At 42.7% G+C, this 53,104-nt stretch overlaps 2 protein-coding genes across 17 annotated transcripts in view; both read left to right on the top strand.

Annotated features, from left to right (window-relative positions):
- Positions 1-6,095: 6,095 nt before the first annotated feature.
- Positions 6,096-24,675, top strand: LOC115201718 (annexin A4). 3 transcript variants are annotated; one of them, XM_029765563.1, is made up of 16 exons: positions 6,097-6,201; positions 11,336-11,493; positions 11,536-11,770; positions 13,053-13,084; positions 14,767-14,955; positions 15,148-15,235; positions 15,526-15,620; positions 17,625-17,738; positions 18,185-18,275; positions 18,912-18,991; positions 19,640-19,696; positions 19,957-20,050; positions 21,426-21,521; positions 22,674-22,732; positions 23,018-23,140; positions 23,359-24,675. In XM_029765563.1, exons 2-16 carry the CDS (start codon positions 11,344-11,346, stop codon positions 23,416-23,418), a joined length of 1,563 nt encoding a protein of 520 aa, XP_029621423.1. In that variant the 5' UTR covers positions 6,097-6,201; positions 11,336-11,343; the 3' UTR covers positions 23,419-24,675. The 3 variants fall into 3 exon arrangements, with proteins under 3 accessions (XP_029621424.1, XP_029621423.1, XP_029621422.1); XM_029765562.1 differs by having other exon boundaries at positions 11,336-11,770; XM_029765564.1 differs by lacking the exons at positions 22,674-22,732; positions 23,018-23,140; positions 23,359-24,675 and adding an exon at positions 21,585-22,314 and having other exon boundaries at positions 6,096-6,201; positions 11,336-11,770; positions 21,426-21,544.
- A 22,752-nt stretch (positions 24,676-47,427) lies between these two features.
- Positions 47,428-53,104, top strand: part of LOC115201715 (calcium-activated potassium channel subunit alpha-1) — a 192,796-nt gene continuing 187,119 nt past the window's right edge. For 8 of the 14 annotated variants that reach the window (XR_003879796.1, XM_029765556.1, XM_029765549.1 and 5 more), the window contains exon 1: positions 47,428-48,387. Coding sequence is in view for 13 of the 14 variants with exons in the window: in XM_029765556.1 (XP_029621416.1) it covers positions 48,097-48,387 (291 nt within the window). In the remaining variant the exon portion in view is untranslated. The remainder of the gene's footprint in view (positions 48,388-53,104) is intronic. The other 6 variants (XM_029765560.1, XM_029765559.1, XM_029765557.1 and 3 more) reach the window with 1 other exon arrangement.

Here is a 53,104-nt window from a genome sequence, read left to right as displayed (position 1 = left end):
ACTCGGTCTATAAAAAAGGGGTCAGATGAAGCAGATGTTAAGCTACAGGACTGTTTAGCTAGCACAGACTGGAATATGTTCTGGGATTTTTCCGATGGCATTGAGGATTTTTTTTTTTCACCTTTATTTATCCAGGTAGGCTAGTTGAGAACAAGTTCTCATTTGCAACTGCGACCTGGCCAAGATAAAGTGTAGCAATTCGACACATACAACAACACTGAGTTACACATGGAATAAACAAAACATACAGTCAATAATACAGTAGAACAAAAGAAAACAAAAAGTCTATACACAGTGAGTGCAAATGAGGTAAGTTAAGGCAATAAATAGGCCATGGTGAAGTAATAACAATATAGCAATTAAACACTGGAATGGTAGGATGTGCAGAAGATGAATGTGCAAGTAGAAATACTGGGGTGCAAAGGAGCAAGATAAATAAAATACAGTATGGGGATGAGTTAGGTAGATAGATGGGCTGTTTACAGATGGGCTATGTACAGGTGCAGTGATCTGTGAGCTGCTCTGACAGCTGGTGCTTAAAGCTAGTGTGGGAGATATGAGTCTCCAGCTTCAGAGATTTTTGCAGTTCGTTCCAGTTATTGGCAGCAGAGAACTGGAAGGAAAGGCAGCCAAAGAAGGAATTGGCTTTGGGGGTGACCAGTGAGATATACCTGCTGGAGCGCATGCTACGAGTGGGTGCTGCTATGGTGACCAGTGAGCTGAGATAAGGTGGGGCTTTACCTAGCAGAGACTTGTAGATAACCTGGAGCCAGTGGGTTTGGCGACGAGTATGAAGCTAGGGCCAGCCAACGAGAGCGTACAGGTCGCAGTGGTGGGTAGTATATAGGGCTTTGGTGACAAAATGGATGGCACTGTGATAGACTGCATCCAGTTTGTTGAGTAGAGTGTTGGAGGCTATTTTATAGATGACATCACGGAAGTCGAGGATCGGTAGGATGGTCAGTTTAACGAGGGTATGTTTGGCAGCATGAGTGAAAGATGCTTTGTTGCGATATAGGAAGCCGATTCTAGATTTAATTTTGGATTGGAGATGCTTAATGTGAGTCTGGAAGGAGAGTTTACAGTCTAACCAGACACCCAGGTATTTGTAGTTGTCCACGTATTCTAAGTCAGAGCCGTCCAGAGTAGTGATGCTGGACGGGCGAGCAGGTGCACGCAGTGATCAATTGAAGAGCATGCATGTAATTTTACCTGCGTTTAAGAGCAGTTGGAGGCCACGGAAGGAGAGTTGTATGGCATTGAAGCTCGTCTGGAAGTTAGTTAAAGTGTCCAAAGAGGGGCCAGAAGTATACAGAATGGTGTTGTCTGCGTAGAGGTGGATCAGAGAATCACCAGCAGCAAGAGCAGTGATAAGTACACCACATCAGTCACTGGCTTCATCAATAAGTGCATCGATGACATCGTACCCACAGGGACCGTACGTACATACCCCAGCCAGAAACCATGGATTACAGGCAACATCCACACTGAGCTAAAGGGTAGAGCTGCCACTTTCAAGGAGCGGGACTCTAATCCTGAAACTTATAAGAAATCCCGCTATGCCCTCCGAAAAACCATCAAACAGGCAAAGCATCAATACAGGACTAAGATTGAATCGTACTACACCGGCTCCAACGCTCGTCGAATGTGGCAGGGCTTGCAAACTATTACAGACTACAAAGAGAAGCACAGCTGCGAGCTGCACAGTGACACGAGCCAACCAGACGAGCTAAATTACTTCTATGCTCGCTTCGAGGCAAGTAACACTGAAACATTCTTGAGAGCATCAGCTGTTCCGGACGACTGTATGATCACGCTCTCCGTAGCCGATGTGAGTAAGACCTTTAAACAGGTCAACATTCACAAGGCCGCGGGACAATATGGATCCCCAGTACGTGTACTCCGAGCATGCGCTGACCAACTGGCAGGTGTCTTCACTGACATTTTCAACATGTCCCTAACTGAGTCTGTAATACCAACATGTTTCAAGCAGACCACCGTAGTCCCTGTGCCCAAGATCTCTAACGATTCGAACACGTCGACAGCATCGTGGCGCAAAATATAACGCAGCATCATCTGGATATGTATGCAACAAAAGTTCAACATTCACCTTCTGCTGCCATTTCTGTGCCGTTTGGCGCATACGTTTTGGCGCATACGTTCGATAAAATCCAACGTACGCACCACACAGAACGCACTGCAACTGCCTCTGCAACGCAATGCTGCAAGGCAAACACAGCGTTTCATTGAAAATGAATGTAATTCGGGTGTACCAAAATGCAATGACTGTCGGTGTGATCGAAGCGTAAGGTAACCTGCCTAAATGACGACCGACCCGTAGCACTCAACGTCTGTAACCATGAAGTGCTTTGAAAGGCTGGTCATGGTGTAACCGATGTGAAATGGCTAGTTAGTTAGCGGTGGTGCGCGCTAATAGCATTTCAATCAGTGACGTCACTCGCTCTGAGACTTGAAGTAGGGTTTCCCCTTGTGTTGCAAGGGCCGCGGCTTTTGTGGCGCGATGGGTAACGATTCTTCGTGGGGTGTCAGTTGTTGATGTGTGCAAGGGTCCCTGGTTCGAGCCCGGGTTGGGGTGAAGAGAGGGACGGAACCTACACTGTTACAATGGCTCACATCAACACCATTATCCCAGAAACCATAGACCCATTACAATTTGCATACTGCCCCAGCAGATCCACAGATGATGCAATCTCTATTGCACTCCACACTGCCCTTTCCCACCTGGACAAAAGGAACACCTATGTAAGAATGCTATTCATTGACTACAGCTCAGCGTTCAACACCATAGTGCCCTCAAAGCTCATCACTAAGCTAAGGTCCCTGGGACTAAACACCTCCCTCTGCAACTGGATCCAGGACTTCCTGACGGGCCGCCCCCATGTGGTAAGGATAGGTAACAACACATCTGCCACGCTGATCCTCAACACGGGGACCCCTCAGGGGTGCCGTGCTCAGTCCCCTCTTGTACTCCCTGTCCACTCAGGACTGCATGGCCAGGCACAACTCCAACACCATCATCAAGTTTGCCAATGACACAACAGTGGTAGGCATGATCACAGACAACGATGAGACAGCCTATAGGGAGGAGATCAGAGACCTGGCCGGGTGGTGCCAGAATAACAACCTATCCCTCAACGTGATCAAAACAAAGGAGATGATTGTGGACTACAGGAAAAGGAGGACCGAGCACTCCCCCATTCTCATTGACGGGGCTGTAGTGGAGCAGGATGAGAGCTTCAAGTTTCTTGGTGTCCACATCACCAACAAACTAAATGATCCAAACACACCAAGACAGTTGTGAAGAGGGCACGACAAAGCCTATTCCCCCTCAGGAGACTGAAAAGGTTTGGCATGGGTCCTCAGATCCTCATAAGGTTCTACAGCTGCACCATAGATAGCATCCTGACTGGTTGCATCACTGCCTGGTATGGCAATTGTTCGGCCTTCGACCGCAAGGCACTACAGAGGGTAGTGCATGTATGGACCATTACGTCAGAGGAAGGCCCTAAAAATTGTCAAAGACTCCAGTCACCCCAGTCGAAGACTGTTCTCTCTGCTACCACACGGCAAGCTGTACTGGAGCGCCAAGTTTAGGGCCAAAAGGCTTCTTAACAGCTTCTACCCCCAAGCCATAAGACTCCTGAACAGCTAATATCGTGGAAATTCAGTACTGAGAGAGACTTGGTCATTTCTTCAAACAATCATTATTTAATATCAATTAATTATTGTAATAATGAAACCGTCAGCCCAACAGTCTTGACTGACTGTTAGGCTGAGAGCTTTCGCCTTTACAGAAAATGCACAGTTTATTTAGCTAATAGCCAGAATGCTTGATTCCACCCCTCCCATATAGATTGGGGGGGTACCATAAGCCACTTTGGGCTCAACCTGTCTTCATCTGCACCTGGCGTTATTTTAACCCCCCACCCTGGCCTAATTTCCCAGATGCCAGGATGTCTAAGGACCACTGAGGCCTTTGTTCTACTCCTCTTTATCCTGGCTAAAACATACACCATATATTGTCTATGGAATGCAGGCTCAATCAGACCGGAGACATACAGTATGTCTCACATGCACCACTAATCATAGAATGGAATGTGGCTGTTTCAATTTTTAATCACGAGACATCAATCAATTGTCAGCTTCAAGCTATCGCTAGTAAAATCCATGTCCTCGACACCCAGACTAGCTGCAGGAAGCTAGAGTGGATACCATAAAACTCAGCACCAACAGGTCAGAAATATCTTACTGGTTGTTAAGTAAATAGTTGTTACATATCCCAAAAATAAGGTGAATACATCATTTTCCCCTCACACTAATCAAAGGGCCTCCCAGACCCCTCTTTTTACACTGCTGCTACTCTGTTTATCTATGCATAGTCACTTTAACTCTACCTACATGAACATATTACCTCAATTACCTTGACTAACCGGTGCCCTCGCACAGTGACTCTGTACCGGTACCACCTGTACATAGCCTCGTTATTGTTATTTTATTCCTGCTGTTTAATTATTTGTTACTTACATTTTTTTTTTTATTGTTTTACTTTTACTTAACACTTATTTTTCTTAACTGCATTGTTGGTTAAAGGCTTGTAAGTAAGCATTTCACTGAGAGGTCTACACCTGTTGTATTCAGCATTTCACTGAGAGGTCTACACCTGTTGTATTCAGCATTTCACCGAGAGGTCTACACCTGTTGTATTCAGCATTTCACTGTGAGGTCTACTACACCTGTTGTATTCAGCATTTCACTGTGAGGTCTACTACACCTGTTGTATTCAGCATTTCACTGTAAGGTCTACACCCGTTGTATTCAGCATTTCACAGTAAGGTCTACACCTGTCGTATTCAGCATTTCACTGTGAGGTCTACTACACCTGTTGTATTCAGCATTTCACTGTGAGGTCTACTACACCTGTTGTATTCAGCATTTCACTGTAAGGTCTACACCCGTTGTATTCAGCATTTCACAGTAAGGTGAAATGCTGAATAGTCTACCTGTTGTATTCGGCGTATGTGACTAATAAAGTTTGATTTGATGTGTAGAGGTAACCAAGACAACACCAGACATTCAACATTCTCCTTGCAGGAGGATATTATGCTGGCAGCACAATCACAGATTTTTTTCCCCCCTCCCTGTGGCTCAGTTGGTAGAGCATGGTGTGTGCATCGCCAGGTTGTGGGTTCGATTCCCACGGGGGGCCAGTACAAAAAAAATATATATGTTTTATGAAATGTATGCATTCACTACTGTAAGTCGCTCTGGATAAGAGCGTCTGCTAAATGACTAAAATGTAAAAATGAGAAAATAATTCCACCTGTAAAGACATACTAAACTTTGGGAATATACACTGAGTAGACAAAACATTAAGAACGTTGTTTCATTTGTTTGACATGGACTGACCATGGTGGGGATTTGATGTACTTTTATTTGTAATATTTTATTATTTATACCAGTGTTTATGATGACGTTTTAACAAATACTGATATGTTGAAAACCTAGTGTGTATATTTAAAGAAATATACTTTCAATAAAAATGTATAAATACCATTTGTTATTGGAGTTACTCATTACGAGTCTGTGTAATTTAAATAGGTTTTGTGTTGGCCAACTGGTTTAATACTGAGTGCTCCTGACTCCTTTCTCCACCCACTCCGTTCACTGCAATGCAATACTGTAGAACACCAGAATTTAAAACGTGTTGTTTGCTAAGGATGATGTATTCTGTTTCTTAAATAGGTTACTTCTAAATTAACATATTTAAGTCACTATGTGAACCAACATATCCGTATTTGTTTCTATAAATCCCAAAGAAAATACATGCAATTCATAGGTCATTAGACCTAATTGTGTCTGACAATTTCTGTACTGCAAGGCCTACTTTTTAATTTATATTTCAAAACACTGAAACATAAGGCCTCTCTACATTAAAATGAAGACTATAGACAGATTCATGTCTAGACTGTGATTAGGCTATAAACCTTTCAAAGCATTTTTTGTTGTTGTATTTGACTTGACTGTTTGTTCCATGCGAAGGTTGTTGCCAACACAGTGGAAACGTCTGGTGGAAACCAGGCTGAAATCAGGAGAGTCCACCCACAACTACACTGCGCAACCATCTTTAAGCTCTTCCTGATTCAATCGCTTCCCTTCAACATTCCCCAGCGTCAGAAACAAGTAAGACACAAGTTATTTTGCTTTGAAAAGGGTTATATTCTTCAAGGTTAGATTTTATACAGATCTAAGCCAACTCGAAATGTTGTAGAATTGTGTTCAGGTTTAAGCTTCTGAATGTCTTTATTTATATAATGTATGCGAGGCAGTTCGCATATCCGCATCTCGTTCCAACATCTAACAATCGCCATTTAAAATCGCTCTTATCTGTGAACGATCCTGGGGTTTAGTTAGTGGTCACTGTTTAATTGTTATAATTTAGTAGTCTACAATTGTTTTCTTATTATTACTCTCCTGCAATAAGGGCAGATCGACTAGATTTTAAGTACGCTCTAAAGTACTTTAATCTCAAACTGCCATTTTGTCTCAAACTCAGGATGTGTATTTAGCTACAATGTGACATCTTGGAAGGCTAGATTGTAATATTATGTAACAGCTTCAGTGATGCCTAGTAGAAATATATATATATATATATTAATTATTTTCAGCAGTGAAAGGGACACACGAAACGTGAGGCCACAGGTTCTGGTTGGCTGGAAGGCTACTGCAGCCGAAATGTCGTTGTTTTACTGGAGTAGGAAAATACTAGCGTTGTGGTGTTCTGTTGTTGCGTTCAAATCAAAGGATCAGGCCTATTGACGGATCAATGTCTTGTGTCCGAAGCTTGTTCTGGAGCAATGAGTGTCCTTCTTATGGGGCGTTCCTCTGTCCAGGCGTTGCTGAACCAGATCTTACAACGGTCTGGATAGGTATTTTTAGCTATTAGCAGATGCCACGTTCAAAACAACTGGGAATTCGGGAAATCTCCCACTTCTGACTTCAGTGTGTTCAAGACACCTGGGAACTCTGGGGTGGGGTGGGGGGGGATTCTAAACTTGGGCATATTTCTAGAGCTCTGACTTTCCGTCCATAGATCACTGACCTATATTTTTTTTTTCTCCAAAAGTTCCCAGTTGTCTTGAAAGCACCATAACCACATTATAGTTGCATTACCCTGCTCAGATGTTGCTTGCATCAACCAATTGTTGTGTGCCATGTCATCGACTGACTGTTTTAACATATAATGTGGTTAGATGGTATGTAAATACCAATCCAGGCGTTGTAAGATCTGACAGGCATCAGCAACGCAGGGGCGGAGGAACACTCCCCATATGTTGTAGAAATCTGTCAGTCGATGACAGAGCAGGGCGACGGCACCTTTAATCTTTGCTTTAGGTTGTACTGGTCTGTTTATTCAGATAGGGTAGATCCCATGGAGATGCTGGAATGTGTGACGATGGGAGAGGGCGTGCTGTAGGGTAGGGGACACCCAGTCCCCCTTCATATGTTACTGCTTAAATTGCTCAGTCTGGGTTAACCAGTCCAAGGAGTGTCTCAAAGGAGGAGTGCTGATGTAAACCTGTTTTAAGACAACAACAAAAACTCCCAGCACAGAGTAGGTTTTAACATTATGTTAAAGACGTCCTCCAACCATTTTACTTTTACTGTGGAAAAGCGATATCCCAAGTATAAATGCAGTAAAGTACACACACTGAAGGGTAAACAAAATGTGTTTTGGAATATTTTTATTCTTCTTTTCCCTCTGTCATTTAGGTCATTATTGTGGAGTCACTACCATGTTGTTGATCCATCCTCAGTTTTCTCCCATCACAGACATTAAACTCTGTAGCCGTTTTAAAATCACCAATGGCCTCATGGTGACGTCCCTGAGCAGTTTCCTTCCTGTCCTGCAGCTCAGTTCAGAAGGACGCCTGCATCTTTGATGTGTCTGGGTGGTTTAATACATAATCCGCAACATAATTATTAACTTGACCATGCTTAAAGAGATATTCAATGTCTGATTTGTTATTGTTACCCATCTACCAATCACTGCCCTTCTTTATGAGGCGTTCGAAAGCTTCCTGGTCTTTGTGGTTGAATCTGTGCTTTTATTTTTTGATTTAACCTTTATTTAACCTTTTATTTAACTAGGCAAGTCAGTTAAGAACAAATTCTTATTTACAATGACGGCCTACCAAAAGGCCTCCTGCGGTGTTGGGGGCTGGGATTAAAAATATAAATGAATGAAATAAAAAAAATATAGGACAAAACACACATCACAACAAGAGAGACACAACACTACATAAAGAGAGACCTAAGACAACAACATAGCAAGGCAGCAACGCATTACAACACAGCATGGTAGCAACACAACATGACAACATGGTGTTTTGAAATGCACTACTTGGGGGACAGGAAGTGGTAGGCATTCATCATTATTACTATTTCACACACAGTGAGTCCATATAACTTTGTCATCTGTTAAGCCAAATCTTACATCTGAACTAATTTATTCTTGCCTCAACGAAGGGGGTGAATACTTATGTGTAACAGTGTAGGTTCCGTCCCTCTCTTCGCCCCAACCCGGGCTCGAACCAGGGACCCTTGCACACATCAACAACTGACACCCCACGAAGCATCGTTACCCATCGCGCCACAAAAGCCGCGGCCCTTGCAACGCAAGGGGAAACCCTACTTCAAGTCTCAGAGCGAGTGACGTCACTGATTGAAACGCTATTAGCGCGCACCACCGCTAACTAACTAGCCATTTCACATCGGTTACATATGCACCGACTATATTTCAGTTGTTAATTTGTAAAAATTTGTTGATTTTTCTTTCCACTTTGACATGATGGAATATTTTGTGTAGATCAATGGCCAAAACATGAAAATTATGATGCTTGTTATGACTCAAGGCTTCATGCATAGCTTTTATATTTTACCCATAAGAGCAGGAGTAAGATGTCTTTATTTTTACCCATAAGAGCAGGAGTAAGATGTCTTTATTTTTACCCATAAGAGCAGGAGTAAAATGTCTTTATTTTTACCCATAAGAGCAGGAGTAAAATGTCTTTATTTTTACCCATAAGAGCATGAGTAAAATGTCTTTATTTTTACCCATAAGAGCAGGAGTAAAATGTCTTTATTTTTACCCATAAGAGCAGGAGTAAAAATATCTTTATTCTCAGCACTTATGACAGATTTTCTCCTCTGAGATGCTTTGTGGATTTAGCCCCTGGCGATGGAATACTGGTCAATAGGTTGTAATAGTAACTGTTTGTTCAATTCAACCCAGAGTCATTATCATTCATCCATGGTACTTCCATGTAGTTCACTGAGTCCTCATCTTCCAGGATATTTAACGTCTGTAATATTACCTTCTGTATATTTTTACCCGAATGGGAACTATGTCTTTTCTCCAGGTGTAGAAAACCCTGTTCGTGGAGTATCTTCGGTACTTCAGCATTTTGTTTCAACTAGTCACCACACCTGATCAACTGAGTTAATTGATTAGTTCAGTGATTGGCTAAATTCAGCACACCTTGTCTTCTGGTCCGTTATATGGAAAACATGAAGTGTCTGTAGTTCTCCAGTACCAGGTTACCTACCCCTGCTTTACACTATTCTTCTGGTCCGTTATATGGAAAACATGAAGTGTCTGTAGTTCTCCAGTACCAGGGTTACCTACCCCTGCTTTACACTGTTCTTCTGGTCCGTTATATGGAAAACATGAAGTGTCTGTAGTTCTCCAGTACCAGGGTTACCTACCCCTGCTTTACACTATTCTTCTGGTCCGTTATATGGAAAACATGAAGTGTCTGTAGTTCTCCAGTACCAGGTTACCTACCCCTGCTTTACACTGTTCTTTGACTAGAGTTTTGGTCAGCGCTTTTCTCCAGTTATTATAAACCTCAACTGACCCTTTAGGGATGTGGGTATGTGTGATGTCATGTCCTTACAGCCCAACAATTTTGACAAAAACAAATGAATCCATTTTTGTCCTAAGAGTTGTGCAAAGTCAATTCTAATTCACAGCTGTAATGGCTACCAAAGATGATCCTGTATCAAGTATTACCTCTGGGATGTGAAGACATACGTAATCAACACATCTTTGTGATTTCTTTCACTTTGAAAATGTGGAATAGGTTATTTATTATTCTCCTGGATTAAATGTTAAGGCAGCAAAATGTGAAGATTTAGCAAAGGTGTTCGTAGACTTTCACTAGCAACTGTATATTCTATTTTGTTGGACACGAGCAATACTTTTCCGCACGTGCAGGCATTTCTGCATTTAGCTATAGTAATAGTCTCATTTGTTTTGTGGGTTTCCACATTGAAACAAAGGAAAAGACTACGAGGCTGTAGCTAGACGTAGATGGTCTCTAGTGTCCATTGACTGTTATGATGAACCAGTGCATGTTTTTCTTTCAGGGTTTGTTGTTTGTTCAGGTGATTTAAAAAGGCCGTTTGACCAAAACTGTTTTAAAATCGTAGTTCAATAAACTCTATGGGCCGGTTTCCTGAACAGAGATTAAGCCTAGTCCCGGACTAAAAAGCACTTTCAATGGAGATTCTACAGGACTAGGCTCAATCTGTGTCTGGGAAACTGGCCCTATATGTTCTGTGTACACTGTGTGTGTACACACACACACACACACACACACACACACACACACACACACACACACACAGAGTGTACAAAACAATTAGTTGCACCCCCTTTTGCCCTCAGAACAGCCTCAATTCGTCGGGACATGGACTCCACAAGGTGTCGAAAGCGTTCCACAGGGATGCTGGCCCATGTTGACTCCAATGCTTCCCACAGTTGTGTCAAGTTGGCTGGATGTCCTTTGGATGGTGGACCATTCTTGATACACACGGGAAACTGTTGAGGGTGAAAAACCCAGCAGCGTTGCAGTTCTTGACACACTCAAACCGGTGTGCCTGGCACATTCTACCATACCCTGTTCAAAGGCACTTTAGTCTTTTGTCTTGTCCATTCACCCTCTGAATGACACACATACACAATCCATGTCTCAATTGTCTCAAGGCTTTAAAATCCTTCTTTAACCTGTCTCCTCCTCTTCATCTACACTGATTTGAAGTGGATTTAACAAGTGACCATAAGGGATCATAGTTTTCACCTGGTCAGTCTGTGTCATGGAAAGAGCCGGTGTTCATAATGTTTTGTACACTCAGTGTGTGTGTGTGTGTGTGTGTGTGTGTGTGTGTGTGTGTGTGTGTGTGTATATATATCTCATTAAAATATGTTTTTAAATACTTACGCCTCAACTTCTAATGCTTTCTTTCTTTCTAGTCCCAAAGATGAGTTATCCTGGTTACCCTCCCTCCGGTGGCTACGCCCCACAACCAGGTGCATATCCCCCCCAAGCTGGAGGTTACCCGCCTCAGGCTGGAGGTTACCCGCCTCAGGCTGGAGGTTACCCGCCTCAGGCTGGAGGTTACCCGCCTCAGGCTGGAGGTTACCCGCCTCAGGCTGGAGGTTACCCGCCTCAGGCTGGGGGCTACCCTTCCCAGCAGGCTGGGGGCTACCCGCCTCAGGCTGGGGGCTACCCTTCCCAGCAGGCTGGGGGCTACCCTTCCCAGCAGGCTGGGGGCTACCCTTCCCAGCAGGCTGGGGGCTACCCTTCCCAGCAGGCTGGTGTTTACCCTCAACCAGGTGGAGGTTTCCCTCAGGGGGGAGGCTTCCCTCCTCAGGCCGGAGGCTATCCTTCCATGCCTCCAGCACAAGGTAAGGGTATTGCTAATATATTACATTTGTTGGATTACCTGATTACCTAGATAAGCACCACATTCCAGAGAATCCTTTAAGTAACACCGGCACATCTCAACTCTAAGGATATTGCTATTAGCTTTCTTGGTCGTGTGCTTGTTGTGTTTTTGTTTTTAGTATACAGGAAATCTGAGATGAGGACCTGGTCTGTGACCTTGACATATAATGGTTTTGAATACATTTTACAATTCAAATGTCCAGTATATGGGTTGTTCTATGAAGAGAGTGCCTTTTGTGTCCCTGATATTTTAAATAAAACATTTTGCACCCATATTGAATTTGAAAAGCCTGTTAAATGAAGTGTCTTTTAAAGATGTGCCTCTGGAACTTTGGCGGTTACTAAGTGCTGAGGCATGCATAGTCTCTGAGCAGAATTATTGTTTTACCTCAATTAGCCACGAAATCCTGGAAATAGTGCTGCGCTATTTTCACTACATTTTTCCCTCACGTGGGCCCTAGCAATTACAGTTCAACCAATGAGCTTCAGCCTCTCATCATTTTAGTGACAGCTAGCAAGATGCACGAGAGAGAGAGAGAGAGAGAGAGAGAGAGAGAGAGAGAGAGAGAGAGAGATTTCTGAAGATGATTATTTATTTATTAGTGAATCATTTACTTCTGTCCCTCACTTTAAGGTCAAACCTGTTACATGAACTGAACTCGTGTTAATATGGTAAAACTATTCCTTTAAAAAAAAAAATATGTTTTTCAAAATAAACATTGAACATCTAATAGTCAAATCAAAGCGTTAAAGCAGGTGATCTGGTTCTTCTATTTTTGGTCATTTTCTGGTGTTTTGTGGTGGAAAACTGAGTGGCTTGAGCAAAACACGTCAAACCCGTTATCTATAGACAGACAGGCTAGAAATGTTTGAACACTTTCGCTTTTTTTTTTTGAAGCTTGCGTTCAATTGCCACTCCCTGTCGCACACAATAATATTCCATTCCCCCCGTCTCAATGGGATTTCTGCCTTATTTAAGTTGCGTTCAACCCTATTACTTTATCTGGCACTTAATAGGCACATACTATAGTATTTAAAAAATAATAATAATAATTGAATCTCTTCAGATGGGAATTTATTTATATTTTTTTCATTAAGTTGAACATGTGCTTTTTATAAGAGAATGTTAAAATGTTCTCAAAAGGCACCGAACTGGATAAACGATCCATATTTGAAGTTATCCGGTGTTTTCTGTATTAAAATCTACTGAAAGATGCACAACTCGCTGTGTTTGTTCTCTAGGTGGTTGGGGTGGAGCCCCTGCTGGTGGAATGGTAAATATAACTTCTATTATCTTATTACCAAGTCATTACCAACATACTCTAAATCAGCTGGCTATATATCTACCACCTCATCTCCACTCCCTGTAACATGTGGAGTCTGTTAAGTGTCAAATGGCACCCTATTGCTTTACAAAAAAAATTATAATATTTCAGTTTGCAATTTTTTCGCCACACCAGATACAAACCTACACATGTTAAAAACAACTTACAGACAAACAACGACTACATCTCCTCTGTCCAGACCCACATGCTCACTCCTCTATCCCTAGTACCTGCATGGTCACTCCTCTATCCCTAGTACCTGCATGGTCACTCCTCTATCCCTAGTACCTGCATGGTCACTCCTCTATCCCTAGTACCTGCATGGTCACTCCTCTATCCCTAGTACCCGCATGGTCACTCCTCTATCCCTAGTACCCGCATGGTCACTCCTCTATCCCTAGTACCCGCATGGTCACTCCTCTATCCCTAGTACCCGCATGGTCACTCCTCTATCCCTAGTACCCGCATGGTCACTCCTCTATCCCTAGTACCCGCATGGTCACTCCTCTATCCCTAGTACCCGCATGGTCACTCCTCTATCCCTAGTACCCGCATGGTCACTCCTCTATCCCTAGTACCCGCATGGTCACTCCTCTATCCCTAGTACCCGCATGGTCACTCCTCTATCCCTAGTACCCGCATGGTCACTCCTCTATCCCTAGTACCCGCATGGTCACTCCTCTATCCCTAGTACCCGCATGGTCACTCCTCTATCCCTAGTACCCGCATGGTCACTCCTCTATCCCTAGTACCCGCATGGTCACTCCTCTATCCCTAGTACCCGCATGGTCACTCCTCTATCCCTAGTACCCGCATGGTCACTCCTCTATCCCTAGTACCCGCATGGTCACTCCTCTATCCCTAGTACCCGCATGGTCACTCCTCTATCCCTAGTACCCGCATGGTCACTCCTCTATCCCTAGTACCCGCATGGTCACTCCTCTATCCCTAGTACCCGCATGGTCACTCCTCTATCCCTAGTACCCGCATGGTCACTCCTCTATCCCTAGTACCCGCATGGTCACTCCTCTATCCCTAGTACCCGCATGGTCACTCCTCTATCCCTAGTACTCGCATGGTCACTCCTCTATCCCTAGTACCCGCATGGTCACTCCTCTATCCCTAGTACCCGCATGGTCACTCCTCTATCCCTAGTACCCGCATGATTGTTTGCCACATGGCCTTAAATTGTACCAAGCGGTTTCTCTCGGCACAAATGGCACCTTATTCCTATGGGCCTTGGTCAAACTTAGTGCACTATGTAGGGAATAGGGTGGGCCTTGGTCTAAAGTAGTGCGCTATGTAGGGAATAGGGTGGGCCTTGGTCTAAAGTAGTGCACTATGTAGGGAATAGGGTGGGCCCTGGTCTAAAGTAGTGCACTATGTAGGGAATAGGGTGGGCCTTGGTCAAACGTAGTGCACTATGTAGGGAATAGGGTGGGCCTTGGTCTAAAGTAGTGCACTATGTAGGGAATAGGGTGGGCCCTGGTCTAAAGTAGTGCGCTATGTAGGGAATAGGGTGGGCCCTGGTCTAAAGTAGTGCACTATTTAGGGAATAGGGTGTCATCTGGGCACAATTCCAGAGTCAGTAATGTGATCCCAGCTAATCAGCTCCCTTTCTTTTCCTCCAGCCAGGCGGCGGTATGCCCCAGGGGTACCCAGGCGGTCCTGTCCCAGGTCAACCCCAGGGGTACCCAGGCGGTCCTGCCCCAGGACAGCAGCCCATGCCTGGGTACCCTGGTGGAGCCCCGGCCCCCAACCCTTCCATGCCAGGATATGGAGGTGGTGTTCCGGCTACTCCTTATTCACCTGCCATCAACGTGAGAGTCTCTATATGTTGTTGTCTTTAACGTTGAAATCGTCAACCAATTACTCAGTGTTACATTTATTTACATAGGTTTTTTTTATTTCCTAATATGCTTTACAAAGTGTTTCCTTGTTTCATTATTTCTATTCTTCAGTTTCAGTATTTGCTTGTTTCAGTGTCAGTATTTTCTTGTATTTGTCATTAGAGAGGCTATAGGGGTGTTATTAAGGACTATCCAGGCGCTGACCCTCTGAGGGATGTGGAAGTTCTCCGCAAGGCCATGAAGGGCTTTGGTCAGTAGTTCATCATTACAGACATTCACTTATATCATGGATAGATGTATGTAGGAGTTAATGAGATTCAGTACAAATCTAATAACACACTATTTTACTGAAGTTCCTTCTGGGAAAAAAATTAAGTTATTTTATTGGATTCTGTAAATCTTCTATAAATATAAACTTTCTATGGCTAGATTTACATGTGTAGAATATTCTACAATTAAGAACACATTATTTAGTGATACACGTTCAATTTACTATCAGTTAAACTGGTAACAATAATATTAATAGATTATTTTCAACAGGCACGGATGAGGCAGCTATAATTGAGATTCTTGGGAGCCGTTCAAACAAGCAGAGGGTTCCGATGGTTGCAGCCTACAAAACCACTTATGGGAAGGTGAGGTTTCACCACAGTAATGACCTTGTGTGGTTTCCTATATTGTTGGAGTTCAATGAACACCAGATAAAGATGACTTTATTCATCCAATTGGACAAAAGAAACGCCGCTTTATTCCAACCCCCTCTGAAAGACATACATACACTACTGTTCAAAAGTTTGGGGTCACTTAGAAATGTCCTTGGTTTTTGAAAGAAAATCACAAAAACAAATTGTCCATTTAAAATAACATCAAATTGATCAGAAATACAGTGTAGACATTGTTAATGTTGTAAATGGCTATTGTAGCTGGAATCGGCTGATTTGTAATGAGAATATCTACGTAGGCGTACAGAGGCCCATTATCAGCAACCATCACTCTTGTGTTCCAATGGCACGTTGTGTTAGCTAATCCATGTTTATAATTTTAGAAGGCTAATTGATCATTAGAAAACCCTTTTGCAATTATGTTAACAGAGCTGAAAAACTGTCCTGATTAAAGAAGCAATAAACCTGGTGGGCCCTGGTCCCTTCACAGAACAGCACAAACTGTCTCTAACCAGAATAGAAAGAGGAGTGGGAGGCCCCGGTGCACAACTGTGCAACAGGACAAGTACATTAGTGTCTAGTTTGAGAAACAGACACCTCACAAGTCCTCAACTGGCAGCTTCATCAAATAGTACACGCAAAACACCAGTCTCAACGTCAACAGTGAAGAGGCGACTCCGGGATGCTGGCCTTCTAGGCAGAGTTCCTCTGTCCACTGTCTGTTCTTTTGCCCATCTTAATATTTTATTTTTATTGGCCAGTCTGAGATATGGCTTTCTCTTTGCAACTCTGCCTAGAAGGCCAGCATCCCAGAGTCGCCTCTTCACTGTTGACGTTGAGACTGGTGTTTTACGTGTACTATTTAATGAAGCTGCCAGTTGAGGACTTGAGAGGCGTCTGTTTCTCAAACTAGACACTCTAATGTACTTGTCCTCTTGCTCAGATGTGCACCGGGGCCTCCCACTCCTCTTTCTATTCTGGTTAGAGCCAGTTTGTGCTGTTCTGTGAAGAGAGTAGTACACAGCGTTGTACGAGATCTTCAGTTTCTTGGCAATTTATCGCATGGAATAGCCTTCATTTCTCAGAACAAGAATAGACTGACGAGTTTCAGAAGAAAGTTCTTTGTTTCTGGCCATTTTGAGCCTGCAATAGAACCCAAAAATACTGATTCTCCAGATACTCAACTAGTCTAAAGAAGGCCAGTTTTATTGCTTCTTTAATCAGGACAACAGTTTTCAGCTGTGCTAACATAATTGCAAAATGGTTTTCTAAGGATCAATTAGCCTTTTAAAATTATAAACTTGGAGTAGTTAACACAACGTGCCATTGGAACACAGAAGTGATGGTTGCTGATAATGGGCCTCTGTACACCTATGTAGATATTCCATTCAAAATCAGCCATTTCCAGCTACAATAGTCATTTACAACATTAACAATGTCTACACTGTATTTCTGATCAATTTGATGTTATTTTAACTGCTTTTTTTTTTTTGCTTTTCTTTCAAAAACAAGGACATTTCTAACTGACCCCAAACTTTTGAACGGTAGTGTATATATTTATGTATTCAGGATAGAGCAGTGGACTGCCACACTGGGCGCCGTGGAGCAGTTGTTGTGGAAGTGCCTTGCTCAAGGCTCTGGTTAAAAGTAGTGCACTATAAAAGGAATAAGTTGCAATTTAGGGCACATACGGAAACGTCCCAGTACTCAACATAGTTGGTGCTCTTGCTCTTTCCATTGGCTATCTGATGGTTACAAATATTATTATCCTTTAAGTTTCGTTAACAATTCTGAAATGCTTAGATTAAAAAGACTCAGGGAACCAAATACTTGTATTAAACTGCTATCGCCCTCTCAAGATAAACAACATCTACTGTAGCCACTTCCTTTCTGAGACTACGTCCCAAATGGCAACCTATTCCCTACGTAGTGCACTACTTTTAACCAGAGCCTCTTACACCATCTTCTATTTTACAGGATTTATTTCATGATCTGAAGTCTGAGCTGACTGGGAACTTTGAGAAGCTGGTTATTGCGATGTTGCAGACACCAACCAGGTTTGATGCATCTCAACTCAAAGAAGCCATAGTGGTTAGTTGGGCTTTTATTCATTCTTCTCTACACCGAGGGTCATGTTCATTAGAAGTTCTTATATTATTGGACAAGTTCTGATAGTACCGCCCCACTTAAGACTGTTTTTTTGAAACATTTTCTTCCTACTGAACACACTCCAGATTTGTCTTTATAGCAGGCACCTTTTTGGGGTCTCTTTTAGTGAGTCATCTCAGTAAGGAACAGAAAGAAAAGCTCAATTTTTAAAGACAAAAGTCAGGCATGTCGGGGCGTGATTTGTTCATCGCTCATATATTGTACAAAATCAATTTAGCTTGCAGTAGTTACTGTATCAAGAAAGTGTTGCTTTTGATTTGTGCATACTTGGACAATAAATATTCTTATCTTCAAGATGATTCTTAGTCATTCGATTTAGTAAATGTTTATTACCATCCACTCTATAACCCGTTTTGTTCTCTGGACAGGGTGCAGGTACTGATGAAGCCTGTCTGATTGAGATCCTGTCATCTCGCTCCAATGCAGAAATCGGAGAAATTAATCAAATTTACAAAAACGGTAAGTGTCTGGCCTACTCCCGAAACACACAGTATTTCATCCATATTCTGAAACACACAGCATTTTCAATTCATACTCGTGAAACACAAAGCATTGCCAGTTCGTCATACAAGTAAATGTGTCTTATTTATGTTGATACATTTTGACCGGTTGTGTGTTGGGAAGGCAGCAAGGCACATTTACTTTTATGATGATCTGAAATGCTTTGTGTTTCTAGGTGGGGCTGAAAAGCAGTTTGTTTCAGGGTGGGGCTGAAAAGCAGTTTGTTTCAGGGTGGGGCTGAAAAGCAGTTTGTTTCAGGGTGGGGCTGAAAAGCAGTTTGTTTCAGGGTGGGGCTGAAAAGCAGTTTGTTTCAGGGTGGGGCTGAAAAGCAGTTTGTTTCAGGGTGGGGCGGAAAAGCAGTTTGTTTCAGGGTGGGGCTGAAAAGCAGTTTGTTTCAGGGTGGGGCTGAAAAGCAGTTTGTTTCAGGGTGGGGCTGAAAAGCAGTTTGTTTCAGGGTGGGGCGGAAAAGCAGTTTGTTTCAGGGTGGGGCTGAAAAGCAGTTTGTTTCAGGGTGGGGCTGAAAAGCAGTTTGTTTCAGGGTGGGGCTGAAAAGCAGTTTCATTCAGGGTATCATGTAAATGCTGTGTGTTTCAGAGTATGGTAAGAAACTGGAGGATGCCATCATTAATGACACATCAGGACACTTCCGTAGGCTCCTCGTCTCCCTCTGTCAGGTAACTGTTGATGTGTTGTTAATATGTTGATTTGATATGTTATTAATCATTATCATTGCGTAGTGGCTTTGAAAGTGAAGGCTAAAGCTGATTTAATTAGGGAAACGTCCCAGTACTCAACATAGTTGGTGCTCTTGCTCTTTCCATTGGCTATCTGATGGTTACAAATATTATTATCCTGAAGTTTCGTTAACAATTCTGAAATGCTTAGATTAAAAAGACTCAGGAAACCAAATACTTGTATTAAACTGCTATCGCCCTCTCAAGATAAACAACATCTACTGTAGCCACTTCCTTTCTGATACTACGTCCCAAATGGCAACCTATTCCCTACGTAGTGCACTACTTTTAACCAGAGCCCTATGGACCCCAGGAATAGGGTGCCAATTGAGACGTACACTCTTGAGTCAGGAAGTAAGAACTACTATAAAGATACCATTAAAGTTTTATTGAAGAAATTACAGCAATTGGGGAGGATACGTTTATAGTTTTCTTGCATCAACTTCCTTCCAAGATACCAGTACTCTACTGTTATAATATCATCTGCATCTCAAGGCTCTGGTCAAACGTAGTGCACTATATAGGGTGTTATTTGAGACTCGTACAATCCTTTTTGTTGTAAACCAATTCTTCACTTCCTGTTTGTAGGGAAATCGAGACGAGAGGGAACAAGTGGACATCAACATGGCCAAACAGGATGCTCAGGTGAACACTGTTTCTTGTTCTGGTAATATAATAGAAATGTTACTGTTTTAAATATCTATCTGATGCCAAACAATAGTGTTTATATACCCTGTAGGGCGTAGGATAACAGGAAAGTGGGAATTATCTTATACTTATTTATTTAAAAAAATTATAATTGGAAAATATAGGCAGAGATATGCTCCCATAATCATAGACAAGCAGTTCATGACTTGTAATGATTATGTTGTGTTAGAAACTGATCATGTTATGCTGTGTGTTAGAAACTGTATGCTGCCGGGGAGAACAAAGTGGGGACGGATGAGTCCCAGTTCAACGCCATACTGTGTTCCAGGAGCAAACCCCACCTGAGAGCAGGTAGGTAATCATACTGTTACCTGAGAGCAGGTAGGTAATCATACTGTGTTACCTGAGAGCAGGTAGGTAATCATACTGTGTTACCTGAGAGCAGGTAGGTAATCATACTGTTACCTGAGAGCAGGTAGGTAATCATACTGTGTTACCTGAGAGCAGGTAGGTAATCATACTGTGTTACCTGAGAGCAGGTAGGTAATCATACTGTTACCTGAGAGCAGGTAGGTAATCATACTGTGTTACCTGAGAGCAGGTAGGTAATCATACTACGTTACCTGAGAGCAGGTAGGTAATCATACTACGTTACCTGAGAGCAGGTAGGTAATCATACTGTGTTACCTGAGAGCAGGTAGGTAATCATACTGTGTTACCTGAGAGCAGGTAGGTAATCATACTGTGTTACCTGAGAGCAGGTAGGTAATCATACTGTTACCTGAGAGCAGGTAGGTAATCATACTGTGTTACCTGAGAGCAGGTAGGTAATCATACTGTGTTACCTGAGAGCAGGTAGGTAATCATACTGTGTTACCTGAGAGCGGGTAGGTAATCATACTGCGTTACCTGAGAGCGGGTAGGTAATCATACTGCGTTACCTGAGAGCGGGTAGGTAATCATACTGCGTTACCTGAGAGCGGGTAGGTAATCATACTGCGTTACCTGAGAGCGGGTAGGTAATCATACTGCGTTACCTGAGAGCGGGTAGGTAATCCTACTGCGTTACCTGAGAGCGGGTAGGTAATCCTACTGCGTTACCTGAGAGCGGGTAGGTAATCCTACTGCGTTACCTGAGAGCAGGTAGGTAATCATACTGCGTTACCTGAGAGCAGGTAGGTAATCATACTGTGTTACCTGAGAGCGGGTAGGTAATCCTACTGCGTTACCTGAGAGCGGGTAGGTAATCCTACTGCGTTACCTGAGAGCAGGTAGGTAATCCTACTGCGTTACCTGAGAGCAGGTAGGTAATCATACTGCGTTACCTGAGAGCAGGTAGGTAATCATACTGCACTGTGTTTATATTACCAAGTCAGTTCTATTTCTCTTAAAGGGTTGTTGTTCCTTGTACTAGTATCCTGTTATGACAGTACAGTATATGTCTGTATTATATATGTCTATTATCTCAACACTATTTCTAAAAACATATTTTATTTGCTGTATTTGTGGTTAACCAAAGTCATAACAACCCTGCCTATGGCTCATTAGTATATTATAACCCATATTACGCGTTTATAACAACCCTGCTTATGGTTATAACCTTACCACGTGGTTATAACCTTACCACGAATTTATAACAACATTGCATGTGGTTTCGTTAGCATGTTATAACAACCTTATGATGAGGTTATAACAACCCCTGCCCTATGGTTCTTGTTTCTGCTAGTGTTCAATGAGTACCAGCAGATGAGTGGCAGAGACATTGTGAAGAGCATCTGCAGGGAGATGTCTGGAAACGTGGAGGATGGCATGGTGGCTGTGGGTAAGTTCAGTAATAACCAGCTGGTCACTGCCAGGAGAGAACAGTGTCTGTAATAACCAGCTGGTCACTGCCAGGAGAGAACAGTGTCTGTAATAACCAGCTGGTCACTGCCAGGAGAGAACAGTGTCTGTAATAACCAGCTGGTCACTGCCAGGAGAGAACCGTGTCTGTAATAACCAGCTGGTCACTGCCAGGAGAGAACAGTGTCTGTAATAACCAGCTGGTCACTGCCAGGAGAGAACAGTGTCTGTAATAACCAGCTGGTCACTGCCAGGAGAGAACAGTGTCTGTAATAACCAGCTGGTCACTGCCAGGAGAGAACAGTGTCTGTAATAACCAGCTGGTCACTGCCAGGAGAGAACAGTGTCTGTAATAACCAGCTGGTCACTGCGAGGAGAGAACAGTGTCTGTAATAACCAGCTGGTCACTGCCAGGAGAGAACAGTGTCTGTAATAACCAGCTGGTCACTGCCAGGAGAGAACAGTGTCTGTAATAACCAGCTGGTCACTGCCAGGAGAGAACAGTGTCTGTAATAACCAGCTGGTCACTGCCAGGAGAGAACAGTGTCTGTAATAACCAGCTGGTCACTGCCAGGAGAGAACAGTGTCTGTAATAACCAGCTGGTCACTGCCAGGAGAGAACAGTGTCTGTAATAACTAGCTGGTCACTGCCAGGAGAGAACAGTGTCTGTAATAACCAGCTGGTCACTGCGAGGAGAGAACAGTGTCTGTAATAACCAGCTGGTCACTGCCAGGAGAGAACAGTGTCTGTAATAACCAGCTGGTCACTGCCAGGAGAGAAGTGTCTGTAATAACCAGCTGGCCACTGCGAGGAGAGAACAGTGTGTGACTTATTCTCAAAGTTCAGTAACTATCACTTTTGGGATCTGAGATCCCATAGCTGTTGAATGTTTTGAATCAGGTGATTGAGGATCTGATTTGAATCAGGTGATTTGAGGATCTGATTTGAATTGGTTTGATATGACAGTGTTTGCATCCCAAATGGCACCCCATTTCTTATCTAGTGCACTACTTTTGTCCAGGATCCATAGGGCTCTATACAGGGAATGGGGCTGCATTTGGGATTCAGCCAGTAGTAAGGTTAGTCCTGTTTCTTCTCTATGAACTAAAGCCTTGTCTTGTTGTGTTCCAGTGAAATGCATCAGGAACACTCCTGAATACTTTGCAGAGAGGCTGCACAAGTCCATGGCGGTAAGAAAGAAACACTGTCTCTCACATCTGACTGTGCTCTTACTCTGACTCCGGGCGCTCTGACTCCGGGCGCTCTTACTCCACTGATGGAAATGTCCTTTAACCATGTTTAAGTGTAGCCCTGAGACATGTCCTGTAGTTTCTATCACTATAGTGTTTTAGACATATTGTATTTTGACACACACACACACACATTTAGACACCATAGTGACGGCGACCACAAGCCATGTTTCAGGCCTAGCACTTACTGATGACTAACCAGTCTGTGCTATGTGTTGTCCCCAGGGGGCTGGGACCAAGGACAGGACTTTGATTCGGGTCATGGTAACTCGCTCTGAGGTGGACATGCTGGACATCAGACAGGCATACCAGAAGGCCTATGGGAAATCACTGTACACCGCCATCTCTGTATGTACCTTACACAAATAATCACTATGCTAAAATTATATTGTTGGAATCAATCCACTGCTTTTATGCTATGGAGGTAGATTGCTGCCAAAATTATGTAAATTATTGAATAATAATTCACAAGTAAATTATGCTAATTTCTTGGTTTGTCTGATGGAAAATGAGGCTGTTTTTAACATGCTGTTACTTGTTTGTGCTTTTTTTTCTTCATCTGATAGGGTGATACCTCTGGTGACTACAAGAAGCTGCTGCTGAAGCTGTGTGGAGGAAGTGATTAGAGAGATATGAAGAAATCCCCAATATCAATCAGGACGGTGACGTCATAGAATCAGAATGAGAATCATAGAATCAGAAGTGTTATGGCCGTTCTACTCATTCTAATTCTATGAGTGTAGTAGTCCATGAGAATGTAACAGACAGGATTCTATATCAACCTGTGGTATATGTAGTTATTTTTTTGCCAAATTTGTGTCTCCATGCCATAATGTGCTGCGTGACGTATGTCGTTTTTTTTGTTGCCAAATTTGTGTCTCAAACCATAATGTGCTGTATGTAGGATAATGACTTTATTTGCTGCATATGCAATCCGTTTTTGTTATTATATAGTCTTGATTCATTTTCAATTTTTTCAATTTTTTTAATGATATTTGTAATCATATTTCATATGATCAGGATAATGCCATTTAAAAACAATGCAGTACTGTAATTGACAAATTATTATATTAGCTAACTGCCAAATACTAAATATATAGGAATATTTCTGGATTTGTGTCAACACGTGCAAATATTTTAGGATATTTAGATACTTAAGATATATATATATAAAAAAAGTAGGTTATTATAGCTTTATTGCTGACTGCTATATTCTATGCAAATTAGCAACTTGTTTAATTTCAAATGAAAGCCAATGATAATTAAATATCACCACACAAAGCTGGTATTTATTTTCTCTTATTGACACCTTTTAATAATGTAGGCCATTTTTCCATTGCTTGTTTCCTAGATGTAAACACAATGTTGCCTTCTTATGCTGCAGACCCAAAGCCGCCATGGCATGCAACTCTTTCAATGTTTTACCGTCTATTTCAGAAAGCTGTTTAGTTCCATGCAAGTCAAGATTTCTGTTTTTCATTTCGTCTTTCACTGCTATTTCTAATATAATTTCAGTGGAAGTCGTTGTACAACTATTTGCCAATACTTAAATATTTCATTATTTGTTGTCAATATTGTTTAAGGATTTATTCATTGCATAGGTATATACTGTACAGCCAGTACACATACTGTATAGTATAATTTGATGCCAGTAGAGGGCAGTTTGAACACATGTTAAATTGGCAATGGATCCACTGAGGCATTGGTAACTGGAAAATGCTATAAATATATGCTAATCCCACGTTTGTAACTTATCACAATGGCCCAAAGAGCTGCCTTTGTCATGTAGTAACTAACGTTTACAATCATTTGGTTGTTGTAATGTTCACCCAAAGGCTTATAATGGTGTCCTTCCTGTCAAATTAAAATATTTTGACTGGCAATGACTTTCTGTTTCTATAATGAGATGTGTGTGCTTCATAACATTTATTGTCATAGCCTGAGTGCTAGTCTGTTTGCGCTTTCAAGTGCCCTGAGGGGGGGCTTTTAAAAAGCACAGCTGATATGGCTGACTTGCTTAAACAAATGTGGTTTCTACTGACAATTGAGATGTACAAACTGGCATAAGGGACAGACGAGCTGATAAGAGGAAATCCGTAATTTCGATGAAGACATTTAAATGAGCGAGCTAAGACGGACGTCGTCAATAACTATTTGTGCTGTTCATCAGCCAACCTGTTTTCCCCAGCCTTTATCATGTAATGAAACAGCAGGCAGGGAGCAGGTTTCGAACCCTCGACCTTCAAGCCCGAAGTCCGGCGCGCTATCGACTGTGCCGCAAAAGCATGCTCGTCCGGCAGAGTCGATTTCCGCGTTTATAAACCCAGGGTCGTTACAATAATAAAGCGTTGCATGCATATCAACGCATTTGCGTAGAGTACAGGCACTTACAGAAGTTGTACACATGGAGAGACTTTTTAGTAGCCTAGGGTGCGGGAAAATGTGGCCTTTTTATAAATGCATTTCATACTATTCTACTTCATTTTACATGCCTGAAGACTGGCAGAATATTTTTTAAACCGCACAAATGATCGAAATGACAGGCTACTTTGACACGGACAAACTGAGAATCTGAGATCAATAAAAAACGACCTTGTCTAGAATCCATCAATATATATCTAGGTGTGTGGAGACACATATTGTAGGCTACAATATGAGGAGGACATTATAGGCCTAAACATGCTTTCCAGTTTCACTGACTCACCCAATGATGCGCAACTCACTTGCTGGTGATGGCCGATCCGCTCATGCCAATACCCTACCTCTCTCTTTTTTTGTAAAATAATATTTGGAAGTCGATCTAATATTTTGGTACAGCATAGTGTTCTATTTTCAGCAGCAGCCATTTTGCGTTACAACCTGTTTTCCCTTGATTGTATTTGAAATATCGAGAAAGGCCTGTTTTGTCTGCATGCTGTTTTTCCACTGACAGATTTGCTGCGCGTTCTGGACTATGTTATTCCTTGTTATTGGGCTACAATCCGCAGCTAGGCACTTAAAAAAAATAAACTATTGATCTTCTGAGGCTAAATTATAGGCCTTCTCATGGTGTAGTAGGCTATTCTGATTTCATTTATTTCTGAACAGACAGCAGTAATTCCATAACTTTTGCAAATGTACATTTCAATTTAGGGGTGCTGCAGTTCCTTCCGCTCGGTTATGATTCTATAAGGAAATAAATGATCAAGTGCAACGCAGGAGAGATGAGAGTTGCAGGCTCATGTCTATCAGAGCAGAGAGGGATCATAGAAAGCGAAACACATTCTAGTTATGTGAGCGGTTTTTCCGGATGCCCCAAACAATCGGAAAGGGGATTCATCAGAGAAAATGACTTTACCCCAGTCCTCAGCAGTCCAATCCCTGTACCTTTTGCAGAATATCAGTCTGTCCCTGATGTTTTTCCTGGAGAGAAGTGGCTTCTTTGCTGCCCTTCTTGACACCAGGCCATCCTCCAAAAGTCTTCGCCTCACTGTGCGTGCAGATGGACTCACACCTGCCTGCTTCCATTCCTGAGCAAGCTCTGTACTGGTGGTGCCCCGATCCCGCAGCTGAATCAACTTTAGGAGACAGTCCTTGCACTTGCTGGACTTTCTTGGGAGCCCTGAAGCCTTCTTCACAACAATTGAACTTCTCTCCTTGAAGTTCTTGATGATCCGATAAATGGTTGATTTAGGTGCAATCTTACTGGCAGCCTGTGAAGCCCTTTTTGTGCAAAGCAATGTTGACGGCACGTGCTTCTTTGCAGGTAACCATGATTGACAGAGGAAGAGCAACGATTCCAAGCACAACCCTCCTTTTGAAGCTTCTAGTCTGTTAATCGAACTCAATCAGCATGACAGAGTGATCTCCAGCCTTGTCCTCGTCAACACTCACACCTGTGTTAACGAGAGAATCACTGACATGATGTCAGCTGGTCCTTTTGTGGCAGGGCTGAAATGCAGTGGAAATGTTTTTGGGGAATTAGTTCATTTGCATGGCAAAGAGGGACTTTGCAATTAATTGCAATTCATCTGATCACTCTTCATAACATTCTGGAGTATATGCAAATTGCCATCATACAAACTGAGGCAGCAGACTTTGTGAAAATGTATATTTGTGTCATTCTCAAAACTTTTGGCCACAACTGTATGGTGCTTTCAACACAACTAGGAATTCTGAAAAAAACAAGGCTGAATCATGATGTCAGTGATCTGCAGGTCGGAGCTCTAGAAAGAGGCCCAAGTTCCCGACTTGGAATTCCGAGTCAGATGGCCTTTCAAAACCTATTTTCCCTGTCGGAGATCATTTTTTTCACAGTTCTCAAATGTCTTGAACTCGCTGAAATCTGAGATTTCCCAGTTCCGAGTTTCCAGTTGTTTTGAATGCACCAGAAGTCATGTTGGATTGACAGCATGATCAATGTATTCAACCTTTTTTTCTTGCCCATGGTGTTGCATGTGAATGTTTATCCTTTTAAGCTTGGAAAAGAGACCCTTAAACCCAGACTTGGACCACACACCCTCTCCACCAAATAGCAGGCAGGGTGAGAAAAATAGTGACTGCTGTCACGACTTCCGCCGAAGTCGGTTCCTCTCCTTGTTCGGGCGACGTTCGGTGTTCGACGTCACCGGTCTTCTAGCCATCGCCGATCCACCTTTCATTTTCCATTTGTTTTGTCTTGTTTTTCAACACACCTGGTTTACATTTCCCTCATTACTTGTCGTGTATTTAACCCTCTGTTCCCCCATGTCTGTGTGTGAAATTGTTTGTTGTAAGTGCTTGTGCACATTTTGACTGGTGCGCGACAGGTTTTGTACCCATATTTTGTATTTCTGGATGACGTTGGTTTTGATAATTAAACTGCTCCGGCTATTACTCAGTTCTGCTCTCCTGCGTCTGACTTCCCTGCCACCAGTTACGCACCCCTTACAACTGCTTTGCAATGCTTGCAGTTAGCCACTGATTCCTTCCAAAACACTCAGTGTTTAAATTGGGATTTTCAACTTTTGTGTAATGTTTATGTCCAATGGCCAATAAGCATCATGATCATGTTGACATGATCAGTCCAATCAAAGGTACGGTAGATATAACGTGATTTGACGTTGTTTTATCTGTGGCCAATGACCTCGAGGCTTCTTGGATGGGCACTTCTAAGGGGCTTGAACTTTCTAGCTCTCCCTCTAGATTTTGCAGCCCTCATAGTGTCCCCATGAGTGACAGAACACTGAGCCAATCACAGCGCAACTACAGAAGATTAGCAAGCCCTACGCTCTGTATTTTCCACTGGTTGCCTCTCCACCACAGAAAGAATGAGGCTTTATAAACCAAGTATATATTTTTTTTACATTGATTGCAAACTGATGTGTGACACGTATTAATGCCAGAATAACATGCAAAACAGGAAACAACAATATATATTGTAATTAAAACATGTTATTTTTGTTAAACAGACGGGGCTCAAAACAGGGCTATGCCCCACCTGCCGTGAATGATGGGTCGCTGCTCAATGAACTGTTTTCACTGCCAGACAAGGGTCCGCAGATAGCCAGCTGTAGCCAGGTAAGGATTAACTCCATGGTGCTGAAAAGAAAGCTCTGCTTTTGGGACAGTTTATGGGCACTGTTTGTCACTGTTATAGTGCATTTAATGTATTGTTTAGTGTTGGGTTGTGTAGTGGCTTTGCTGGCATGCATCACATTTTTGGGGGGAGTTTGCCCCACCAAGATTTACATGCTAAAATCGCCACTGTGTATTGGTGCCAACCATCAGTGGAAGTGTTGTAGCAGTTTAAGTTGTTTGATGGTAATGCTATTGCATGAAGACCTCCTCCTTTGACACTGTATGTTTTGCAATCTTTATAAGAGAATTAGTGATGTTAGGTTTGAAGCCGGAGCTCCGAGGCAGGTGTCGAAATTGCTAAGCAGTTTTCTTCGAAGCGGTGTGCCGATGCTTGTATCCCTTTATCAGAAGCACATGATCAATTACATCCGAAGCTTCGTTTTGACAAACAACCACCTGATTGGTTTGGTATTGACTTGATAGAAGACAAAAAGGCTACCCTGCCTACGTGCTACAGCGTGTGCGACATCATCTATAATCATTTGGCTGCTCTAAATTCTTTTGACCAGCAGGTGCCATTAGTGTACAACGTATTGATCAAAGTTTCATTTCCCCATGACTGAAGAGAACATGTCAGTAATGAGCTGCAGTATGAAGAGGTTATTGTGCATTTTCCAGTAACTTAATGGCTACTATTGCCAGAAGTTGCTGTGAATTTGTCATTTCTTAACTGGAAACTACTTGGCAGTAAGTTATTGTAAAAGTCACAATAACTTACTGGCAAAATGTTTCCAGTAAAATACAGGACACTTGCTGATTCTGTAGACAACATGCAAATCAATTGCATACTTTAACAGTGGCAGCCTATCAGAAGATTGCAGGTATGGCTTACGCATCAGGCTTCTAGTGCGTCAGCCCAGTCCAGTACGTCCTGTTCCTGCTCCTCGCGCTAGCTTTGAGGTGCGTGTCCCTAGTCTGGCGCCTCCAAAGCCAGCCCCACGCACCAGGTCTTTAGTGCGCCTGTCCAGTCCAGTACATCCTGTTCCTGCTCTTCGCACTAGCCCTGTGGTGCGTGTCACTAGTCTGGAGACTCCAAAGCCAGTCCCACGCATCAGGCTGTCAGTGCGCAGTCCCCGTCCAGAGCTTCCGGCGACAGTTCCCCGTCCAGAGCTTCCGACGACAGTTCCCCGTCCAGTGCTTCCGGCGACGTCCTACAGTCCGGAACCGACAGAAACGGCCTACAGTCCGGAACCGACAAAGACGGCCTACAGTCCGGAACCGACAGAGACGGCCTCCAGTCCGGAACCGACAGAGACGGCCTCCAGTCCGGAACCGACAGAGACGGCCTCCAGTCCGGAACCGACAGAGACGGCCTACAGTCCGGAACCGACAGAGACGGCCTCCAGTCCGGAACCGACAGAGACGGCCTACAGTCCGGAACTGACAGAGACGGCCTACAGTCCGGAACCGACAGAGATGGCCTCTAGTCCGGAACCGACAGAGTCGGCCTCCAGTCCGGAGCTCCCAGAGTCGGCCTCCAGTCCGGAGCTCCCAGAGTCGGCCTCCAGTCCGGAGCTCCCAGAGTCGGCCTCCAGTCCGGAGCTCCCAGAGTCGGCCTCCAGTCCGGAGCTCCCAGAGTCGGCCTCCAGTCCGGAGCTCCCAGAGTCGGCCTCCAGTCCGGAGCTCCCAGAGTCGGCCTCCAGTCCGGAGCTCCCAGAGTCGGCCTCCAGTCCGGAGCTCCCAGAGTCGCCCTCCAGTCCGGAGCTCCCAGAGTCGCCCTCCAGTCCGGAGCTCCCAGAGTCGCCCTCCAGTCCGGAGCTCCCAGAGTCGGCCTCCAGTCCGGAGCTCCCAGAGTCGGCCTCCAGTCCGGAGCTCCCAGAGTCGGCCTCCAGTCCGGAGCTCCCAGAGTCGGCCTCCAGTCCGGAGCTCCCAGAGTCGGCCTCCAGTCCGAGGTCTCCAGAGTCGCCCCTCAGCCCGAGGTCTCCAGAGACGCGCTACAGCCCTAAACCTTCAGCGGGGGTGGACAGGTTAGAGTGGGGATTAAGCCCGGAACCAGAGCCACCTCCATGGGGGGAGGTTTGGGAAGGGGGGGTGTAGCACAGGAACCATTGGTGACGGTCGCCGCCCCCCCTTCCCTCCCTTTAGTTTGTGTTTATTGTGTTGGTAATTTTTTGTTTCAGGTGCATTTCGGATCTGCACCTTTGGGGGGGGGCTGTCACGTCCTGACCAGTAAAGGGGTCATTTTGTTATTGTAGTTTGGTCAGGACGTGGCAGGGGTGTGTTTGTTTTGTGTGTTTCGGCTTTTTTGGGGTTATGTTCTATGTTAATATATTTCTATGTTTGTTCTAGTTTTTCTATTTCTATGTTTAGTTTATTGGGTTGACCTTCAGTTGGAGGCAGCTGTTCCTCGTTGCCTCTAATTGAAGGTCCTATTTAGTAGGGGTGTTTTTCCATGGGTTTTGTGGGTAGTTGTTCCGTGTATAGCTGTGTAGCCTTACAGGACTGTTTTTGTCATTGTTTGTTATTTTTGTTAAGTGTTCACGTTTATTAAAATAAAACAAGAAGATGAGCACTGCACCCGCTGCGCCTTGGTCCACTTTTTACGACGCACCTGACAGTCGGTTCTACAGCCTTGGTAAAGGTTGACAAAAGTGCATGTGATACTAAAGAACCATATTTAATTTATAACCAGTATCATGTCCTTGTAGTACTCACTTTCCTACCAGACCATCATGTACGGGAGTGTGATGGACCAGCTATAGTAAACTACTATGGATTTTACAATAACCCACTTGTTAGTCGTCAGTAGATCATTGAAAATTACATGTTAACTTTATGTGAACCAGCTACCATTGCGTTTCTGGAAAATGCACATTAACCTCTTAACAGTGCAGGTCTTGATTGTCACAAATTCTTACAAAGATTGCAAAATGAACAATGTCAAAAGACATGCTCAACCTTAATCAACGTAATCATAAAACGACAAACTGGTACAACATTGTCACGTCCTGACCAGTAATAAGGGTTATTTGTTATTATAGTTAGTCAGGACGTGGCAGGGGGTATTTGTTTTATGTGGTTCAGGGTGTGTTTGTGTATGTGTTCATGTAGAGGGGGTATTTGGTTTATATGGTTCGGGGTGGTTGTTTATGTAGAGGGGTATTTGATTTATTAGTCCAGGGTTTTGGTTATTGTTCTATGTTAGTTTAGTTCTAAGTTCAGTCTAGTCGTTTGTATTTCTATGTTTAGTTAATTGGTGTTGGGGCCTTCAGTTGGAGGCAGCTGTCTATCGTTGCCTCTGATTGAAGGTCCTATAAATAGGTATGTGTTTTGTCATGAGATTTTGTGGGAGATTGTTGCTGTGTATAGCTTTGTGCCTTACCGGCCTGTTCTTTGTCGGTGTGTTTTTTTGTATATGTGTTTGTTTTGGTTTTTCCTTCTTTGTCCGTTAATAAAAGAAGATGAGCATACATTTTCCCGCTGCGTCTTGGTCTAAACCCTACGACACCCGTGACAAACATTTACACGGTTGGCACAAATACAACATATTTTAGACCTTTCCCCAAATATGCTAATGAGCCCTCAGACAATTGACCCCACCTACATTTCAAAGTGCAGTAATGATTGTACCCAATGCTGCATTCGTAACCAAGTGGGAATTTACCACATACGACAGTGAAAAAATCCACTCGAACGCAATTATCCAACTGGTAATTACTAGTGGGAAGCGCATTTATCATCCCTGAGAACACGTGTTTTTGAAACATTTCACTTGTGATCACTTGTTTTCAAATGTGCAGGTGTTATCGCTGTTTAGATGAAATATGTTCCCACTTGGGATCAGAGGTGGAAAAAGTAGTCAGTCGTCATACTTGAGTAAAAGTAAAGATACCTTAATAGAAAATGACTCAAGTAAAAGCTAAAGTCACGCAGTAAAATAATACTTAATTACTTTAAAAAGTATCTGGTTTTAAATGTACTTAAGTAAAGTGTGGGAATATTCTGTTTTAATGTTACTCCTGAATTATTATGATATTTACAATGATAAATATAATCGTTTTTCTTGAGTGCTTTTTTTTTACAAAGCTGAGATTTATTTTGAAGTCCAAAATACAGGTCCGGTACTGACACAGACATGGTGGCTTAGCACCAAAACGCAGGTAATCGTAACGGTTGTCTTCATGAATGGACCAAGGCGCAGCAGGTATGTGAATACTCATGGTTATTTATTACCCAAAAAAGGAGTAGAGCATCCACTTGAAAAACCCAATGACGGTGACAACAGTAGCAGTTTTACAGGCTATACACGCAGTGTAAAAACAACCACCCACAACCCCAAAGAAAAACACACACACCTATATAGGACTTCCAATCAAAGGCAACTATACACACCTGCCTTCAATTGGAAGTCCCAATCATCCACCCAAACATTTAACAAACACAAACCTGCCACGTCCTGACCCCAAAACTAAAACACTAGCTCCATCTGCTGGTCAGGACGTGACAGTAATAATTACTGTATAAGGGAATACACATACACATGTCATGTGTGTCAAAATCATGTGAAAATTGGAATCTACCTGTGAAAGGTTATGTGATTACGTGAAAATCCACATGTGAAATATCATCACATATGAAGTGTTCCAAAAACACATAATTTCACATGTGTGAAACATGTGGAAATGTCATGTGAAATCGTGATTTTTTCACATGTGAAATTATGTGTTTTTTCCGTAAGGGCCTTATTACAGACACGTTCCAAAACGGATTAATAAAGTGATCAAACATTAATTAATCGAAACACCGCGCTAGGCGACTCTCCTCCACTTGCATTTGCTCTGGCAAATAATTGTGTTCCACTGAAGGCGACCTCTGGTTGGCATTTTCTTTTGTAATCGGAGGGGAAGATTAAGTCTGCTGAACCCAGCACTCTCGCTCACACAGACACAAACTCAGGCACAGACACGCATGCACGCACACACACACACACGCTCTCTCTCTCACACACATACACACACACAAAACACACACACACGCACTCTCTCTCTCACACATACACAAAACACACACACACATGCTCTCTCTCTCACACACATACACACACACGCAAAACACACACACACATGCAGCACGGTGGTGAACATGGAGAGGGTCTGATTGAAGCTAAGCCTCGTCTGTCCTCAGCTGAGTGCCAGCTGTCCTTGGAAGGGGAGATGCTGGGCCTTATAGTACGTTACCAGTTCCGAGAGGAAAGGCTGGAGGCTGGACCTTATAATACGTTACTAACTCCGAGAGGAAAGGCTGGAGGCTGGGCATTATAGTATGCTACCATCTCCGAGAGGAAAGGCTGGAGGCTGGGCCTTATAGTACGTTACTAACTCCGAGAGGAAAGGCTGGAGGCCGAGCCTTATAATACGTACTAACTCCGAGAGGAAAGGCTGGAGGCTGGGCCTTATAGTACGTTACCAGCTCCGAGAGGAAAGGCTGGAGGCTGGGCCTTATAGTACACTACCAGCTCTGAGAGGAAAGGCTGGAGGCTGGGCCTTATAGTACGTTACCAGCTCCGAGAGGAAAGGCTGGAGACTGGACCTTATAGTACGTTACCAGCTCCGAGAGGAAAGGCTGGAGGCTGGACCTTATAGTACGCTACCAGCTCCGAGAGTAAAGACTGGAGGCTGGGCCTTATAGTACGTTACTAACTCCGAGAGGAAAGGCTGGAGGCTGGACCTTATAGTACGTTACTAACTCCGAGAGGAAAGGCTGGAGGCTGGACCTTATAGTACATTACCAGCTCCGAGAGGAAAGGCTGGAGGCTGGACCTTATAGTACGTTACTAACTCCGAGAGGAAAGGCTGGAGGCTGGACCTTATAGTACGTTACCAGCTCCGAGAGGAAAGGCTGGAAGCTGGGCCTTATAATACGTTACCAGCTCCGAGAGGAAAATTGCAGTAGGGCTTAATTCCTGATGTCCTCGCTGAGGCAAGATGAACCTGCCATCTTGATAAATGAAAAATAAACTAGCCATCTACACTGTGCCGTAATCACACCACTGAGATAGCCTACTCATAGTCTGAGAAAGTAATTCTCATGTGACGCCCATCCAGTGCCCTCGTTAGATGAGCTGTTATCTTGGTACACGACAATATTCTACTTGTGAACTCAACCAACCAACTGATGTGCCTTCGGAAATTATTCACATCCCTTGACTTTTTCCACATTTTGTTGTGTTACAGCCTGAATTTAAAATGGATCAAATTGTGATTTTTTTGGTCACTGGCCTATGCACAATAGCCCATAATGTCAAAGTGGAATTATGTTAAATTAATTAAAAACAAAAAGCTGAAATGTCTTGAGTCAATAACTATTCAACCCCTTTGTTATGACAAGCCTAAATAAATTCAGGAGTAAAAATGCACTTAACAAGTCACATAATACATGGACTCACTCTGCCGTATGCAATATGTATGGGACAGAACAGAACCCTGCTGGAGCAGGATGGATGACGCTGCTGAGCAAATCCACTGCCAAAAAGGGCTGTACATTTGCCAAATCAGATGAAGTGATTGTTCTGATAGAAAACAGTGCAAAGAAACAATTGCTGCCTTGCAGCCAGTATACCGAACAATCTCTCTTGCTTTTGGCCGTGCATAACTAGCTACCTCTCCATAGCATGTAACCAACCCACCTGAACAGGCTGAAATTCCAGGCCTTTTTTTTGTTGTTAAGTAACTCTTACACAAAAAGGGCATGATCATCATTTTGTAAATGTTATAGTGTTATTTATACCTCATAGTGTGGAAAAATCATTTAAAAAAACAGGTTTTAGACTGCACTGCCCCTATAAAGGTCTAATGGAGACGTTTTTATCTCAACATCAAATCATTTCTGGGTAACAATTAAGTACCTTACTGTGATTGTTTCTTTTTGACAATTTTTAAGTGAAAACAAAACCACCTTCTGAGCAAAGAGCAATTTCTCAGGCAATAATTTTTCTAGGACCGTCTGAGAGTGGTCGGAGTGGGGAGGGGAAAACTGAAAAATTGCTGTTATTGGCAGAGACGTTTGGAAGTCTTTCTTGCTGGTCTATTAACTAATTTACCGCCTGGTGATGTCACCAAGCAGGCCAGAAATCCATCCCACCAAAACAGGCTGACGTTTCAGGCAGTCTATTCAAACAGCTCTCACACTAAAAAGCATGATCATAATTTTCACACTTTCACAGTATTATTCCAACCTCATAGGTCCTTACTAGTGAACAGTGTCTGTTCCAGGTGCGTAGGAGTCAAAATAAGAATACTGGAAGAGATGGAGACCCACACACTGTCGAAAAAAAAAGAATAAATCCAAAACTGAGTATTGAATGCAAAATAAAGATCTTTATTAAAACATCACGATGCCCCAAAAAAATCATAGTGTAAATCGTCGGCACACACACACACACCTGGCTTCTATTTCAAGGATAATTGCATATGTCACATCAAGCAAGAAAACACATCAGAAAATCTATGAATCAGTACCTAATACAATAGAATGCGTGATCTAGATTATTTACAAAAAATATACAAAAAAGCGGACAGAGAAATATCATTGATTATTTATTTTACATATACCATGTGAACATTTCCTCACAATAAATAAGGACGCAGAGGACAAGATAACTAGAATTAACGATCAATGGAAATAGTTGTTTTTCAGTTCAACATCTGTTTAGAATCTGTTAGGAATGTCAGTCCGGGACTCATACAGTGGGGGAAAAAAGTATTTGATTCCCTGCTGATTTTGTACGTTTGCCCACTGACAAAGAAAGGATCAGTCTATAATTTTAATGGTAGGTTTATTTGAACAGTGAGAGACAGAATAACAACAAAAATATCCAGAAAAACACATGTCAGAAATTGTATAAATTGATTTGCATTTTAATGTGGGAAATAAGTATTTGACCCCCTCTCAATCAGAAAGATTTCTGGCTCCCAGGTGTCTTTTATACAGGTAACGAGCTGAGATTAGGAGCACACTCTTAAAGGGAGTGCTCCTAACCGCAGCTTGTTACCTGTAAAAAAGACACCTGTCCACAGAAGCAATCAATCAATCAGATTCCAAACTCTCCACCATGGACAAGACCAAAGAGCTCTCCAAGGATGTCAGGGACAAGATTGTAGACCTACACAAGGCTGGAATGGGCTACAAGACCATCGCCAAGCAGCTTGGTGAGAAGGTGACAACATTTGGTGCGATTATTCGCAAATGGAAGAAACACAGAACTATCAATATCCCTCGGCCTGGGGCTCCATGCAAGATCTCACCTCGTGGAGTTGCAATGATCATGAGAACGATGAGGAATCAGCCCAGAACTACACGGGAGGATCTTGTCAATGATCTCAAGGCAGCTGGGACCATAGTCACCAAGAAAACAATTGGTAACACACTACGCCGTGAAGGACTGAAATCCTGCAGGTCCCCCTGCTCAAGAATAAATATACATGCCTGTCTGAAGTTTGCCAATGAACATCTGAATGACTCAGAGGACAACTGGTGAAAGTGTTGTGGTCAGATGAGACCAAAATAGAGCTCTTTGACATCAACTCAACTCGTCGTGTTTGGAGGAGGAGGAATGCTGCCTATGACCCCAAGAACACCATCTCCACCGTCAAACATGGAGGTGGAAACATTATGCTTTGGGGGTGTTTTTCTGCTAAGGGGACATGATAACTTCACCGCATCAAAGGGACGATGGACGGGGCCATGTACCGTCAAATCTTGGGTGAGAACCTCCCTCAGCCAGGGCATTGAAAATGGGTCATGGATGGGTATTCCAGCATGACAATGACCCAAAACACATGGCCAAGGCAACAAAGGAGTGGCTCAAGAAGAAGCACATCAAGGTCCTGGAGTGGCCTAGCCAGTCTCCAGACCTTAATCCCATAGAAAATCTGTGGAGGGAGCTGAAGGTTCGAGTTGCCAAACGTCAGCCTCGAAACCTTAATGACTTGGAGAAGATCTGCAAAGAGGAGTGGGACAAAATCCCTCCTGAGATGTGTGCAAACCTGGTGGCCAACTACAAGAAACGTCTGACCTCTGATTGCCAACAAGGGTTTTGCCACCAAGTACTAAGTGATGTTTTGCAGAGGGGTCAAATACTTATTTCCCTCATTAAAATGCAAATCATTTTCTAACATTTTTGACATGCGTTTTTCTGGATTTTTTGGTTGTTATTCTGTCTCTCACTGTTCAAATAAACCTACTATTAAAATTATAGACTGATCATTTCTTTGTAAGTGGGAAAACGTACAAAATCAGCAGGGGATCAAATACTTTTTTCTCCACTGTAGCTACATGGCAAGTTCTCATTGGTCCAAATTGTTTATACATTGAATCTGAAATAGGATACTTGTTATTTGGCCATTGGCCCAGTTTTATTGCAATGAATTCTAATTGGTCAACCACAGGCTAGGGCTGGGTAATAAAAATACATCCTGTCGTTTTGTTCTGTGGAATCACTGGAGAGAGTCACTGAGGACAGGGGAGAATGAACATCTACGATATACCTCTCCACATGATTTCTTCAATTTAAATAAACCTATTTTCCTCCTCCTGATTTGCTTTGGGGTCTGTGTTATTGAAGAATAACATCAACTGCTAACATGCCTGATGGGTGGAACGTTTTTATTTAGAACATCCACCTGCATTCTGTCTGGAGAAGACTAAGTTCAATATTACCACCCCTATGTGAACGTTTTATCTACTGTATAACACAAAAGGACTTTTTATTTTATTTAACTAGGCAAGTCAGTTAAGAACGAATTCTTATTCACAATGACAGCCAGCCCCAGCCAAACCAGGACGATGCTGGGCCAACTGTGCGCCGGCGTATGGGACTCCCAAGCAGAGCCGGATGTGATGCAGCTTGTATTCCAACCAGGTACTGCAGTGACACCTCTTGCACTGAGATGCAGTCTACATTTTCATAGCCTCAAGCTGTCTACATTTTCATAGCCTCAAGCTGTCTACATTTTTATAGTCTCAAACGGTCTACAATTTCACAGCCTCAAGCTGTCTACATTTTCATAGCCTCAAGCTGTCTACATTTTTATAGCCTCAAGCTGTCTACATTTTCATAGACTCAAGCTGTCTACATTTTCATATCCTCAAACTGTCTACATTTTCATAGCATCAAACGGTCTACATTTTCATAGCCTCAAGCTGTCTATATTTTTATAGCCTCATTTTCAAACTCTGTTTTACTAGTACACATGCACTTCAGTCTCAGAAATTGTGTGTAATAACAAACAGGAAGAAGAATATAAGGGTTTAAGTGAGACTGCTTATAACAGAGCCACCTATAGGCCAATCAGTGCCATAATTCTTTGACCAAGCACACTGTGTGCCAAATTAGAAAAAAAAGTTATCAATCTATTCTTCATTTATTTGACCAAGGTAAAAAATAAAAATATAATAATACAGAGAATAACAACAGCTTCACTGTGAACCATCAACATAACCATCATAACATGTTTCAGTTTGTTGATGTGTGAGAAGGCCAGTCATACTGTATATACCTACAGTATGACTTCAGGGGACATGTACTCTAAGTGTCTCAGAGTAGGAGTGTTGAACCTAACATCAGTTTAGCCTTTTAAAGCATAAGTAGGGCCCTACAGTATTTTTTGGCTTATCATGTCACATGACCTGGATTTTAACTTTTATTTTAAGCCTTCCAGAAGTGAGAATTAGACAACAACAAAAATAAAAATGAAAGCAATTGTCTGAGGATGGTGCTGGAGAATGGATGGTTAAACCATCCATGTCATGTGACATGATTAACCAAAACATACTGTACGTCCCTACTTATAATCTAAAAAGCTAAACAAAACCAAAGCACAGGGCTCTAATAATAATGAATTAGATTACATAGACATAGATAACTTTACACTGAGACACTTTAGGGTCCAGTCTTTTTGTGTTGAAGGTATCGTCCAAGGAGGAAACCATGTCCTTCATTTACACAGATCATAACTATATTGGACCAAGAACAAAGTAAAGCCCTTCCTGACGGACTTCTCTAGAAGATTCATAGTTGCTTCTATCTATATAACACTTCAACCCTCCGTAGGAAAAAGGTTATGTATGATACACTTATCCATGGGTACGTGTTCAAACCTGGTCAATAATATAACAACAACATTGTTTGCTAATAAACTCTGAGGTTACATCCGAAATAGCACCCTATTCCCTATGTAGTGCACTATATAGGGAATAGGGTGTCATTTGGATCTCAAACCTCTTATACGCGCTCTACATAATAACACTGAAAGATGAAGATTCATATAGTACAGATTTTTCTCACAGCATATGAATAGAAGTAATAATACCCTTATAATAGTGTTATCCTAGTGGTGCTGTATTATGATACCACTATAATAGTGATATCCTAGTGGTGCTGTATAATAATATCACTATAATAGTGATATCCTAGTGGTGCTGTATTATGATACCACTATAATAGTGATATCCTAGTGGTGCTGTATAATAATACCACTATAATAGTGATATCCTAGTGGTGCTGTATTATGATACCACTATAATAGTGATATCCTAGTGGTGCTGTATAATAATATCACTATAATAGTGATATCCTAGTGGTGCTGTATCATAATACCACTATAATAGTGATATCCTAGTGGTGCTGTATAATAATATCACTATAATAGTGATATCCTAGTGGTGCTGTATAATAATACCACTATAATAGTGATATCCTAGTGGTGCTGTATTATGATACCACTATAATAGTGTTATCCTAGTGGTGCTGTATAATAATACCACTATAATAGTGATATCCTAGTGGTGCTGTATAATAATACCACTATAATAGTGATATCCTAGTGGTGCTGTATAATAATACCACTATAATAGTGATATCCTAGTGGTGCTGTATAATAATACCACTATAATAGTGATATCCTAGTGGTGCTGTATAATAATACCACTATAATAGTGATATCCTAGTGGTGCTGTATAAAAATACCACTATAATAGTGATATCCTAGTGGTGCTGTGTAATAATACCACTATAATAGTGATATCCTAGTGGTGCTGTATTATGATACCACTATAATAGTGATATCCTAGTGGTGCTGTATTATGATACCACTATAATAGTGATATCCTAGTGGTGCTGTATAATAATACCACTATAATAGTGATATCCTAGTGGTTCTGTATTATGATACCACTATAATAGTGATATCCTAGTGGTGTTGTATAATAATACCACTATATTAGTGATATCCTAGTGGTGCTGTATTATGATACCACTATAATAGTGTTATCCTAGTGGTGCTGTATAATAATACCACTATAATAGTGATATCCTAGTGGTGCTGTATAATAATACCACTATAATAGTGATATCCTAGTGGTGCTGTATAATAATATCACTATAATAGTGATATCCTAGTGGTGCTGTATAATAATACCACTATATTAGTGATATCCTAGTGGTGCTGTATTATGATACCACTATAATAGTGATATCCTAGTGGTGCTGTATAATAATACCACTATAATAGTGATATCCTAGTGGTGCTGTATTATGATACCACTATAATAGTGATATCCTAGTGGTGCTGTATAATAATACCACTATAATAGTGATATCCTAGTGGTGCTGTATTATGATACCACTATAATAGTGATATCCTAGTGGTGCTGTATAATAATACCACTATAATAGTGATATCCTAGTGGTGCTGTGTAATAATACCACTATAATAGTGATATCCTAGTGGTGCTGTATTATGATACCACTATAATAGTGATATCCTAATGGTGCTGTATTATGATACCACTATAATAGTGATATCCTAGTGGTGCTGTATAATAATACCACTATAATAGTGATATCCTAGTGGTGCTGTATAATAATACCACTATAATAGTGATATCCTAGTGGTGCTGTATAGGCTTAACGACCATGTAGTGACCTTGATGAACTGTAGTTATGACAACAGGGTCAACATGGAGCAAGGTTTTTCTTAACAGACTGGACCACTGTGTTCTCCTCTTTATGTGGGCTTTCTTTATGTTATTTAAATAATGTCAGTTATGAACCATCTTTTATAGCTTACAAATTTATCAGTTAGTGAACAGAAAGGATGTTGTAATTTGTTACTCTGTTGTTTGTCATATAATTGACATGTTTAAAGAAAAAATATTACGACAAATTTGAATGATTATTTATTTTACTTCTGCAAATGAAAGACTTTTGTCTTCATTTTTATTTTGTAATTCATGAATGAGTCACAGACGTTTGATTTACACCTCTTACAGTTCTTAATGTTTCCTTCTGTACGTTGGGCCAAAATAAACACGTTGTTTTCCACCATTTATCCGTCGACCTTCAGATCCAATCATTTTTAACCGTAGGTAGGATCATTTCACCATAACAAAATGTAGACGTATGTGTTGTTCAATGTTCCTAACATTGAATTAATTTGTTGTCTTATTGGCATCTTTCTATTACCAGAAATTGAGAATACGTTTTAAGGGGTTTGAATTCGCCAAACTAGAAGATCAATTAATTTGCAGAATTTAGGCTTCATTATGACCTGCTGGTACAATACTTCCGTTTTAAAAAAATGACATTTCATCTTCTCATGTTGGTATTAACAGAGAAGTAGTCAATAGTTAGTTATAACTTCACTTCTCAATGAAATTATATTATTTATGTTATGAAAGTTCATTTGATTTGTTTTAATTGTAATTAGCATTTACATTGTACCATTGTACCAACTACTTCCTGAGACATGGGACACACCTGCAAATGTGAACTGGGCACATTTGGAGATGATGTAATACAAACATGCATATTTTTAGCACAACATTTTTCATTGACTGAAAGATATTGTCTCTTTTAGCTATGTATGGTGTAATTTGTGTTTGCACTCACCTCCGAATTTGTATTCTTATACGAGGGGTCACGGTGTTGAGTGAGTGTGCAGGGCATGTGCTGAGGACCAAGAGTGATGAACACTCAGATGGAGGTCTGGCCACAGGAGTAACAGTCCAAGACATCCCATTCCTCATCTGACGTACACTCTGTCCCCTTTAGTACTAGTGTATTTGGATTGGTCAATAGAAGAAGCCAATGTGCCCATACACGATGTGATGTCATATACTTTAAACCAATCATGTTTGTATGTTAATGTTATGTCTCTTTTATATTTTTCAAATGCATTTTTTTTTACACACGGTACAGCCATAAGAGGACTGGCCACCCCTCTGAGCCTGGTTCCTCTCTACCTGGTACTGCTAGAAGAGGACTGGCCACCCCTAGGAGCCTGGTTCCTCTCTACCCAGTACAGCCATAAGAGGACTGGCCACCCCTAGGAGCCTGGTTCCTCTCTACCTGGTACAGCTAGAAGAGGACTGGCCACCCCTAGGAGCCTGGTTCCTCTCTACCTGGTACAGCCATAAGAGGACTGGCCACCCCTAGGAGCCTGGTTCCTCTCTACCTGGTACAGCTAGAAGAGGACTGGCCACCCCTAGGAGCCTGGTTCCTCTCTACCCAGTACAGCCATAAGAGGACTGGCCACCCCTAGGAGCCTGGTTCCTCTCTACCTGGTACAGCTAGAAGAGGACTGGCCACCCCTAGGAGCCTGGTTCCTCTCTACCTGGTACAGCCATAAGAGGACTGGCCACCCCTAGGAGCCTGGTTCCTCTCTACCTGGTACAGCTAGAAGAGGACTGGCCACCCCTAGGAGCCTGGTTCCTCTCTACCTGGTACAGCTAGAAGAGGACTGGCCACCCCTAGGAGCCTGGTTCCTCTCTACCTGGTACAGCCATAAGAGAACTGGCCACCCCTAGGAGCCTGGTTCCTCTCTACCTGGTACAGCTAGAAGAGGACTGGCCACCCCTAGGAGCCTGGTTCCTCTCTACCTGGTACAGCCATAAGAGAACTGGCCACCCCTAGGAGCCTGGTTCCTCTCTACCTGGTACAGCCATAAGAGGACTGGCCACCCCTCTGAGCCTGGTTCCTCTCTACCTGGTACAGCCATAAGAGGACTGGCCACCCCTCAGAGCCTGGTTCCTCTCTACCTGGTACAGCCATAAGAGGACTGGCCACCCCTAGGAGCCTGGTTCCTCTCTACCTGGTACAGCTAGAAGAGGACTGGCCAACCCTCTGAGCCTGGTTCCTCTGTAAGTTTCTTCCTAGGTTCCTGCCTTTCTACTGAGTTTTTCCACTGTGCTTCTGCCTCTGCATTCCTTGCTCTTTGAGGTTTTAGGCTGGGTATCTGTAAAGCACTTTGTGACAACTGCTGATGTAAAAAGGGCTTTATAAAATATACTGTGATTGTTTTAAATGAATAGTCTAACTGTACCAACAGACATACCATCTAGTATCTGCATCTTTCTATTGTCTCCTTTTGAATCGTGGTTTTTTTTCTTCTTCTATGGATTCTTCTTTAAAGACGTAGAAGAGACGCACATGAAACTGTACTTTTGATGTGTGCGTAAATGTTCTGTCCTATTTCCTGATCCAATTCCTGGGAATTCGAATCGAGGCGTGCGTGTCTTCTCTGCCGCCGCAGGCTCGTCAATCCAAAGATGAGGCAATAGATGCAATGTGTGACCACCAGGGAGAGCAAAATCTCCGGTTCATAGATTTGTAAATTCATATTCATTTTTTTGAGACTAAAAGTGCAGAATAAAAACGCTTAATTTATATATTTAAAACTACAGTTGGAGCAGCATAATTTTCCCGAGCTATGAATTGATTTCATTGCATATTTGCTTCATTATATCATCCTAGTACATCTCTAAAATAAATTAATTTAATCATGCTTTAAATTATACATGTTGTATGACTATTATTTTAGTTTACATGTGGCAAAGCTATTACCACGGTAATTATAGGTAGCCTACTTGTTTTCTTGACAACAACAAAAAAGAGCAACAGATTGCTTAGCGTGACTAATCAACAGGTCCTACAAATTTATCAGTTAGTGAACAGAATGGATGTTGTAATTTGTTACTCTGTTGTTTGTCATATAATTGACATGTTTAAAGAAAAAATATTACGACAAATTTGAATGATTATTTATTTTACTTCTGCAAATGAAAGACTTTTGTCTTCATTTTTATTTTGTAATTCATGAATGAGTCACAGACGTTTGATTTACACCTCTTACAGTTCTTAATGTTTCCTTCTGTACGTTGGGCCAAAATAAACACGTTGTTTTCCACCATTTATCCGTCGACCTTCAGATCCAATCATTTTTAACCGTAGGTAGGATCATTTCACCATAACAAAATGTAGACGTATGTGTTGTTCAATGTTCCTAACATTGAATTAATTTGTTGTCTTATTGGCATCTTTCTATTACCAGAAATTGAGAATACGTTTTAAGGGGTTTGAATTCGCCAAACTAGAAGATCAATTAATTTGCAGAATTTAGGCTTCATTATGACCTGCTGGTACAATACTTCCGTTTTAAAAAAATGACATTTCATCTTCTCATGTTGGTATTAACAGAGAAGTAGTCAATAGTTAGTTATAACTTCACTTCTCAATGAAATTATATTATTTATGTTATGAAAGTTCATTTGATTTGTTTTAATTGTAATTAGCATTTACATTGTACCATTGTACCAACTACTTCCTGAGACATGGGACACACCTGCAAATGTGAACTGGGCACATTTGGAGATGATGTAATACAAACATGCATATTTTTAGCACAACATTTTTCATTGACTGAAAGATATTGTCTCTTTTAGCTATGTATGGTGTAATTTGTGTTTGCACTCACCTCCGAATTTGTATTCTTATACGAGGGGTCACGGTGTTGAGTGAGTGTGCAGGGCATGTGCTGAGGACCAAGAGTGATGAACACTCAGATGGAGGTCTGGCCACAGGAGTAACAGTCCAAGACATCCCATTCCTCATCTGACGTACACTCTGTCCCCTTTAGTACTAGTGTATTTGGATTGGTCAATAGAAGAAGCCAATGTGCCCATACACGATGTGATGTCATATACTTTAAACCAATCACGTTTGTATGTTAATGTTATGTCTCTTTTATATTTTTCAAATGCATTTTTTTTTACACACGGTACAGCCATAAGAGGACTGGCCACCCCTCTGAGCCTGGTTCCTCTCTACCTGGTACTGCCAGAAGAGGACAGGCCACCCCTCAGAGCCTGGTTCCTCTCTACCTGGTACAGCTAGAAGAGGACTGGCCACCCCTAGGAGCCTGGTTCCTCTCTACCCAGTACAGCCATAAGAGGACTGGCCACCCCTAGGAGCCTGGTTCCTCTCTACCTGGTACAGCTAGAAGAGGACTGGCCACCCCTAGGAGCCTGGTTCCTCTCTACCTGGTACAGCCATAAGAGGACTGGCCACCCCTAGGAGCCTGGTTCCTCTCTACCTGGTACAGCTAGAAGAGGACTGGCCACCCCTAGGAGCCTGGTTCCTCTCTACCTGGTACAGCTAGAAGAGGACTGGCCACCCCTAGGAGCCTGGTTCCTCTCTACCTGGTACAGCCATAAGAGAACTGGCCACCCCTAGGAGCCTGGTTCCTCTCTACCTGGTACAGCTAGAAGAGGACTGGCCACCCCTAGGAGCCTGGTTCCTCTCTACCTGGTACAGCCATAAGAGGACTGGCCACCCCTAGGAGCCTGGTTCCTCTCTACCTGGTACAGCCATAAGAGGACTGGCCACCCCTCTGAGCCTGGTTCCTCTCTACCTGGTACAGCCATAAGAGGACTGGCCACCCCTCAGAGCCTGGTTCCTCTCTACCTGGTACAGCCATAAGAGGACTGGCCACCCCTAGGAGCCTGGTTCCTCTCTACCTGGTACAGCTAGAAGAGGACTGGCCAACCCTCTGAGCCTGGTTCCTCTGTAAGTTTCTTCCTAGGTTCCTGCCTTTCTACTGAGTTTTTCCACTGTGCTTCTGCCTCTGCATTCCTTGCTCTTTGAGGTTTTAGGCTGGGTATCTGTAAAGCACTTTGTGACAACTGCTGATGTAAAAAGGGCTTTATAAAATATACTGTGATTGTTTTAAATGAATAGTCTAACTGTACCAACAGACATACCATCTAGTATCTGCATCTTTCTATTGTCTCCTTTTGAATCGTGGTTTTTTTTCTTCTTCTATGGATTCTTCTTTAAAGACGTAGAAGAGACGCACATGAAACTGTACTTTTGATGTGTGCGTAAATGTTCTGTCCTATTTCCTGATCCAATTCCTGGGAATTCGAATCGAGGCGTGCGTGTCTTCTCTGCCGCCGCAGGCTCGTCAATCCAAAGATGAGGCAATAGATGCAATGTGTGACCACCAGGGAGAGCAAAATCTCCGGTTCATAGATTTGTAAATTCATATTCATTTTTTTGAGACTAAAAGTGCAGAATAAAAACGCTTAATTTATATATTTAAAACTACAGTTGGAGCAGCATAATTTTCCCGAGCTATGAATTGATTTCATTGCATATTTGCTTCATTATATCATCCTAGTACATCTCTAAAATAAATTAATTTAATCATGCTTTAAATTATACATGTTGTATGACTATTATTTTAGTTTACATGTGGCAAAGCTATTACCACGGTAATTATAGGTAGCCTACTTGTTTTCTTGACAACAACAAAAAAGAGCAACAGATTGCTTAGCGTGACTAATCAACAGGTCCTATTCAAAGCCGAGGTGTGGACAGCATGGTCCTGTTCTATTCTTTTCAGGGGAAAATGCATCCTCTCCTCTTCCTCCCTCAGACACGAAACGCTTTCAAAATACTGGGTTTTGTGCATATTTTTGTGTGCACTCGATGCGAGACATTTAGGCTATTCTAAAAAAAGAAAAAAAAAGAGTATAATATAATCCACTGTAGAATTACATCGATACGTGGATAAATAAAACCGTGCATCCATTATCTTGATATCTTATAGCCTGTAGAAAGTGCTCATAAATGTATAAAATAAATCATTACGAATCGAATGAGATGGGACGTCGCGGTAGAATCAGGGACAGGATCATGTTTGAGGACCGTCGGTCAGCTGTTGACGGCTCCACCCCCGCTACCTGTACATCTCCCGAGACATCTTCCAACCCGATCTGACCCGGCAGCCGCAGATCAGCTGGCCGAAGCAAGGAGAGGACAAGAGAACCTATGGAAAGCGTTATCGCAAAATCTTCTCTGAAAGGGAATAAATGAGAAAACCGCGGTTATAAAGAGAGAAAGTAGTCGTCAACAGCTAGAGAGTAACGGACCCAGAAAGCGGCGATTGGTTCTCAACAAGGTGGAGTTGTGTGAGCGAGGGATACCCATCGACTGCGCTTTACGCTATTCGGTTACCAGATGCAGGAACCTGAACGACAGGTCGCACGAAGATAAGAGCTGCTGCCTTTTCTGGAAATATTGAACCGTTACACCAGAAGAAACAAGCAAAGAAGAACAGTAATTGGGATTTCCTATATGGAATTAAATGAAAGAGTTTTAAAGAAATATCAGATTTTTACATACAATTCGCATTTAGATATGTCTTCTTTTACGATGTGTGAATGACTGCTGTATATGTAACTATCACATCCTGTCATTTGAAGTGAAGTTTGTGCGTAACAGGTCGCTGAGAACACAACATTTACATAGAAGAAGGACTGATGAAAACGGACCGGGCAGACTAGAGGAAGAAGAAGGTAGTTAGTTTAAACAATATGGCTGAATTGTGGAGTAAGGGACACTGTTTGGAACTACTCAAAGAGTCTGGATGCTAGTTATAGAACATGGCAATCTATCCCTGGGCATCGGTAGCCTCAGAATAATGCCTAAAGGTAAACATAGTTACTATCCGGACTCTCCCTCTATCCGCATATCCAAGATGGATGTGATCATCCCGTTCTCCCCAGATGTGCCTTGTGATAGCAACGGGCAGCGCATGTGGTGGGCTTTCCTCGCCTCCTCCATGGTTACGTTCTTTGGAGGTCTCTTCATCATTCTGCTCTGGAGAACTCTCAACTACCTGTGGACCGTCTGCTGCCACTGTAATACCAAGAAGAAGGTTGGTCCATATGCATGCATGTGTCCACAGCACATTTCCAATGCATTCACAACTTGCGACAGAAATTAACTATTGTCTGTGTCACTGTTTTAGTGTGTTACTGTGGCTTCATACCATTTGGATTCAGGATTTGTGTATTTTCTTATTTGCTATAAGCCTATGATGATGACAGTCCCTGTGCATTAATGTTTCCCCACCAGAAAGCACACGAGCAACATTGTTTCCTTTCCCCCCCAAATGAAACAATAACAGTCCTAACTCTTAATCTTAACACAGTTATAACAAATGCATAAAATTGTCACCCTCGAAGCATCGTTACCTATCGCCGCACAAAAGCAGCGGCCCTTTCAGAGCAAAGGGAAACAACTACTTGCGTGCATAAATGTTTTAAGAGCGAGTGACTTCACTGATTGAAACGCTACTGGCACGCACCACTAACTAGCTAGCCATTTCACACCGGTTACATAGGACACCATTTTTTTGCATAATGTTGGTTGAGGATGAACAAACACATTAGTATCTCTTACAACCAAATGTCATCTCGTTATTTCAAATTACATGATCAGAATTAGAGCCCAAAGACAATTGTTAATTAAGGCCATTGACACCTGTAGGCCTGCAATGTAGGCCTGTCTTAAACCCTAACCTTAACCCGTAACCCAAACCATAACCCTAACCATAACCCTAACCTTAACCATTACCATAACCCTAACCTTAACCCTTACCCTAACCCTAACCCTTACCATAACCCTAACCCTCACCATAACCCTAACCCTTACCATAACCCTAACCTTAACCCCTAACCCAAACCCTAAACCTTACTCCTAATCCTAAACCTAACCACCAACCACTTACCCTAACCCTAATTCTAACCCTAATTGTAACCTTAAACTTAAACCTAACCCCTACCAAGAGAGTTCTCATCTGTATTCTTCGTAGATGTTTACATACCACCTCAGATAGCATTGAATGAGCTATATTTTGCCATCAGCAAACAAGAAAACACTCACCCAGAGGCAACGCTCCTAGTGGCCGGGGACTTTAATGCAGGGAAACTTAAATCAGTTTTACCTCATTTCTATCAGCATGTTAAATGTGCAACCAGAGGAAAATAACTCTGGACCACCTATACTTCACACACAGAGATGCATACAAAGCTCTCCCTCGCCAAATCTGACTATAATTCTATTCTCCTGATTCCTGCTTACAAGCAAAAATTAAAGCAGGAAGCACCAGTGACTAGATCAATAAAAAAGTGGTCAGATGAAGCAGATGCTAAGCTACAAGACTGTTTTGCTATCACAGACTTGAATATGTTCCGGGATTCTTCTGATGGCATTGAGGAGTACACCACATCGGTCATTGACTTCATCAATAAGTGCATTGATGATGTCATCCCCACAGTGACCGTACGTACATACCTCAACCAGAAGCCATGGATTACAGGCAACATCCGCACTGAGCTACAGGCTAGAGCTGCCGCTTTCAAGGAGCGGGACTCTAACCCGGAAGCTTATAAGAAATCCCACTATGCCCTCCGACGAACCATCAAACAGGCAAAGCATCAATACAGGACTAAGATCGAGTCGTACTACACCGGCTCTGATGTTCGTCAGAGATGACACGGCCTGCAAACCATTACAGACTACAAAGGGAAGCACAGCCGAGAGCTGCCCAGTGAAACGAGCCTACCAGACGAGCTAAACTACTTCTATGCTCGCTTCGAGGCAAATTACACTAAAACATGCATGAGAGCACCAGCTGTACTGGAAGAATGTGTGATCACGCTCTCCTCAGCCGATGTGAGTAAGACCTTTAGACAGATCAACCTTCACAAGGCCGCAGGGCCAGACGGATTACCAGGACGTGTACTCCGAGCATGCGCTGACCAACTGGCAAGTGTCTTCACTGACATTTCAACCTCTCCCTGACCGAGTCTAATGCCTACATGTTTCAAACAGACCACCATAGTCCCTGTATCCAAGAAAGCGGAGATAACCTGCCTAAATGATTAGTGTGCCGTAGCATTCACGTCGGTAGCCATGAAGTGCTTTGAAACACTGGTCGTGGCTCACATCAACACCATGCCGGAAACCCTAGACCCACTCCAATTCGCATACCACCCCAACAGATCCACAGATGATGCAATCTCTATTGCACTCCATACTGCCCTTTCCCAACTGGACAAAAGGAACACCTATGTGAGAATGCTGTTCATTGACTACAGCTCAGCGTTCAACGCCATAGTGCCCACAAAGCTCATCACTAAGCTAAGGACCCTGGGACTAAACACCTCCCTCTGCAACTGGATCCTGGACTTCCTGACGGGCCGCCCCCAGGTGGTAAGGGTAGGTAACACACACATCCACCACACTGATCCTCAACACAGGGGCCCCTCAGGGGTGCGTGCTCATTCCCCTCCTGTACTCCCTGTTCACTCATGAATGCACTGCCAGGCACAACTCCAACACCATCATTAAATTTGCCGATGACACAATAGTGGTAGGCCTGATCACCGACAACAACGAGACGGCCTATAGGGAGGAGGTCAGAGACCTGGCCGTGTGGTGCCAGGACAGCAACCTCTCCCTCAACGTGATTAAGACAAAGGAGTTAATTGTGGACTACAGGAAAAAGAGGACCGAGCACGCCCCCATTCTCATCGACAGGGATGCAGTGGAGCAAGTCGAGAGCTTCAAGTTCCTTGGTGTCCACATCACCAACAAACTAACATGGTCCAAACACACCAAGACAGTCGTGAAGCGGGCACGACAAAACCTATTCCTATTAAGATTTGGCATGGGTCCTCAGATCCTCATAAGTGTCTACAGCTGCACCATCGAGAGCATCCTGACTGGTTGCATCACTGCCTGGTATGGCAACTGCTCGGCCTCCGACCGCAAGGCACTACAGAGGCTATGCCATCACTGTGGCCAAGCTTCCTGCCATCCAGGACCTCTATACCAGGCAGTGTCAGAGGAAGGTCCTAAAAATTGTCAGACTCCAGCCACCCTAATCATAGACTGTTCTCTCTGCTACCACATGGCAAGCGGTACCGGAGCGCCAAATCTAGGTCCAAGAGGCTCCTAAACAGATTCTACACCCAAGCCATAAGACTCCTGAACATATAGTGAAATGGCTACCCAGACTATTTGCATTACCCCCCCCCCCCCATCCACTCTCCACACCACTGCCATTCTCTGTTGTCATCTATGCATAGTCACTTTAATTAACTTTACCTACATGTACATACTACCTCAACTAACCGGTGCCCCCACACATTGACTCTGTACCGGCACCCTGTATATATTGTTATTTTTTACTGCTGCTCTTTAATTACTTGTTACTTTTATCACTTGTTCTTATCTGTATTTTTTTTTTATTACTGCATTGTCGGTTAGGGGCTCGTAAGTAAGCGTTTCACTGTAAGGTCTACACCTGTTGTATTCGGCGCATGTGACTAATACAATTTGATTTGATTAAACTTAAAATAACCTTTGTCCTCATGAGGGATCATTTTCCTTGTTTTACTATCCTTGTGGGGACTTTGGGGGATTTTAAGTCCCCACAAGGATTGAAGAACCAACACCACACACACACACACACACACACACACACACACACACACACACACACACACACACACACACACACACACACACACAGTTGGCAGGCTTCCGTCAGTCAGTCCAGAATAGTGCTAGCTGGGATAATGCTAGCTGCTGCTGCTATTACACCAGTCTAGCATTGTTGTCTGTCAATGAGACGTTCATCAAAAATCAGTTGCCAGCACCATACTGTGCGTCACTGTAGTGATCAAGGCCTAGATTCAATCAGATGAAGCATTAACCGGCGATAGCTGACACCCTCATAGAGGATGTTTTGGAAGGTGTCGGAAGGTGGAACTGCGTTGGTGAGCAGCTGCTCTTGCGATCATTGTCACGAAACCAAACCCGCCCCACTCGCGTTAGAAGTTCAGAGCGAGAAAGTGAACATAATCATTTAAAAAAATCAAAAAAAATCAGGACATCTATCGTCCTAATGGAGGTGTAGATTTACTGTTAATGTCATTTATGTAACTGTTAATGCTTTAGGTATAATGCCGGGAGCTACTTGTGGATTTGACAGCTCTAACGTAGGTCCACCTCCGACTCCGCCAAAACATTGATGTCGGCTAAATATCGGTTTACGGCTGAGCCGTTTTTGCTCCTAGACGTTTCCACTTCACAATAACAGCACTTACAGTTGACCCGGGGGCAGCTCTAGCAGGGCAGAAATTTGATGAACTGACTTGTTGGAAAGGTGGCATCCTAGGACGGTGCCACACTGAAAGTCACTGAGCTCTTCAGTACGAGCCATTCTACTGACAATGTTTGTCTATGGAGATTGCATGGATGTGGGCTCGAGTTTATATACCTGTCAGCAACGGGTGTGACTGAAATAGCCAAATCCACAAATTTGAAGGGATGTCCACATACTTTTGGCCATGTAGTGTCGCTAAATATTTATCTACAGTGTCTTCGGAAAGTATTCAGATCTCTTGACTTTTTCCAAATGCTATTAGGCCTTATTCAAAAATGGATAAAAAATAATAATAAATTCAATCTACACACAATAACCCATAATGACAAAGCAAAAACATTATTAATGTTTGCTAATTTATTAAAAATAAAACACTGAAATATCACTTTTACATAAGTATTCAGACCCTTTACTC

The sequence above is a fragment of the Salmo trutta genome, chromosome 10, assembly GCF_901001165.1.
Source record: "Salmo trutta chromosome 10, fSalTru1.1, whole genome shotgun sequence".
In the NCBI taxonomy this organism is placed as follows: Eukaryota; Metazoa; Chordata; class Actinopteri; order Salmoniformes; family Salmonidae; genus Salmo; species Salmo trutta.
Note: the sequence above shows the minus strand (reverse complement) of the source record. Positions and strands in the feature narration are given on the sequence as shown.

Coding starts and splice junctions, on each gene's coding strand:
- LOC115201718 (XM_029765562.1), top strand. CDS start 11,344: ATGAGTTATCCTGGTTACCCTCCCTCCGGTGGCTACGCCCCACAACCA. Junction 15,621..17,624: donor ACAAAACCACTTATGGGAAG/GTGAGGTTTCAC, acceptor TCTATTTTACAG/GATTTATTTCATGATCTGAA. Junction 18,276..18,911: donor TAATCAAATTTACAAAAACG/GTAAGTGTCTGG, acceptor TGTGTGTTTCAG/AGTATGGTAAGAAACTGGAG.